This window comes from Arachis ipaensis, chromosome B3 (genome assembly GCF_059453495.1).
Source record: "Arachis ipaensis isolate K30076 ecotype BB chromosome B3, ASM5945349v1, whole genome shotgun sequence".
Taxonomy (NCBI): domain Eukaryota; kingdom Viridiplantae; phylum Streptophyta; class Magnoliopsida; order Fabales; family Fabaceae; genus Arachis; species Arachis ipaensis.
In genome coordinates this window covers 4325733-4395865 of record NC_142438.1, presented here as the reverse complement: position 1 = coordinate 4395865, position 70133 = coordinate 4325733, and the positions used below count along the sequence as shown (strand labels likewise).

The following is a 70133-nucleotide window of genomic DNA, read 5'->3' as shown; positions in this document are numbered from 1 at the left end:
TTTCTAATTCTAAAAGAGTATCTGTATTTATTATTTTAACCCAAACTTTATCATTAAAAAAAAAGTTATTTGTAACTAAGGTTATATACTAAATAATATTACAAGAGTATCCATACCTATTATAGCTAAGGTTATATACTAAATAGGATTATAAGAGTTAGAATATATAATTATTTAAATTTAATATATATTTTACCTTGTTAATTACCATAAAAAGGATTATAAGAGTTAGAATATATAATTATTTAAATTTAATATATATTTTATCTTGTTAATTAGGTACTCTTTAAGTACTCCTTAAGTACTTTGTGTATATAGATTGTTAAAGTATCTTTATTAGGATAAGAGTGTATAATACTCTTGTGTATATATGAATGATAATAATAATAAAGATAACGAATTTTTTTATTGTTCAACTGTCTCTTTTCATAGTCTCCTTCTCATATAGTGCTTGTTCCACTGTTTTACTACTTAACTCTACAGGTTTGAACAGAATTTTGTCAATATTATTAGAGTTAGTAGTTGGGAGTTAAGTTAGTATCGACTAATAGTTAGTAGATGAATATTTATGATGTTAGTTGGTAGGAAAAGTATATGGTACCAATATATTATCTGCCAACTTATTACCAATAATAATTAATTGGTGAATTCTACCAAACTCCCTCTAAAATAACATGTAAGTTACCCTTCATGATGTGTCACATTTTAATTGGTCATTACTTAACTGTAGTTGGGTTATTTTGTAATTTATTATTTGAGATGGGTAATTGTATAATTTTTTAAAATATTAAAATTCTACCTCATTAATTGAAGCACGTTCTCACACAATCTCTTTCTACAGTGCATCATTTATTAATGGGTCATTGAATTTCCATGGCTCGTAACTTCCTTGTTCTTCCCAGTATAGCCAACGCGGACTTCATTGCTATCTCTTGTCCTCTCACTCAATCCCCCCCCCCCTTTTTTTTTTTTTTTTTGCCATGAATCACTCTTTACCAACATCAACATCATTAATGGTTAGTTCGGTTATTAAATTTTTTCATTAAAAAAATATATATTTATTTAATTACAAGATGGAATATATATTCATATTTAAAATATAATATAATAAAATAAATCTATTTAAAATACTTAAAAGTATAATTAAAATCATGAATATATAAATATAATAATAAAATTTATACTATAAACAAGTAAACATATTTTTTATCATACATAAATTATTTAAAAAATAAATATATTATTAAAATTAATAATACAAATTTAAAATAATAAAATCCAATTTTTTACTGTATTTGTTATAATATTTTTATTCTTTTAATTTACAATTTATTAGTACTTTATTATTTAATTAATGATTAAACAAATTATTTTTATAAAAAATTATGTTTTGTATTATCTTATAGAAGAGACCAATATATTAGTTTAAAAAATAAAGTAAAAATAAAATTTTAAATAAAAAAAATTTAATATTAAAATTTTTAAATATAAAAATAATTTGTATAAATATTTAAAAGATAAATATAAAATATATGCATAAAATAAATAAAACAGATAAAATAGAAGTACTCATGAGAAATAAATAATTATTTTTGTCTCCTTTATTTATTTTAAACATGTATTTTATATTTATATCCTGAATATCTATATAATTTGCTTTTGTATTTAAAAATTTTAATATTAACTATTTTTTATTTAAAATATCATTTTTACATTAATTTTTAAATTGGTATATTGGTCTCTTCTTTAAGATTATACAAAAAATATTTCTCATAAAAATAATTTGTTTAATCATTAATTAAATAATAAAATATTAATAAATTAAAAATTAGAAGAATAAAAATACTATAAAAATTACTTGTAAGAAAGTTGAATTTTATCATTTTAAATTTGTGTTATTAATTTTAACAATTTATATTTTTTTTAAATAATTTATGTATGATAAAAGATATATTTACTTGTTTAGAGTACAAATTTTATTATTATATTTGTATATTCCTGATTTTAATTATACTTTTAAGTACTCTTAATAGATTTATTTTATTATATTATATTATATTTTACATATGAATATATATTCCATATATTATTTTTAATGAAAAAAATTTAATAACCAAACTAACCATTAATTATATTGGTAAGGAATGATCCATGGTAAAAAAAAAAAAGAGATTGAGTGAGAGGACATGAGATAGCAATGAAGTCGGTGCTGACTATGGTGCTGACTATACTGGGAAGAACGAAGAAGTTATAAGCCATGGAAATTCAACGACTCGTTAAGGAATGATGCACTGTAAAAAGAGATTGCGTGAGAACGTGCTTCAATTAATGGGGTAGAATTTTAATATTTTAAGAAATTATACAATTACCCATCTCAAATAATAAATTACAAAATAATCCAACTATAGTTAAGTAATGACCAATTAAAATGTGACACATCATGAAGGGTAACTTACATGTTATTTTAGAGGGGGTTGGGTAGAATTCACCTAATTAATTACTATATTTTAAATATATGTATAAGGAGACACATCCAGAAAATTATATATATATAAAGACACTTCCATTAGACATAGCCTTAAAAAAGACATTTTTGTTAGACACATTCACAAAGACATTTCTGTTAAACACAATCATAAATAAGAGTTGGCAGAAGTTGACAAAAATACTGTTGGTAACGTAGCAAGATTGTAGTTGGTAATATCCTAGAGTGACTCTTGTATCATGTAACAACAATTTTAATACAACAACTTCAACACAACAACTTCATACATAATATTATCCAAAAATTAACATAGTATCGAAGCCGGAACCATGGTATCCTTTTTGAAGAGGATAAACTATTTGTCTTTCTAAAAAATCACCGTACTTCTTCGTCAAACCCAAATAATCAACATCTAGTGTCTTCTTTCTCTTTAATGGCAGAATTATCTTTGTATCAGAAAATTCCATTAGCCCTTTCTATATTAATCCTAGTAAAAATCCAACCTCTATCCTTGTCACTCCTGTCCTCAATGACAGTAATGATCACTCATGGTGTCGATCCTTTTCTATGGCCATCATCTCCAAAAACAAATATGGCTTTCTCACTAGTTCTATTCCTTCTCCTCTAAACTGATGATCCTCTATTTTTAATATGGGAGCATTGTAGTCTTGGCTATTTCATTCACTCTCTCCCTCTATTCCTTCTTCCTCTATCAAGAACCACCTCATGTCCACACTTTTTCTCCCCCTCTTTACCTATCTGTTCACTCTGCTAGCGGCCACCATGCACCGTTGCAGCGTCTCCGATATCCACTTTCTTCTCCCCTTTTTTTCTTCCTACTCTTTCATGGTAATCTCACTCTTGTCTCACTCTCACAGAACCAGAGCATAAGTCGTGTTCCTTCTTTTTGTCATGATCAGAATTGCAGCTCACGCCGCACCTCTCTCTTCCTTTATCTTTGTCTGCGTCTTGCACCACATGCCTCTTCCTCTGCGTTACCACGTTGCATGCCTCTTCCTCAACCATCTCATCGAAACTGGTCGAAGTTGGAGATTATTGACATCTTCCATCTATCATCTTACGGCACATATATTAAAATATTTGTTGTTAGTAGTTGAGAGTTAAGTTAGTAATAGCTAATAATTTGTAGATAGATATTTATGAAATTAGTTGATAATATCTCTATAAATAGAGTGACTCTTGTATTATGGTAACAACAATTTTAATATAATAACTTCATATATAATATTATCTTTTTATTCTAATATTCTCCTATTACATTCAAATGATAAACTATGAAGTCGAATACTATGTTCTCAAGGAAATTTCTTTTAAAACTAAACTCAATATAGCACACAAGAAGGTTAGAAGTAATAATTAACTGTGGTAATTTTTTTTACTGAGATTTATTATTGCTTAATAGCAGAATTATAAGTGTGATATAACTTTTTAAACTTCCAAATCAAAGTTATTTGAACTAAGATATACCTTACTTCAAGTTTCAAGGCTATAATGGTAGAGGAGCGTAAAAATTTAATCACTTATTGTAAATAATCTTAAAATTAAGTCGAAAATCTGCATTTATTATCACTTATTTGGTTTAGAATTTTCTTATAGTTTATTTGAAACTAGTTTATTTTAATGGTTATAATCTTCAATTTTCTATGTGTTTGATTAACATACATTTGAACTTTGATTTAGGTCTTGCTATTGATTATGGTTGAATTTTAAATTATTATTTGGAGTAAGTTTGATTATAATTTGGAACAAATTATTTTTATTTTTATTATATAAAAGTTGATACAAATATATTATATATAGAATAAGTTTTTTTATAGGAAGATACATTTGCATAATATAATCAAATTCAAAGTTTCTACATTGAGAAAACTATAAGACACAAGCTTGTACATTTTGGTAGCTATAAATATAAGTATATAACATTATCTTTAAGTTGGTCTGATCAGCATTAAATGATACAATAGTCATGATTTTTTTTTTCAGCATAAAAATGAAGAAAAAAAATTATTGCTAACTTGTTGGTTCTTCAAATCACTTTTGTCCAGCCAAATAGTCAAGTTCAGCATAGCAGATTAGAAAATAACCTTAACGATTTATTCACTAGTTAAACAAAATATTATATTCCAATTTCTCAAAGCAACTTGAGCATTGGAACCAAAGCAAGTTGAATTTAGTATGGTTTCTATTATTAATATCATTAGATTAAGACCCACGCATGGTGGGAAAAACTAAATTACTTATATAATATAAATTTAAAAGTGTTGTATTATTTAAAAATTAATTAGATAATATATAAATCAATATTAAATATAAATTCGTTTGTAAAAAATATTTGTAACTTATATATAATTAAAAATATAATTATTCAAAAAGAAAAAACAAAGGAACTATACAACAATAATAAAATCTTGTGAAGTTACTCTCTTTTATAAAAATTGATTTGTGTCTTCTAGTATCTTTATATAATAAAAAACTTTTTTATATACTTTATCATATAATATAATTAATTTTAAGATGATAGATTCCTCTTCATTTATTGATGTGAATGTTTTTCCAAAATAAATCATATAGACTTTGAAAAACAAATTATATTTGTTTGCTGGTATTTTTCCATAGATAGTTATTTATAGTGTAATTTTGAGAATTTTATTTAGTATTTTTGGAGATAATTAAAAAAAGGGTTAGAAAACTAATTGAAAATAAAACTACAATAAATATAGTATAAAATTATAAATAAACTTTATTAATCATGATATATTAAAATGTATATCGAGTAAGAAGATGTTGTTTGTCAAAATTAAATGTGTTTAAAAATATTTTTGACAATTTATTTGAGAGATTAAAAAATAGAGTAATAGTAGCAAGAGATCGGAAGGATATTAAAATGTTTATTGTAGACCAAATAATATACACTTTAAATACTTGTAATTGAAAATTGTCAGTATTATAGTTTTAATGTAAATATTAATTACATTCGACCGCTACTTTTTAATTCAATTGAATAATAATACATATTAAATTTAACTTATTATTAAGAGGATTAAAGTTTTATATCGTAAAAGTTTATTATCTTTTATATTGCAAAATTGTAAAATTATCATCTATACAAAAATTGCTAGCGTGGCACGATTATAGGAACTAATATGACACAAATTTATTTTATATATAATAAATAAATTTGTATCAACTTGTATATAAAAAGTTTGATTATGTGTATTTGGATTAGCATTTGATAAGTGGCAGAATAAAAAAAAGCAACTATTACAGAATTCTCAACACAATTTTTTTAACACCATATTCCTCTTGATGTCGAATTTTTGCTAAATTTACTTTTAATAACAAATTATAAATATTTAAAATTTATAATTTTTATATTCTAAATTAAATATTAACTATTTAATTATTTTTTACAATTAGAAGGTACAACAATGGAAAAATCCTCTAAGTTAGTACATATAGTAAGAAAGCAAAGTTAGTTCTTCTTGTATATTCAAAGAGATGGAGCTAAAAAGCCCCACAAAGTCCCATCAATATTTGTTTCTTTCACAAAGTGCAGGCAACTATCAATTATCATTTGCTCAAATTATTTCAGCTACCCTACAATTTTAAGCAACAATCTCAGACCCTCAGTGAAAAAGAAGAAACAAAAATATTGTTAAACATATATTGAAAGGACAAATTTGATATTCAAGATATCTTTGAATCATTCAAATCCTTTTTCCAGGAAATAGAAATTATGATATTGAAAATGAAACTAAGAATACAAAGTTAATGCAAGATCCTACCCCTTTTTTTAGTGCAATGACTGCCAAATTATCTCCTCCATTTCAAAGCTTCAATGCAAATTTGTGAATAGTCATAAGCTATGCTTTCATTGAAAAAGGGAGAAATATTAAACAGTAAATTATTCAGCACTTAGTAGCCTTTTAGCTACTATTGTGCTTTCAACAAAATGAATTTGCTAAGGTCAACAATCACAGCTCACAACTAAACCAAATTCTCTTAAAAAGCATAAATTCCTTTTCTTTTGGGAAGGATTTTAAATGCACATTTCTTAAGCAAGAGAAAACATAATAATTGAGCATCAGAAACCAGAACCAGTCATAAAACCATGTATATGGCTAATCAAAAACAGTCAGTCACATGAAATAAAATCAACTGATTGACTGTTTGTAATAATCATTAAAAAGCAATTGTTATGATTATCATCATAACAGTAATGATGACTAACTAAAAAAGAAAATTGGTATCACAGTAAAAAAAAATAAAACAATCTATTTCAAAACACAATGTGCATTTAGATAAGATCAGTCATGAAGAAGTAACTATTAGATATTGAAATATACCGGTGTGAATATACTTCAATGCTTGGAGTAACTGGTAAAGGAAAAATTGACGGTGCTCCTTTTCAAATCATCATTGGCTTTAATGACTTGATGCAGATCCGACTACATGAGCTCGAAAACAACATAAATGTCCTTGAACTCCCTCCTAGAAGGAGGCATCATGACATGTTTGATTTCAACAATATCAGGATGTCGAAGAAGTCTAAGCAGCTTTATCTCCCATAGAATGTGTGCAACATCAGATATGTGCTCAAATATATCATAATCTTTGGTGGCTTGAACATACAACACCATAGCTTCCTTTCCCAATGACTTCTTGAATTTTGTACCCATCTGGCATTGCCATAATAGGAGAAAAACTCCATTTCAGTTTAACTCAAAGATAATCAGGCTCTTCCACAAATCAAAATCAGGATAATCCAAAATTAATTCCAATCAAGCTGAGGCTATAATAGGATTGCAAATTTCATAAGGGATTAATAGAAATTACAACCAAAATGGTAAGTATTATTGGCTGTCTAGAAAAATTAAATTGGAGATATCTCAGAGCTCACCAATAAAGTTAATAGAAATAATACAAATTTGTACGTTTGTTAAAATTTACATACATGTTTGGGCGCCATTATTTTGTTAAAAAAAGATTTTTTTCAATGAAAAATGATTTTTTTTTTTTTAACGTGTTTGGCAAATTTCTAGTAGTAAAAGTAAAAGCACTAGTAAAATAAAAAAAAAGATCTTTTTCGAGAAACTGTGATTTACATCTATTTTTTAAAAGATCTTTTTTTTCTTAAAAAAATGTTTTTCATATAATAAATAAACAAAAAAGTACTTTTATATTGTTATACCCAAACATAATTGATAGATAAAAAGACTTTTTTACATGAGATTTCCAAACATAAAATTACTTTTACTTAGATCTTTAAAAAAAAATAACTCGAAAGAGAAAAATTGTCTCAATACAACTCCTCACTCCAATGTACTATATTAACATCCCCTAAAAGCAGCAGAAAATTTAGCATATAGAATAACAGAACCATTAAATATATATATATCAAAAGCCACATCTGATGCTAAATCGATACAGAAATCAATAAAGGGAAGAAATGTACATAAAGAGAAAAATAAAAAACTATAAAGGGAAGAAATGTACATCAAAGTTATACCAGAATACATGAGAGCATGTGAGGTGAATGAGTTGTAAATTTTATTAGATAGCATAGATAGATGGATATATTAACAATAGGATTCAAAAGTAGAGTAAGCAACTAAGCATGAGTAACAAAAAGTGCAGACATTTAACATAATAACACACTTTAGGAGGCTTCTCCTTTGGAGTCTTGTTGGAATGGCCTTGACGACGGGGCGGTAAACTGGTCCCTCGTAGTTCTTCTTCGGGATTCCTCGTCAAATAGCCCGAGGACAATCAGTTCTGATCGTAGTTTCGTCACATTTACTGCAAGCTCTATTTCTCGACGAGGAGGGTAGAGAATTTCGGGCCCCCGCACCTCATCTTTCCCTTTCCCAGAAATCTCAGACTCCACCGATGCCATCTTCGTCACAGTAAGTAAAGTAAGATTAGGTTATATGTTAGGGCTATTCAATTAACAGCACCGTAATCAAATTGAAAGAAAAATTATTCATCGTATAAGCTTACCTTATTTGGAGTGTTGTTGGAATGGCCTTCAAAGACTCCTCGTTTTTCGTGCGCACGTTCTGGTCTTCGACGACGGAAAGGCCCACCCCTTCTTCTTAGGACTTCCTCATAAAGTTGCCGCAGCTCATCTTTCTCTTTCTCAGAAATCTCAGACTCCACCGATGCCATCTTCGTCAGGGAAGATTAGGTTATATGTTAGGGCTATTCAATTAGCAGCACCGTAATCAAATTGAAAAAAATTATTCATCGTATAAGCTTACCTTATTGTCGTCGTCAGTATTCACGAGAGGCAGTGACTTCTCTTCCTCCTTCCTACCATTCTCATTCTCACAAGCCATTTTGATAAGTCAGGTTAACAAATGACACCGCCAATTCTATATAAACAACGCAATTTTGGGGTTTTGGGCTCTTATCTTAGCGCATGTCTTTCTAGTTTCTACTCAATTTCTCTCTTATACTCACTCCTTTAACTATAACAAATTAATTACAATAATTATTTAATTTGGCTAAAATAAATAAATTAATTTATTGTTTTATGTATTTTGATCAATAATTTTTAAAAATATTATATTTAATTATTTATTTGACTCCAGTAACTATAACTAATTAATTACAATAATTATTTTACTTGACTGAAATAAATAAATAAATAAATAAATAAACAAATTATCTCTCTTGCTATATCAAGCTTTGTACACAGGGTTATTATATCCAGGGTTATTATAAAGAGTCCTAGATCAATTACATCCAAACTATTTTCTCTAGCTAGTTTATTATTTTTAGTTCTGGATTATCATCATATAACAATACAGGGTTATTATATTGCTGCTGTGTGGATTCAAATATAGTCACAATATTGTATACCTTGAATAAGTTTTCCATTTGCAAACAATTAAATGAGTAATATTTCTAGTGGAATTTATGAAAACATACAAAATAATTGCTCAACCATTGGTAGAATTTGAGCAATGAACGAATGTAAAATGAATGAAGGGTTCTGTTGTTTATATGGAGAAGCCATTTAGGAGGTTTACTAGGTCTCTACTACTGAAGAGAAAGTTTGGAAGATGATGTTAGTGGCGCAAAGGATGGGATTGATAAGGTAAATAACAATGCCGAAGCTGTTGCAGTTGGTGGTAATAATAAGGAGCGTGCTAATGATAGTAGCAAGGATGTTGAAGTTGGTGATGATGTCAAGGAGGGATTTGAAGATGGTGCATTGGTTGCTGTTTCCAAGGCTAGTACTAAGAGATGCCCAACAAGTCTGAAGGAGCTTCTAGCCATGAGGATTCTTGAGGGTTTGGCAGTGAATTATGCTCGGAGAGTGTAAAGGTGTTGGTTGATTTTCCTTCTTATTGTGTAGGCTCTCTTCTTGAGATATGAGTATTGCTGTTGAAAATGCGAGTGTCTAAATTTGAGAAATTTGCAGGCTGGAGAAGCATATGTTCGCGGAGTGATGAATGGCGATGGGATTGTGTGCCATTGTGAAGATTGCCATGGTGTTGAGGTAAGTAAAATGAAGATGCACTTAGACGAGTTAATTCCCACTTAAAAACCACCAAGCCTCAACTCTAAATCACTTTAACCTATTTAATAAAGGCGAATTCTGCCGTGCCTTTATTTTTTTTTATTGAAATAAATTAAACAAAGAAAAACAAAACAAACAAAATAAGGAATTGTCTAAATAGAGGGACAGTCCCGTTTAAGACTACTCTTAAACTCCTCCCAAGGTGAAAGAAGCTCCACATGCGAAAGTTGTAACTTCATCGTCATCTTTGCCATAGTATCTGCCACCGTGTTTGCATCTCTCATAATCAAACGAAAGTCAACCCGCCAATTCCAATGCATGATATCTCTTATTTTGAGCACCAGTGGATCAATAAACCCAAAACCATCTTGAGTAACAAGATTAAATGCTTCCACACAATCCGTCTCACAAATAACATCTCGTTGACCCACATCCCAAGCTAACAGATATCCTCTCCAAATAGCAAACAATTCCCCTTGAAGAATACTATTACTCTCAATCATTCCCAAACACCCCTTTGCCAGCTTCCATTACAATCTCTAATAACACAAGCAAAACCAACACTATCACCCGAACCAAAATAATTAGCATCACAATTAATCTTAAAAGTACCAATAGATGGGGGATTCCAAAAACCATTTAGAGTAGAGGGAGGAGACATATGTTGTAATTCAAAAATATTCCTAAACTCCTTTTCTGAAGTTAATGCCAGACAAATCACTTTTTTCGGAGGCCAAGTTTCATGGGGATTAAAGATGTCATTATTTCTTGCTCGCCATATCCACCAAAGTCCCGAAAAGAACTTGAACGGATGCTCTATGCTATGATATAAGAACCAGTTCTTCAAATCCAAAGGATGACAAGAAATATCCAACCTATGCCAGACAAGCTAAGCTTTTGGACAATCCCGAATACAATGTAAAACCGATTCCTGGCTAGAAAGACATCTTGGACACCTATCCGATGACGACATCCCTCTTCTAAAGCGAAAACTTGCAGTAGGAAGAGCCTCCTTAAGACACAACCAAGCCAAAAACTTATGCTTTTCCGGAACAAGCTGACGCCAAAGCCAAAGCCAATTCTCTTGCTCCTCCCAACCAAACAGCTGCTTACACAACCACAAGTAACAATTGCGTGAGTCATAGACTTTGGCAGCAGACCCACTCCAATACCAACCCACTTCCGGACCTGCTTGTTCATCTGGATTGTAAGAGAGAATATTATCTTTCAATTTTTGAGATAAAGGAGAATAAAGAGTATCCAAATGCCACCTACTAACCGACCAAATATCCTGTATCCGGAGATTCGAATCAGAAATGTGAACATAATCCATCTCATTAGATAACTGTCCTTCTCTCCTCCAGCTAGAAAACCAAAAATTCTGGTTCAAATCTCCAATACACCAAGCAAACCCATCCTTCAACACTTCCCAAGCCTTGCAAAGACACCTCTAAATGGGAGAGTCCTTGTTCTTAGGATAACTAAAACAGTCATATAGAGATGATCGGTATTTGGCATCTAACAATTGGACCCATAGCTTGTTTGGCTGTTGGAAAAAAAGTCCAAACTAGCTTCCCAAAAAAAGCAATATTTACACAATAAGGATGTCTAATCCCCAAACCTCCATATTTTTTTGGAGTAACCAATACCTTCCAACTAACAAGATTCAATCCTCTTCCATCAACTTGTCCTTTCCAAAGAAAATTCCTCATCATAGACTCCAATTTACTAATGATTCCTTTGGGAAAAATAGAGACCTGCATCTGGTACGTGGGAATAGCAGCAGCAACAGAATTAACCAAGCAGAGTCTACCAGCCCGATTGAGTAAACTTCCTTTCCAGCTTGCTAGCCTACTCCGAATCTTATCCAGGACACCATTGAAAGCTGAACGAGTCACCCTATAACGGCTAAGGGTAACTCCAAGATACTTGCCCAAGTCCTGGACAAATCTGATAGAGGATACCCTAGTAAAAACCTCTTTCCTTGTTGCAGAGACATTCTTGGAGCAAAGTGCTTTAGACTTCTCGACATTAATCTTCATCCCAGATGCTTTGCAAAAAGTCTCTAAAACTAACATCACATTTTGCACTTGTCTCTTTGTAACTTTACAGAACAGAAGCAAGTCATCTGCAAACAATAAGTGGGATATTCTTGGTCCCCCTCTAGAAATAGCAACCGGCTCCCACAAGCCCAAATCAACCTGATGACTAATAAAGCATGCCAATCGCTCCATACACAACACAAAAAGATAGGGTGACATAGGGTCTCCTTGTCTAAGACCTCGGCTAGGAGTAAAGCCATTTAGACGACTCCCATTCCAAAGAATAGATAAGGAAGAAGCAGTGACACAATTCATAATCAAATTAAGTGTAGGAATAGGAAAACCAAAGCTTTTAAGGGTATGAGCTAAAAATCTCCAGTCAACTCTGTCATAAGCTTTCTTCAGATCAATCTTAAAGGCCAGTGTGCCTTTCTTTGATTTAGTCTTCTTCATAAAGTTGAGGACTTCTTGAGCAATAATGATGTTGTCAGGAGTTCCTCGTCCCGGAATAAATCCTCCTTTAAGAGGGCCAACAATCTCCGCAAGATGAGGACGAAGCCTATTAACAAGGACCTTCGTGATGATCTTGTAAACTACATTGCAGAGACTAATCGGCCTGAAATCTTTCATAGATACCGGTGATTCAACCTTTGGAATGAGAACAAGTAAAGTCTCCAACATTCTCGGATCAAGAGGAACACCAGAGAATGCCTGCTTAACCATCTTCCAAACATCAAGACCAATGATCTCCCAATATTCTTTGAAGAAGAAAGCTTGAAACCAATCAAGACCCGGAGCTTTAAAAGAGTTCATGTGAAAAACAGCTGCTTTGACTTCCTCCATAGTAACTGGTGCCGTAAGGTTATTGCAAGCTTCCTCATTCAGAGAAGGAAGATGCACATCACCAAGGCAACCCAAATCAACATTATCTAAATGACAGAATAATCTTTTATAGAAAGACTCTGCTTCTTGACTCAGAACTTTTGGATCAGTTTCCCACACTCCATCATTGAGAAAAAGGCCATGAATCTTATTATGCTTCCTTCGTGCAAGAGTTTGAATATGAAAGAATATTGTATTCCTATCCACGAACCTTACCCACTGCTCTCTGGACTTTTGGAACCATATGAGCTCTTCTTGCACTAGAGTATTATTATAATTCCCGTGCCTTTAATTTGTTGCCGAAATTGCCAAAAAGTAACAAATAGGTCCCAGTAATTAATTCAGTGGGTTAACGGAGTGGCATCGTTAATAGTGTAGCAGGTTATTATTATTTTTGAATTTAAAAGTGGTAACTCCACTAAGGACTAGGATAGATGATATATAGTATATATAATAATTTTTCATGGTTCGTGGATTATGAAAGTTAAAAAAAAAATCTAATTAACAAAATCAATAAATTGAGTTTTTAATAATAATTAAAATAAATAATAATAACATCAACGATAATGTTAATAATAAAATATAGAAAAAATTATATTTTTTTTTATGAAAAAAGTTAAAATAATAATATTTTTTATTTGTAAAATATACACTTTCTTCTTTTATAATTTTTAAAAAAATTTCTCTTGAATTCAGCATAAATTTTTTGTGTTTAAATTATTTCTTACAAGAATAGACTTTAACAAAAACTTTATTTTTTTTATTAAATTTTGTTTACCAAAATATCGTTTAATAAATTATTTTTTTGTAAGATTTCAATAATTTTTAATTATTAAATTGTAATTTTGTTAAAATTTTCGTTAATAATTATTTTTGTATTTTACTATTAATTTTTGATATCAATGTATATTATTTTAACATTAAATTAAAAAAAATCTTACCACTGTTAATATGTATAACAATTAATATTAATAAATAATTTATTTTATAGAACTATTAAAAATTATTAACAACTTTATCAATACTTAAAAATAAGTCGAGATGGTTAAATTTAAAATTGTAAAAAATTAACATCTCATTCCTTCACATCTTTACAAAATAAGTTCCTTAATAATTAAAAAATTATTGAAGGGTATCTTAGAAAAAAAATAATTCAATCATTAATTTTTTTTTAAAAATATGTTAATAAAATACAATTTAATCAATAGAAAGACAATTTGTTAAAGAGTATTTTGGTAGACAAAATTGTATTACAACAAAAAAATTTTGTTAAAGAATATTTTTGTAAAAAAAATTATTTTTTCTCGAAAAATGGATAAAGTTAATGGTAGTTAACATAAAAAATTTTAAATGGATTAACGAGGAGGTTTTTTAAAAATTATAAGGAAAGAAAATGCATATTTTATAAATAAAGGGGAGGAGAGTGTCATTTGAATATCTCTTAGAGAAGGAGAATGAAATTTTCGCTAAAATGTATTATTAACAAGAACGACAATAATAATAAAATTTATTATAGTGGTTTTTTTATTATTTTATAATAAAACTTATTGAAAGTTTGTTAAGGATGAAAATTAATTTTAAATATTATTTTTAGTAAATAAAAATTTATTGAAAATTAAAGTGTTGAATTTAAATATTTTTAAACATGTATTTGACAATTAAAAATTAATTAGTATTGTGAAGAAGGTGTTGTAAAAATGTGAGACTTTAAAATAGCATTTGAAAAAGAGATTGAAACTTAGAGACAGAAATTTAATTAAGTGTATGTGTTGTGTTTGGTGTAGGATGTACATGACTGAATTATATCTCAATATTTTATTTGGTTCAAAATAAAAATAGAGATTGAAAATACATAAAATGACTAAGTTACCATAACTGTTTTAAATGAAAAAAATAAAAAACAAAGAACCCTAACTTAGGGGTGAGAAACAAGCAAAAATTCGTCGGGTCGGCTTGCAGGTAGGCTGAGTTAAAAATTTGAGACCGCTATACTAAAAAAATCCACCTAACCTACACCGCTTAATCCATGCGTTTTGGCGGGTTTTGGCCGGATGGAGTATGTTGACCCGGCGGACTTTTAGCTTTAAGGTGATACTTGAATTTAGGGTGTTATTTTTGTGCTTGTATTTGGAATGTTTGTTCATTTTACTTTAAGTTATAATTTGGACTATATTTGATTGGTTAGAGATTTGGATAATGCGGCATGGACCTGAGCGAGTTGCTGACTGCTTCTGTTTAACAGAGCTAGTAAGAACCAAGCGACAAAAACACTAACACACGAATTACGAGGTTATGGTGGTCCTGCAGACAGCGATAAGACCGGGGCTTTTATTAGGTTCTTTAATGGGTGTACAAATTCTTGTGTCTCTGTTTTTTAAAAGTATTAACAAAAATAAAATTTTGTGCCTTAAAATTTAAAATTTAATTCTAATTTTTGGCTACTAAACACGATACTAAATTTCAATTTTCTAAAGTCAAGTAACCACTTATAAATAATTTATTAGTGTTTCAAACTCTAATTCCATGTCTCAATTATTCTTATACTTTCAGTTAGCATGAAATTCTCATTTTTTGTATGTGTTTGTCCAAATTTTTATCTTTGAAATTTATTTAATGACTATGAATAAGAATTTAATATGATTGACAATAAAAAAATATATTTAAAAAAAAATGACGAACAATTTTTTGGAATAATTTTAATGTGGTCTTTTTGAATAATCTTTTGATGTTAATCATAATAAAAATTGCGTAATAATTATATAAATTATGTTAAGTAATTTATTTTATTTTGAAAATAACGTTTTTTATTTATAAAACAAAAAAAAACATTCTTTAAAATCAATTGATTATACAGCAATGTTAATGATAATAATGAAAAGTTTTGTCACTAATAATCAGTCTCCTGAAAATCAAATCGGACCGGTCAGTTCAACTGAGTTAAATGAAAAATGGTTACTTATCGGTCTAAGTAAGTCTATAAACTGTCTGACAAAAAACCGGTCGAACTAGCGATTAACCGACAAATCGGTAGAATCGTCCAGTTATTTAGAGGATTTTTGGTTCGAAAATACACCCTTTGAAACGTCGTCGTTTTGTCCATAAAAATTAAAAATAGAAAAGAAGAAAGGCTAAAGTGCTGAAGTCTGATCTGAACCCTATATCACCAATTCACACTTATATCTTCTCTCTTTTCTGAGAACCATTGCAGCCACCACCACCAATTCACACTTTGATTTTGATTTTGATTGATATGATCGTCATGTTGTTGTGTAAATGGAAGCAATTTGGGTCATGCTTTGGGAATATGGTTGTTTTTTCGTTATGAACTTTGATGATTAAAGTTATTTGTGAATTTTTAATATTAAATTATGGATAATGTATGATGAGAAATTGTAAAATTTTGAATTTTGTTAAGTTAGAAATGATTGAATTTATATATTCAAAATTATATATAGGTTTTTTAATAATTTTATTTAATATTTAACTAAACCGGTTGAACTCCGATCGAACCAGTAAATCATTGAATCAAGTGCTTATTAACCGGTCCAGTTCTCGTAACTTTGTTAATAACCAATATTTTAAAAATCGGACCAAACCGACCGGGCGAACCGGTTCAACGGGTAACGGACAAAGGGAACAGTCCGATCCAATATGTAAAACCGCTCAATTTAAAACCGCTCGAGAACCGCTAAACCGGCCGGTAACCGGTCGGTCAGACCGGACTGGAAGCCGGCCGGTTTACAAAAGACGTCGTTTCCTTTGTTGAATGAGAAAAGATTGCACGCGTTATCCACTTATCCCCCACTTCTCCAACTCCTGCTTGCAGCAAATGCCCTAGCCTCCACCAAAGAAAGCAAACCCTAGCAGCCTCCACCAATCGTCGTCGCCGTCTGTCGGAATGGGAGATTGTTGCCGCCGTCCGTCGCACTCAAGAACTACCGTCTTCGTGTTCTCGGGCCTCTCGCTGGATCCTCCGCGTCGTGTGCTTGCATCTCGCCTCTCTCCTCTGTGCTCGGCTGCTTGCGCCTCCCTCCGCCAGTGAGTGCTCGAGCTGTGCGCGTTGGTTGCTGCTCGTCGTCCGTGGTTGTCTCTGCTCGATTCTGCCTCCAAGTGTCACTGGAGTCTCGTCTCAGTCACTGGCATCTCGTGGTTCGCCTGTCTCGTCGCCGGCGGCAGAAGCAACTCGTGGGGTTGTCTCTTGCTTCGTCGCCTTCCGTGGGGTGGTCGCTCACTCGCCGTCGGACGTTGGTGAGTCCCTGCACCATCGCTTCGCTGTTCTCTCTTCTCCAGATTTCCCTTCTCCCTGTATTTTTGCATGTTGCTGAAAAAATTGCTAATCAATAAATTTGCTTGTTGCTGATCTAAATGTTGCTGTAAATCGGGATTTTACTAAGATTTGTTAAATTTGTTGCTGAATTTGTTGCTTCCTAGTCACAGAATCATAACAGAATGCTCAGTCAGTGCTTGGTTGATTGGCTTTGCTCACTGATTGTATTTGATGATAGATTTTAAATTGATAACTTTTAAATTTTAAATTTGCACTGCCCATGTTACTGATTCACTGTTCCTTCAGTGTTTTTTGTTGTTGTTAATCATTGTGATGAGCTTTGTTAAAATTGGGTTGAAAAATGTTAATCTTTCTTCATTTTTCATAGTTCTTAACTTCTGTTCTTATTAAAAAAATTGCAACTGGTGATCTTTTGATTTATTATATGCTTCATGTTTTTAATTTCACTCTGCTTCTAGGCTTTGAAATCAGTTTATGATAACTGTGATCCAGTTATTTAGTTGGATAACTGATGTAATTATTGAGTTTAAGGGATTGAGTTTTTCTGTTCTCGTTATTAGTAAGACATGGATAGTTTAGAATTTTCTATTTCTTTCCCTTACTCCTGAAGTTCGTTATTTCAAAAGATTCAGTGTTGGCTTCAAATTTCAAATGGGAATTAGGAGCTGGTGAAGATAACAACATCTTTCTGGAACTGATACAGACAAAAGTTGTCTCCGCTGCTTCTTGCACCTCCAGCACGCTATTCTCTGCCTTGCGCTACTTGAAGAAGAGGAAGGTTTTTCCCCACTGTTTAATTTAATAAATTAGTTTCAACAAATGTTTTGAGGATACAGTAGTTAGTTGACTAAAATAGAAAGAGAAATAACGTTGGTGATTTTGGGAATTTGCTTATTTATTTGTGGGTTTGAGAATACTAGTAATCTGGTATGAATGGCTTTTCATGTTTACATTGATAATATAAAGAAGAAATCAAAATGATTTAGCCTGATTCATTTAGTTCTTAAGCATAGTGTACTCCATAACTCCGGAACGAACAAATTTTTGTAGAACTTGCTAGGACCATGGAAGGATTTGCTGCAGACTTTGGACTTTATGGCAATTCAACATCTGGTTTTGCTTCATCGCGATGGGATTGGTCGTTTCTCTCCAACGCACACGTCAACAACAGTGCTCCTTTCACTCGATTGGATCCAAAGTAAGTAAGTCCATCTTTATGTGATTGGTGCGAACATGTGTATCCTTTGAACTATGATCCGTGGTTTACAATCTTCGTCATGCAAAACACAGAGATAAAAGTAAGACCATGGGATTGGAAGCTGAGTCAAAAGCAGTATCTCAAGATTGTGGGAAAGGTTGCAACAATTGCATGCCCATGCAAATCGAGATACAAGGACTAAAGGAAGAAATAAGCGACAAAGTCAAAAGATGGATGAGATGGCTGTACTACTAAGACAACTTGTGTTGAAGGCTGATGCAGACCCATCTGTTGATGTCAAGACTGTTGCATCAACAACCAAGTCAAGAAGACGATCCACTTCAAAACAAAAAGGCATGCGTAAGGATACACCTATTGATGTACCAGATTACAGCTCGGACCATTTGGCTTTTCGTCACTCAAGGCGTAAAAGGAAGACCTCATCAACTGGGACACCTAAACAAATTATCTCTGGGAAAAATGATAAGTTGACGGTAGTTTACTTATATCCCTTATGAAGTTAGAGACTTGCTTTCATTTTGTCAATGTACATCCTTTTGGAACCGTAATTTCTTCTTAAAATGTTTGTGTCCCAACAGAGGACTTTGTTCTCGGACAAAGATGAGGCCAAAGACCAAAAAGAAAGGACACCACAAACTAACAAAATTGGTCCATCAAGACCTGCAACACATATTGGTGAAAGACCTTATGTCGATCTAACTGTGCAGGGATTTGACCCAAACCAAGCAGAAGTAGGTGACAAAATTCCAAAGGTACGTATGTTCATGGAACGATGGTACAACTATAACTTGGAGGAATTTTTGTTGTCTCAGTAGAAATCTCAAGTAATGTCAAATTGAGCATTATTTTAAATGAAGTTGTGATTTATGCCACAGAGCATTATTTCAAATTTAGTGGCGCAAAGGATGGGAATGATAAGGTAAATAACAATGCCGAAGTTGTTGAAGTTGGTGGTAATAATAAGAAGCGTGCTAATGATAGTGGCAAGGATGTTGAAGTTGGTGATGATGTCAAGGAGGCATTTGAAGATGGTGCATTGGTTGCTGTTTCTAATGCTAGTACTAAGAGGTGCCCAACAAGTCTGAAGGAGCTTCTAGCCATGAGGATTCTTGAGGGTTTGGCAGTGAATTATGCTCAGAGTGTGAAGGCATTGACTGATTTTCCTTCTTATTGTGTAAGCTCTCTTCTTGAGATAAGAGTATCGCTGTTGAAAATGCGAGTGTCTAAATTTGAGAAATTTGCAGGCTGGAGAAGCAGAGCTTTGGGAAGTGATTAATGGCTATGGGATTGTGTGCCATTGTGAAGATTGCCATGGTGTTGAGGTAAGTAAAATGAAGATGCATTTAGACGAGTTAATTTCCACTTAAAAACCACCAGCCTCAACTCCAAATCACTTCCCTGATTTAACATGTTAGTTGGAAGGTAGTTATACCTGAGCTACTATATAAGGCTTTAGTTGAAATAGATTGTTTTATTTTTTTACTGTGATGCCAATTTTCTTTTTCAGGTAGTCATCATTGTTGTTGTGATGATAATCATAACAATTCTTTTTAATGGTTATTACAAATAGTCAATCAGTTGATTTTATTTCATGTGACGGACTGTTTATGATTAGCCATATACATGGTTTTATGATTGGTTCTGGTTTCTGATGCTCAATTATTAAGGTGGGGAGAAAGAAAATTACCTTTGGCATTCTAAGTACGTCTTTGATTCCCCACTTTGGCTGAAAGCCAATCCCCAAAACTCTGATGCTCACTTCCTCAGCAACAATGAACTAATACAGAGCAGATTTAAATGCACAGCAGAGGGAGAAGGAGAAGAGAGTAGACGCACTGCCTAGTGCTTACCTGCAACTGATGCCGCCACAACAGCAACGTACAGGAGAGAAGACAGCCACAGTGTCACCAAGCCACCCACACAGGTTACTTTGGTGATAGCGAGAGGGGAAGGATAGTCTAGAGACGGAGAGAGTGAGAGATAGCACCTAGGTTCTCCCTTCCCTGTATAACTCCAAAAAAAAAATATATGGCTTAGTACCCAACACACAAATGTACAATACTAAAGTATAATAATAAATTGTTTGACAATAAAGAAATACAAATTTTGACCGACCCCACCTGAATGTGGAAGAATCATTCAATGCAATTCATACTTCATCACCACATCTTTCTTCTAGTTTCAACATTCATCACCACTTCCTTCTTCTAATCACTTCTTTCACCTCCTTTTGTTTCATTAATGGAGTTGTCTTCATCTCCTAATCCTTCCCCTTCTAAGAATGCTTTTTCTAGGAAATTCAGTAAGGTTACATTTCTTACCTCTTCTATTTTATCCGTTCACACTTCAATTCACGTTACCACCACTACCACCAAAAATAGTTTTTCAATGCCAATAATTTGTGATTCTGATGCATGCAAGACTTTTAAGAATAATTCTTTATCGTAACTGGAGAGCTATGCAAGCAGCATCACAAAAACTAATAAAACCAAATCCACTGGCAGCAAATGCCTTCACTAAACTGGTAAACGAAGGACATGTTCTTGCAAGGTTCAGGGTGGGACATGATTTTGAATTTGATATTGCAAATTGCAGGTTCCAACAAGAATATTAAAGAGGCATATTTACGTAAGGCTTTCTTGTGAGTGACAAAGTTTGGATTAAAACAATTAAAACAATAAGAGAAATCATCTTTGGCCGTAACTTGGATTGTACATCCTTACGCAAGGTGAAAGTTAGAGGAATAATTGCAGGTCCCTTCTCCTTCGTCAAACAGCTTGGCATAGAAAGATTTTCGCATTGCATTCCTTCCTTAGGGAAAATAGTTATTAAGATTTGGTTTGGTTTGAAATTTCCTGGCACGTTTCACCTTGGTATCACGGCATCATCTATTTTATTACATTAATGTTAAGCCTATTACCGTGGGGAATACTATACTAGATATGCCAAAGAGAACTTTTGAATTGAAACCTAACGATAAAAAGGATTTTATTGTAAACACTGGAACTAAGTTCACATGGTTCGTATCCCGGGTTATGACCTCCTGGTAAAAGAGAGTTATGTGAACATATGATGGAATTTACCTTAAAGCTTTTCTGAATTATTGTGCTATGCGAAGTCCAAAGATGCAATAAGGAAAACTCCTACGATGAAATTTCAATTTCACTTTTCTCCAAATGTTATTGTGCATTTAGAATCTGATCAAGATTTTCATATGGCAGGATTTTGATGTGTTTACCTTTCACTTTCACCAAGACAACTGAGGAAGACGGTACTTCAATGTTTGGTGATATCCAAATGACAAATTATGAGGTGGGATATAGCGTTCTCAAGGAAATTTTTTTCAAGGCTAAAGAATGCCCAGTGTAAGCATACAAGATTGATTAGAAATAGCAATTAGCTGTGGTAATTTAATCAGCTGACTACCACACATCTGATTGCTATTTCTAACCGTCTTGTATGCTACACTGAGCATTCTTTAGCTTTAAAGTAAATTTATTTGAGAACGTGGTATGCCACTTCATAGTTTGTTATTTGGATATTACCAAAGATTGAAGTACTATCTTTAGTTATCTTCATGAAAGCTAAACACATCCAAATTTTTCTGTATGAAAATTCTATCCGAGTCTAAATGCACGACATTTGGAGAAAAGTGAAATTTCAAAGTAGGAATCTTCCTTATTGTATCTTTGGACAAAAGTGAAATTTCAAAGTAGGAATCTTCATTATTGTATCTTTGGACATTGCTTAGCACAATAATTCAGAATCAAGTTTTAAGGCAAATTCCATCATATGTTCACGCACTTCTTTGAATGGAGGTCATAGGCAGGCCATATCAACCATGTGAATTTAGTGACAGTGTTTACAATAAAATTCTTTTTACGTTTAGGTTTTAATTCAAAAGTTCTCTTAAGCATATGTAGTATAGTATTCTCCACGGTAATACGCTTAACATTAATGTAATAAAATGGATGATGCCGTGAAACGTGTTAGGGAACTCTGTTCTATGCAAACCAAATCTTAAGATACTTGTTTTTCCTATGGAATTCCAAAATCTTTCTATACCAAGCTGTTTGACGAAAGAGAAGGGACCTGGTTCAGTCCAATTGTACAATCCAATAGTTATAGCCAAAGATAATTTTGCCTAGTTCCAGGAGAGTATCCGTGCCTATTGTTTTAATCCAAATTTTGTTACTAAAAAAGATTTCTGTAAATGTACCCGCAAATATATTCTTGTTGGAACCTGCAATGGACACTTTCAAGTATGCATAATTTGCAATCAATACCTAGGCGGTTACATTGTGGATCATTACAATAAGGAACTTCTATTTTTGCAAGTTAGAAGCTTTTGTGGGGATTTATTGAGTCCCCACACTATATCACTTCCAGTGTCCACTAAAGCTTCTATCTCAGCAAATTCAAAATCATGCCCTACGGTAAATCTTGTAAGAACGTCTCCTTCGTTTATCAGTTTAGTTATGGCACGGGTGGATTTAGATTTATTGCTCCTGTGCTGTTGATTGCATAGCTCTCCTGTTGTGACAGCGATAAAAGAATGATTCTTAGAAGTCTTGCATGCATCGCAATTAGAAATTATTGGCATTGAAAAGCCATTTTTGGTGGTGGTGGTGGTGGTGGTGGTGGTGGTGGTGATGGTAACAAAAGAGGTGAGAAATATAACCTTGTTAAATTTCAAAGAAAAAATATTATTGGGAGGAGAAGGATTAGGAGATGAAAGAAGTGATTAGGAGGAGGAAGTGGCGATTACGGTTGAAACTAGAAGAAAGAGGTGGTGATGAAGTGTGAATTGCATTGAGTGATTCTTTCACTTTAAGGTGAGATAAGTCGAAATGTGTATTTCTTTATTGTCAAGTAATTTATTATTATACTTTAGTGGGAGAACCTAGGTGCTATCTCTCATCTCGACTATCCTTCTCTCGCTCTCACCGAAGTAACCTGCGTGGTGGCTTGGTGACGCTGCGGCTGTCTTCTCCTCTCCTGTACGTTACTTTCTGCATTTTCAGGCCTCCCATTTAGCTACTATGATTTCCTTAAGGTATGTTTTTCATTTGTCTAGATATGTCAAGAATTATCTACTCTTGTAACTAGTTAAGTTATGGCTATTATCCCTTCAAAAGAAAGAAGAGAAGAAGAAAAAAAATACAAAGGTAACTGATATGATGTTTCCTATAAATGGAACTGGTACTTTAATTTGCATTAAATAGAAATTAGAAAGAGTGGTTATATGATAAATGGCCTGACTTATTCCTTGCTAAATATATTTTGTTCGTAATTATCTTTGTGAAGTGTTAATTTATGATCCATTTCTTTGAATCAGGTTGTACTTATCATTTATCCATTCCTTTGGCTCAAACTTTATCTGCATTTGTTCAAGCAGCGACGTTCAAAACTCTTTAAGTGCCAAGATAAGAAAAGAGCGTGAGGAGCCATTGATCTTGGTTGTTATTGACATCTTGTTGAACTTCTGAATTTGTATTATTACTTCCATATACTGATATACACACATAGTTTAGTTTCAATCAAGCTGAGATAATAACTTTCTTTAATGGGGCCGCTGCAGACACTGATTTGTATTTGCATATACGAATCTTTTCTGACTTACTGACATTGTAATTATGCTAGCTAATGCAGTTCTTGCATGCTAGAGGATGTGTAGTTCTGTAAACTCTGCTGATTTCTACCTTTTGTGGATTCATATTGAGTTATTGACCTATTCAATAAAATAGCTTAGAAAGTTAGCTTGTTCAAACTAGTTCACTCCTTTGGAAGAATGTGTATGTTGTTGCTTGTTAAACTACAGATTTTAGTGTCAAGATTAATGGTTTTTATCCAATGATTTTAGTATCAAGATTAATGGTTTTTCTCTTTAAGTTGATCATATGTAAATAGTGTAGAGTTTAACTAAAATGATATTTTCTTACAGAACATTGCAAAGTAGTAAACAGGAATCAACATGTTGAGAAAAAGGAAATATTACAAGGTACAAACAAAAACAACAGAGATCAAACATCCATATATGGGAAGCCAAACAAGCCATCCACCACACTTTTTAAAAAATAAACTCAAGTGTGTGGTTTTACTGTTTTACCCTTCATCAGGAGTTCAGGTCTTTCAATAATCTGTGGTTGGAAGCTGCTCATGAGTGTTTTGGTTGATGAAGAAAAGCTCATAGACAAGTGCAGCAATTCCTGCACCAATAAATGGGCCAACCCAATAGACCCAATGGTTGGCCCAGGTCCAGCTAACAACAGCAGGCCCAAATGACACTGCTGGGTTCATGGATGCACCATCAAAGGCACCACCAGCCAAGATGTTTGCACCAACAATGAAGCCAATTGCAATTGGTGCAATTATTCCAATGTTACCCTTCTTTGGGTCCACTGCAGTTGCATAAACTGTGTACACCAACCCAAAAGTCATCACTATCTCTAAGACTAATGCATTTGCTGCTCCAACCCCAGATGAAAGTGCAAATGCAGATGTTTCCTGCAATAGCATGAATAAAATGTTTCCTTAAATTTAGTACAAAAAGAGAAACATTAATGATCACTAGTCAGAAGGGGAAAAAAAATGGTTAGATAAGGCTGAAAAATTTGTATATCATTTTCAAAAAATGTTAATTTCCTTAAAATGGTCTTAGTTTTAAAAATATAGGTCTAATTTTTTTTTTTACAGGTTACAAAAAAATAATATTTTTTTTTTCTGATTTTATATATAGATATTTTTGCAACATGTGAATGCTCTGTGTAGATCACTTCAGCCACCCATTTTAGTGAATTACAACTCAAAAAACATTTAAAAATTAATTTCTAAAGAATTATACTACTTCCCTTCAAAGTTAATGGTCACGTTAATAAAATTATGTCAAAACTTTATTTTTTTTTTTATATGATAGTTAAATGATTGACGGAAACAGTTTATTTTATCATAACTATTTTCAAGTAACGAAGCATAATCATTGAGTTTAGTTATCCAATAACCAATGCACTTTTTATGAAATAATTTAGTTATCTTCATACCAATCCACCAGTGGCGAATTTAAGGAGCAAGCAAGCAACAATGGAGCCAAGCAACTGAGCAATCCAGTACAAAATGCTTCTAAGGAGGGTAATGTGGCCACCGACAAAGGCGCCAAATGTGACGGCAGGGTTGACATGGCCACCGGAGATGTTAGCACCGACGGAAACCGCCACGAAAAGTGCAAAGGCATGGGACAGAGAAGCCGCCACTACACCAGCTGGTGTTGCTGCGCCATTGTTCGTTAGCTTGTCTGTCAAAACCAAACATCCACCCATTAAATTAGTATCAGAATTGTTAAAAACTCAGGTGCCGTCAACTTCAGTTGAAAACTGTTAAATAATTTGATTGATTTAACTAAATTTTTATCTAATAGTTCTTAATTATTAGTTTTATGTGAAGTTGATAGTACTTGAGTTTTCACCATCAAAATTATTATAATTAAACATTTAGAATTTGATATTTTTCTAATAATTAAAAAAATTAAATTAAAATTATAAAAACACTTGTAATATTATGTATGTGAAAGATTGTTAGAGCTTACTATAAGCCATGCCAGAGCCTTCCCCAGCAAAGACAAAGATAAGCATGGAGATGAACTCTGCAAGTGCAGCCTTAAGTGCATCAGCTTGGCTGAACTCTGAAGCATTTCCAATGGCGATTCTAGAAATCGGCATTTTTTTTTATTTAATTAACGAATGTTACCTTAGGTTGCTAATAAGCTTCTTGATGTGTGATATTGCTCCTATACTAGTTGTATATATAGCACTTAGAATTTGAATATTTGGTGTATGTAACGTTGTTGCAGTTGTAGAGCAAAAAGGCACGGGGAAAAAATGGTTGAAAAGAAAAATGTCGGGGCCTCCGGTTTGTTCTGGTGATGCAACGTGGACGGTGTGATGTGATGCTATGGAGGCTGGATCACCGACCGATGACTGACTCGTGATTAGTGGGGCCTTTCATTACCATTTGGACCCAAATTTATGGATTTGGATCCTCTAAAGTTTGAATTTCACTTTAGAGAGTAAAGTGTGATCTCTCACCATTGATTTCATAGGTGGGACCAATAATAAATATGAAAGAGAAACTATTCAAGGGGAGAAGATCACACTTTACTCTCTAAAGTGAAATTCAAACTTTAGAGGATCCAAATCCCAAATTTATATATTCACTAATAAGGTGACAAATAAATTCAGAGTATTTATATGTTGCATAAATTAGTCTCTAAAAAAAATTAATAAAGTTTTTTAAGATAATAAATATGAATATAAATTAGTTTAAATAAAGACATTTTACTCTAATTATAGATATTAATTTAAAAGTAATGTGTTTATAACTTTATATATACTATTTTATAAAATTTTATTAATATTTTTTTTTAAAGATGAATCTGTTCAAAGTATAAATTTTTATAAGTTTATTTGTCACTTTATTCTATATTGATTTACTTTGTTTTGCAATATAATTTTGTAAAGATTTTGCAAAAATCAATTCTTAAAATATTACTTTCTACGTACAAAATTTATTTTATTAACTACGATTTTGGTCCTAAGGTATAGGTCGAAAAAATTTTTTATCCCTAACCTTTTTTTGTATATAAAATTATCCCTAAGGTTTAAAACTAAGTTTTAAAATCATTCTTTTTACTTAAATATTAAAATTTTAGACCAAATTATCCATACAAAAAAATTATAAAATAAAAAAAAAAGAAAGAGAGTGTTTCTACTCATGTGAACAGAAAAAGGAAGAAGAAGGAGGAAAAAGTGAAAAAGAAGAAAAAGAAGTTGTCCACGATCCCCTCTTTCTCCGCTTTCGCCGCCACCTTTGTACGATTTTGGTCCATAAGATAAGGATAATTTTAAAACCAGGTTAAACTTTAAGGATGATTTTGTATGTAAAAAAAATTAAAGACAAAAAAAAAATTTCGATATATATTTTAGGGATTAAAATCGTACTTAACCCTTATTTTTTCTATTATATATGATGTATAATAATTGTCATTTTCATTGTGTTTGGAAGGGACAAACAAATTCACGATGATAACTATGTTACATTAGTTACATGTAATTTTTGTTATAAATTTTGTTACCTCGTTCTTGTACTAAATAGCAACAACTTTTTTTTTTTTCTGTCTAAGATTAGACTTAGCCTAATTAAGCATTATGTCACTACTCACTATAGTATTAGCTAAAGTGAGTTGTTAGATAAAATTGAAAAATAAGTAGGTAGCTTTGGGAGAAGGTGGAACATAGTGGGTTGGATTTATTTGAATGTATAAGCATATAAATATAAAATCATGCATAAAGCTAGTTACGACTGCTAATTTTACATTAAAATAATAATACCTAAGTTTATGGATTGAATCTGAACCACTAATATAGCTACCAAGTACTATTTAAATGTGTGTCCTCAAATATGATGGATCCACAAGTATTTTTCAAATTTTTAAAAATAATTGTCCTATTATATACCCCCTGGTTCCTAGCCCTACAAAAATGTCTTAATATTTAAACTTATCGGCTTCATTAATTTAATTATGGACGGCTTAAAGGGGGGAATAATCTAAACCAAGTTGACATCTCTTTTGGTGTGATAACTGATAACAGAGAAACAATGCAAAATAGCGAATTTAGAAATAACGGGATTTTGGAATTTGATAGTGATGTTGTATGTGCTGTGACTTGTGAATTGTGATGATAGGAGTGTATTGGTAGTATTTGATTATTTGCATGGATTTGAAAGTGATGAATCTAGAGAACTTTATAACAAGAATTCATCACCTTTTTTTTTTGGGTGTTATAAAATTTATTAGTGCAAAGTGAACTTATGACTATACTATTTTTCTCGAAGGAGGTTCTGAGAAGAAAAATAAAAGAATAGAGTTCAATACATTTTCTTTTTTTTTTGGACATAATTTTCTTTTTTCTTTAAGGGTCGAAATTTCAGTACTTCAGAAGCAAAAACTTCAGCAGGTCCCATCATTGCAATGTTGATCCAGTCCATGTTTAAATGGGCCTAAAATTGGAGGCTTTAGTTGTTATAGGGGAGTCTGAAATATGGGCCTACTCAATCAAATCTCCGTTTTATGGGCCAAATATAAGCCCTAAAATTTCAACCCAACTTAGTGTTAACCAGAAATAAATTCAAATTCGCGACAAATTAGTTTTTAATTTATCGAATTAGGAGGTATAAAAATAAAAAATTCCGGCGGTGAGCTAATAGCCTAACATGCATTATTTTTCAGTCCCAAAAAAATAAATTAATTTAAAGAGAACATATTTATTTTTGGCATAGTGATTTAATGTTAATTTCAATATTTACCTGAGGAACAAGTATTAGAAATCCAGAATCCTTGGCATATATATACATGATGAAGTCATGAACAAACTTGAAAGTAAAGCATAATTATTAGTAAGCATATATGTGTTGGCAAAAAGTGTATATTCAAACGCTGAGCGACATGATTTACACTTTGTACTTGCATTCTAACTCTCTCCATCATTTTTGTACCTTCGGATTTCTTCTTCTTTGTGAAATAATTTCATTTTCACCTATTCACAACCTTGCCAAATTTTCATTGTAATTAAAAAAAAAAAAAAGTCATGCATCTTGGAAGTAATTATAATTATTATTGGAGCGTTACACTTTTAGACTACGATCCCTTTACATTAGTTGTTGATTCTTGAGATTCCAATCAACAAGAAACAAAAACACAAGAATAAGGCAATTGCATGTGATGTTATAGTTTGGCTACAATACTCTTTTATATTCTCAAGGAAGCATCTAACTAAAATCATTGCAAATTGAAATTACTTTGAACATTATTTGACCTAAGTTACTATTTATCTAAAAAGGAAGGATTAAAAGTTTTGAGTAGATTCGTTTTGTTTTCATGTGGGGCATCACACATTCACACATACCTAATAAACACCAACTCATTCACCAGCTTGTCTCCCTTTCTGCAATAGACAGGAGCCTTTGTGCCTTTAATTTCCTTCAACAATATGTGTATATAATCATTATACTTTTGTTCTAAAGCTGAAAAAAAAAAAAAAAGAGCTTCATTTTTGCATTGTTTTTTGGCCACTTATTTACATTGTCTGGTTATTAGCCCGTTATCATATAATATCTTATTCTAGGATCCTAGAAAAAACAAAAAAAAAAAAACACTGTTGTTGTTGAACTTTTAAATAAATATCAACACCAGGAACTAATTAATTAGATAAGCCTATAATAATTGATGTATGGAAAATAAACCTGGCTAAGTCTCATCTGATTATATATAACCAACTGAGTTGGTTGAGTGGTTAACTCATCCAATGGCTTAGATAAGTACTAGAATTTCGAATACTGCTTTATAAATACAATAACTTATTGATTAATGACAAATCTTTAAATAGAATTTTAATTCGCATTAATTTTTTTGTCCTACTGAATTGAGGGATATCGTGAATATATAATATATAAGGCTGCCTTTGTTTACAGAGACAGGAACACTGATACACAAAATCGTGTTTGGCAGAAGAGACATGGACAGAGACAATGTGTCCAGAGACACTGAATTAGTGTATTTTGTGTCCACCCTGACAGGAAGGACACAGAGACACTAATAAGGGATACAATTTATTTTTTATTTTTTCTTTCATTATTCTTGTTAATTTTTCGTAATTATATTTTTTATTGTTATATTTTTCATCTCAAATTTTTTAAATGGAAAAAATGAGAATAAATTGAATTTTCATAATTTGTTCTAGTTTATCACCAAATAGAATACAAAAATACAACATTTCGTGTCTCTGTTTATCATGTTTATCAATGTCTTATCCTATCCAGTTATCAGTGTCTTGTCATGTCCTGTTCTTAGAAACAAACGCAGCCTAAAGGATGCGTAGAATGAGATCCCTAATTCTCCATGCATTTACTTGTAACAAACCACAAGCTAAGTTGCATTATATTGCAATTCATTGCATTTGTTACAATAATGAAGATTGAACTTGAAAGTTGAAAGTGAGATGTGAGTGTGAACATACATAGATTAGTGATTAGTAGGAATTGAAGAAGTAGAGAAGTGAAGTTGGTGATGGACGTGTCTCAACCTTGGATGCTGCACATGAATCAATCTGCTGTCTCCATGTGCATTTCATTCCACAAACATGCGAACTCAACTCCATAATAATAATATCGTAATCTTAGCTTTTAGGAATGGATATAAATATATAATTGCTTTTAATTTGAATCAGATATGTACGTATAGTAATCTCAATTCTCAAGTGAAATGGTGTCAAAAATAACGCGGCATGCACGCCGATTTCATAGATTTAATTTGTCAAAAAAATTAAATTAAGCTACATAGTACATATATAACTACAAATTTCTCATCAATAGACAGTAATTGAAACCTGCTTTGTTAAACAAGAAAAATATTCTGTTACAGCTCAATTAATTAAATTATTTGATCTAATTACATTGCTTGAATTAACCACAGTCATCTCATCCGTATATATCAAACATGCATAATAAATTAATAAAAAAATATAGGTAGACAATGAAAATATTAAATAATGTGAATAATAGATATATTAAATGTTCATTTCACTAGGTGTACATATTGTTATTTTAATATTAAAATTTAGATGGTTAATTTAAAGATGTTGTGTGTTTTTATTTGATTAGTGGTTGTTCATATTGTTTAAGATGGTCATTGTTTATCCAGCACTCTCCTAAATTAATAATGTAATCAATCTGATAGCAGTATATAGAGGCTTTCTATAATTAATTATACCTACACTAATGTAAATCTAATTTTTATTTTTTTTTTCACAATATCCCTCAATTTGACAAGTCAAAAATTAATCAATCACAAATTTAAATTTTATTTACAAGTCTATCTCAAATTAATAAGTTGATGCATATATAAAATAAGGTTTATATCTCCTTACACAAATAATTAATTATTTATTATTATATTAATAAAAATAACTAATTTTTAAATATATAACTTAAAAATTTATCTAAAAATGTAAATTTAATTAAACGAGAGCGTTGCTCTTTGCCTCTTCATACTGCATACATTAAAATTAAATTCATTTGCTTAGTCAACTTTTTGGAGGTGCATATAAATGACGACAAAGCAAAACAATAAAGATTATTATTATTATGTGAACAAACATTACACAAACACGAACACAAATGCATGTGCATGTGTTGTTGATGCAGCTACATATAGTGCTAGATACATCGTATTAAGGTGTTAATCACTTTTTCAACGATAATTAATTTCAGCAACTTTTGTCGTATTCAAAGCTTTGTTGTTATGTTGCATCCATTTGCTTGTGCGGCTTTGTACGTTTCCTCCTTCAAAACAAACAAAAACTCAATTAAAATACTAATAATATATTTATTATGAGAGGAGCACTAACAAAGTTTTTAATTATTAAAGGATGGCACAATCTAAGCTAATTACATAATAATTAATTATTGTAGTAAGTGATCAGGGAAGTGAAGTTTTGCTTTCTCTTGTTTTAATAACAAAGACTTATTATTTGTCTATTGTGTGAACTGTTTTTAGAGTTACTTTCTTTTCTCTTCAAAGATTTAAAAAAAAAAAAAATCCTTTTTTCTTTAATACATTCTTTGATTCTTAACATCAATAAGCTAAACAAAAGAGTTTGTTTTACTAAATTTAGTTCGTGTTAATTCATTTGTTTGTTTAAATAAATGTTAAATTTAAATTTCATCTTATTTATATGCATAAAAACATATTAGTTGAAGTTAAACTCTAGAATAAGGCTTCATATTAACCGTGTGTATTAAAATAATTTATGAGATTTAAATTATATTAATTATGTCTCTGAAATTAACAAAAATTATCATATTAATTTTTAACTAAGTTTTTATCTCAAAAAGAGAGAGGGGCATAAATGGATAATGTTAGGTAGACAAAAAAAAAATAGCCAAAACTTACTTTATTTGGTATTAATTAATTATTGCAACAATTAATGAACGCTAAATAAGGCAAATTATAACTGTTTTTGGCTGATTTTCTTTGGTTACCAAACATTTTCGGACATAAATATGGGGACATAAAGAGGTGGTATCCTGCTTCCTCCAGCCATGTTCCTAAACTTGTATAAAAACGTGAAAAGGGCCAAATGATTGAAATGCAAAATAATGGTAGCTATAGAGAAATTAATTAGATTAATTTTATGGTGCTTTTTATTTGGTGTCTAATTTTTGTCTAATTTTTTTTTATAATAATTTTAAAATATTTAAAAAAATTCTACTTTTATACTTTTTAAATTTAAATTAATTATTTAACCTATTTTAATAATTAAACAACATTTTTAGCCATCATAGCAAACACCAATTAATTAAGGGCATGGATGGCAAGTCAACTATTATATAGCCTTCAGTTTTATCGGATAGTACAAGCTTCAAACTGCAATCACATCTCAATCTAGTATACTATAATATAGTATAGTATAGTATAGGGTATGGTAGTGTGGCAGTTGCAAGATAATGTTAAAAATTGTGTCCAACATCTATGTTTTATAACTCATAAATGTGGTGACAAAAAGTTTTTTTTTTTTTATCTGCCATAATTTATGTCTTCAAACAATTTAAATGAATGTAGGTAAAAGCTATACCAAGTTATTCAATTTTCAATTGTTTTCAGTATTTTTTGAATAAAATCATTTATGGTAGAAATTTAAATTGATAAAAAAAGATATAATTTATTATCACACAAGAGAATTTTTTAAGTTTGAAACACAAATGATTATATATAACACTATTTTTGGTTTGAAATGTAAATTTTTTAGAATATTAAAAATCGAATTTTAGATCTTTTAAAAAAATTTTAATATTATATTATAAAATCACATACTTTAAAATTTAAGTAAATAATTTATATCACTAATAATTCATATATAGAATTTTAATATTGGTCTTCTAATTGAATATGAAAAAGTTTTTTTTTTTAATGATATTGTAAAGTAAAAGAGAAAAAAGAAAAGAGAAGAAAGGCAAGAGCTAACAATATAATGATGACTAATAACCTCCAAGCGTGTGTATTAATCGAAATTAGTTGTAATTGAAAATTAAAAAAGGAATCAACAGCTGTAAGAAAATAAAAATTAAATGATGACCCGTTGGCGAGACTAAAAAATTTGGATATAAAATTGTTATGTGTTATTCTCAAAAATAGGAATGAGTAGTGTTGATCAAATATGGGGTGGTGAAGTCAGCATTTTCGGACAGTGAGCGATAAAAACTCATTTAAAAAATAATATTAAAAAATTTAGCCAATTCTATGGAGTCTATGATTTGGTGTCTAAATTTTACCTAATTTTCTTTTTGTAGTAAGTTTTGAATTTTTAAAAATTATTTATTTTTATATCTTTTAAATTAAATATTAATTTTTAACTCTTTTTAGTAAATAGACACCACCTTTTAGGCACTATAACATTCACAAAAAATTTTTACTTTTAAAAACTCATCTGAGCGAGAATTCATTTTTTTCTATTTTCATAAATGTAATCCTGCCGCCTCTTCCATCTAGCAGAAGTTTTTTTTTTAGCTCAAGAACAATAAAATCCTTAAAAATCTCATAAAAAATCTCCCTTCCTTTTTATTGAGTTCGAAATCTTATTGTAACAACTATAAAAATAATTTTTTTTTCTTTACCACAAAAACTAAAACCTTTTATCAAAGGGTGTTTAGGAAAAGAACAAAATGTGAAGCAGAAACACCAAGATTTATAGAAAGAGTGTTTCAGGTGTTGTTGATTTATAAACAGAGCAAAAATGGTTGAAAATAAAAGTTTAAGTGTTTGAAGTTTGAACTCAACAAAAAATAACTTTTATATTTCTCTTAAGATAATGTTATTTTTTGAAGAGAATTTTTACAAGACAATAATTTTTTTCTTTCTAGAGTCAGAAACTCAAACTGGCTCGAGACACTTAGCCACTCAACTGCGCATGACCAAAACTGAACTAATATAAAAAATAATTTCTGATTAGACGATTGCGCTTAAATATAAGCTTAAAAACATTGACTTGTATAACAAGTAATCTAAAATTTATATTAATACATATTAATTAATTACTGCAAAAAAAAATTAGACTCATTTAACAAAATTACATCCCTCCCTAATTAATTTACATGATACCAATAATAACAAATTTGGATTTAATTGAAAAAAGAGAGTATCGCATTAATTAAAACATTAATTCATATAGCTCCATTGTCCATTCCTTTTCCCCTGAATAATAATAATAAATAAATAATAACATACTTATTAGTGTTTTTGGTGCAATCATCATCATCATTCTCCATCTCTTCCTTCTATATATAAAAGAGAGAATACACTATATTTTAAGCGTTCTCCCTCTCCTTCTCCTTCCTGCTACATCAGTTTCTAGCTTCTACTATCTTAGAAGCTTTAATTTCAAAGTAACAACAATGGAAGACGTGTATTATTCGGCATTGATTTGCCAACAGGTGCGGTGTTTCACATTGTTTCTTTGTCTTTCTCTCTCTCTCTCTCTCTCTCTCTCACTTTTTTCCATCTTAATTTTATGTCTTGGTTTTCATGCATTCTCTTATACCCAATTATCTTTTATGTTTTATTTATGCTTCTTGTACATTCTTGTTTAATTCTTGTTCAATACTTAAATTCAAAATATTGAGAGTTATATATTTTCTGTTTAATACATATAGTAATATAGTGTATGTTGCATTTAATTTATCTCCTTCAATCTATCGATCATATGTTAAAATTTTCTGGAAAAAAAAAGAAGGATTAATTAGTCCTTGAATATTGCTTTTCCCTTCTTTTCATTGTTTGTTTGTTGTGTTGAACGTTCTGTCTCTCAGTGAAGATATTTTTATTTTTCTGTGCATTATTATTACATTTTCACAGGGCCCATTTTCAAACATGATAGGCTCCATAATTTCATAGTTGACCATATTTTTATTTTATTTTCTACCCCTTTTCTTTAGTTCTGGAAAATTTGTCCTTTATTAATGTCCATATTTGTTTCCTTATTTACCAAGGAAGGTTTTTCATCTTTTTTCCGTAGAACATTGTATTCAATTAATTATAGGTTATATATATATATATATACTACATGGTTATATGTGTTGTTTAATTTGTTCTTTCCTAATAAGAATCTTTGACAAAACCAAAAAATAAAAAGCTAGTGTGTCAAATCTCACTTTAATGTCTGAGAAAAAAGCATCAAAATCATGACATTGATCTTGGAATCTTCCCTAAAACAAAATCACTTTCTCTATCTTTTGTTTGTTATAGTTTACTCTATCTCCATTCCCTTAATATTCGCCTTAAATTCCAACCCGTAATTTACGTTTCATTCTCAGCCAAAATATCAGCATTGTGTTTATATCAAAGTTCTTATTTTTCAAGAGTCAATGAGTATTTTACATAAGTAAGAATTGACCCAGTTTCTGATTTTTGGTTTTTTTTCTTTTTTCAGAGAGATGAAGAATTGAGGCAGAAGCTTGAGGATGCAAAACATGAAATTGAAATCATGAAGAATGTGAAGTTGGAACTCTTGAATATGTTGAACATGGCATACCAAGAGAGGGATGAAGCAAAGTTTCAACTACAGAAACTAATTAACAATTTCATGCCATTTGATGCCAATAATAACAATTATTCTTATTCAAGCATCACAGAATCCAAGAGTGTGTCACATGATTCACTAGATTCTCCTTTCTTTGACACTGTTTCTTCTCCTGAATTCTCAAACATCAACAATGTAGTTGTTGATTCTTCCAACAACAACAACATGGGGCATTATCTATATCAGAACATGGTTCAAGTTCAAGACATGAATTTCTCAAAACATGATCCTGCTGCTGAGATTATTGATTTTCTTGCCAAAGGTAGAGTCTTGCCTCAAAAGGGTAAGCTCCTTGAAGCTGTGCAAGAATCTGGTCCATTGCTTCATACCCTTCTCCTTGCAGGGCCACTTCCTAATTGGAGAAACCCTCCACCATTGCACCAAATCAATGTTCCACACTTAACCATCAATGAGGATTATTCTGTCAATTCTAATTCCTTTGTAGAACATGGGAATTCTTCATTGCTGCAGCCAAAGCTCCTTCCATCATCACAATCCTTATTGTGTTCTTCGAATCCTCCATCGGCATGTTCGGCTTTTATGCTCAACTTTGATGGCACTGCTGGATCATCATCATCATCATGGAACAATGCACGGCAATTGAGTTCATCAAGTCCTAGTGTTAGGTTCCAAATTCCTTCAAGGAAAAGGCAAAGGCATCAATGAGCTTAATTAATTTCTATTTTTGAGAGTTTCATTCCCTGAGTCCTAATTTTTCCACTATGTAAATGAAGTTAACAGCAATCAATGTAAATGTCATATCTTGCATTTGATTATTGGCAATAGATTTTGGTTTTAGTTTAAAAAAGGTTCCTTTTTTTGTGTTCTGTTACCAAAAATAATTTGTCTTTGGATGCTAAATTTTGTTTATTGTTAACAACAGAAACACCCTTGTGCCTGTCACAAACACAATACTAATTAGTATTTAATTATGATATAATCAAAGACCATGCTTCTTAATCAGCAATATGAATCTACACTCCTTGGTTTTAACCGTCCTTAGATGCTCATATTTACGCTTTGGTTTTCACGCATATTTTGAAACTCTGTAGCTTCACTTTCATTAATCTGATTAACACAGATGTCTTCTGAATCTGCAGAACCTGAAGACACTTTTTTCCTAATTTTCTCAATTTTGGTTTTTTTATCTCCACTGGTTTACTTCTGGATACGGAATCTTCTCCTACATGTATTAAAATGCGTGATGAGATCTAGGAACCATGCTCATAGGGGACATGGAGATGGATTAGATATTGAAGATCCTTCTTCTCCACAGTTTCGAAACAGTGGTTTGGAATCTTCTGCTGTTCGCTCTCTTCCAATGCACCAGTTCAAGGTAAATGAAGGAGGAGAACACAAGCAGATTAACACAGACTGTGCCATTTGTCTTGGAGAGTTCGAAGAAGGGGAGTGGTTGAAACATCTTCCAAATTGCTCCCATGGCTTCCATGTTCCGTGCGTGGACGAGTGGTTTCGGTCTCATTCAAGTTGTCCTCTCTGTAGAACCTCTCTCTCTGTTTTGTCCTAAGGCATACTTTGATTGGGGATGCACATTTTCTACCCAACTAGCAATGGAAAGCCAACGTCATACGTAGGAGTTGGTTCTGTTTAAAGCATAGGTTAATGTGGTAACATGTATACATAGGATCTAGGAAGAACATCAAATGTTTGTTGTACTTTTGTGTTTCAAGCAGAGTGTAAAGTACAGTATAAGATTATGAATTGCAGTAGCAGCCAATTTTGCACGTCTCAAAAGTGTCGAGAGTAAATTGTGTGTCACTTATTCATCACCTTATTATGTCCATATCCTATTTAATAACAATAAATTATTATTCATTTGAAGAAAATGGTATACTGGTAAATCAACAAATGATGTTAACGTGTCATTTTGTCAAAATTAACAGCGACTTTCAATAAAGACGAACATATGACCAAAACAAGTGCAATTTGAACTACCCATCTGGCAGTATTTTCGGTGCCAGAAGTATATTCATAATAATGGCTGCTTTACAAATAAGTTGAACTTTCGGCTGTTTATAAGCTGCTGAGCCAAACGATGTTAGTGTGAATATAAATCTTGATATACAAGGAATTGTGGAATCACCAAAAATAGAGGATGACGAGATGCTCATTTTAATCAATTTAAATAATTCCTCAGTCAAAATTGAAACACTAGGTTTGCTCAGTGTCAATTACAGCAAAAGACACCAAATAACAAAGAAGAAAATACAGAACTTACCCTTCTTTCAAATGTTCCCGTCAACAATAACCACAAACTACCTAAAATATAAAAATAGCAAATTGACAATGGTGAAGTCAAGCACCAATTTAAATGATCCCAATCTTGTTAGCTACGTCCAATGCATCATAATCTGGCGTCAACCTAACATACGCTTTCTTGGTGCCATCAGGCCTGCAACACAACATTTCAGAGTCAGAAATTGCACCATACATGGCCATATTGGAATCCGAATGCAGTAAATCACACTCTAAATGGGCTTTCTCAAACTATTTAAACTTCAAAGAATACCTATATTCTGGCCAGACAAGCTGAAATAACAGACAATGTCAAGTGCGATATTTTCAAACAGTGCTTTGTGAACAGACCCTCAAATCAGTAGAACCAAAAATCAAAAGGATGATAAAAGAAACAGGTGCTTGATCTTGGAATGAATCCCAAAAAAAAAACTTGATATTAGGAAATTATAGATTAAGGTCCATAACATAAGACAAATTTAATATCCATAATCCATAATGTATTTAAACGAAAATGTATTGTCATTATAAAATATGACCCTAGAACTAACTAGCCACTTTAATTTCGAGGCAATATTGGTGCAAAAAATGACAGGTGATATGTAATAGAAATAGTTATTCCCAATATAGTAGATGCAGAAGTTATCTTCTTTTGTCTCTGAGGCAGTATAAGATGTACAAATATGCTATTTGTACACCAAAATCAACCACTAAAATCAGCCACAAATGTATTTATGTATAAATACTTGTGTGATTTAATTTATTTTCAATGTGTATTAGTAACATGTATTTTATAATGGTTGCCGACTTTGGTGGATGATTTTGGTGTACACGTGGTATAATAGAAAGATGTAATAGACTATGCATGTAAATTAAACTCTTAGCAAAACATAATACATATGTGGATAAATGATTGGTTGAGAGTGCAACATCATATTCTAGTATGTCAAGATAGTCCTTATCATATAAATTATAACATGCATCATTTTCTAAGACTAAAGAGTCCAACATGTACCTCACTTAATCTTACAATTTCAGTGATTAAAAGTGACACTAAAATCATTTTTGCTTCTAATTACTAACAAATTCGTAGCAGTATCAAACAAGCATAAACGAGTAATATCAAACAAAAAAATAATAATAATAAGCACTGAACAAAATATTCAAAAATCTGACCTGATCAGGGTGTTGACCTTCTTGGCCTGAATATCATACATCTTCTTCACGGCATCCTTGATCTTCTTCTTATCAGCGCGCAGGTCAACGATGAAGACAAGAGTGTTGTTGTCCTCGATTTTCTTCATGGCTGATTCGGTAGTGAGAGGGTACTTGAGGATCTGGTAATGATCGAGCTTGTTCCGCGGCGGCGCACTGATGCGAGGGTACTTAGGGTTCCTATCCTTCTTCAGTGTCTTCGGTCGGTGGAACGTAACCTTTGTTCTGATCTTCTTCGCCTTCTTCTTGAACGTAGAACCTGATTTCACCGCCTTCGCGGTTTTCAATGCCTGCGCCTTCGGATCATTCTTCTTCGAATTATCAACTGCAGCAAAAAAAAAAACGAAGGAAAAGAAAAGATATGAGAATTGAAATGAGAAATGGAAATTGAGAATTGAAGAGAAGAGAAGAAAGGTTGAAAACGAAGGAGATGAATGAATGTACCTTTAGCTGGAGCCATTAGGGTTTTTGGTGGAGAGATTCACAAACCTGCGCGCTACAGAGGCTGAGGAAGAAGCTTACACTAGGGTTTGGGGAGTCTTATATATGACTCCAATAGATATAAGCGAAATTACCACAATGTCCCCCTCCCGGTTCTTTCAGTGAGAATGAGAGCGGGTCGAGCCCATTTATATTATGGGCCAACAGAGAGGACCCAGGCCTAGGATAACGGTTTCATTGTGTTAAAAAATAATGAATTAATATAGATCTCTATGAACAAAAAAAAAAAAATGTAGATCTCCAAAGTCTAATCGCATCAGCAGAAATTCAGCCTAATGATAATATTGTTATATAGATGCTTATTTGATTTCCAAAGGAATATATACTTGTGGGAAAGGGTTTTGTTTGGTACGCAATGATTTTTGTAAGGATCTCGCTAGGGAGATAATGGACTATTTGTACAATGTATACAATAGGCTATTAAGTTACAAAATGAACATCTCTCATACTATCTAGAATAACCATCCGAGTACTAGCGATAATAAACATCTTCCTAAAAGATTAATCTAATTTTGGGGTTCTCCAAGGCTCGAACTCTTGACCTTTTGGATCTGGCGCTTTAATACCATGCGTGATACCACTCATCCCAAAAGCTTCAGCTGATGAGAAAAGGTAACACTAATGATTATATCTCTAATACTCTCTAAACTTCCATTGTACACATTGTATAAATATTTCATTGGCTCCGCATACTTTCCCTTTTTGTAAATAATGTGAATGATGGTATTTAGAATTGATCCAATAAAGTAAAAAAAATACTCCATCCCTAAATTATCTTATAAACCTTAATATTAGAATAACCATCTGCACACCTAGTGAATTGAACATCCAGTCATTATTAACTGTGCATGAATAAATTGAATCAAAAGAAATAACCATCCAATTAAAAATAATAAACATAATCATCTGCATACCTATTGAATTGAACATCCGACATATCTATTGTTCACATTGTTTAGTATTCTCATTGTCTACCTATACTTTTCCATATTTTAAAGTATAGGGAGACAATGAGAATTCTAAATAATGTGAACAATGGATATATTAAATGTTCAATTCAATAGGTATGCAGATGATTATGTTGATTCTTAGTTGTTTGGTGGTTATTCCTTTTATTCGGTTTACTCATGCACAGTTAACAATAGCTGAATGTTCAATTCACTAAGTATGCGGATGATTATCTTAATGTAAGGATTTAGGAAGTAATATGAGGTGGAATATTTTGTTACTTTATTGAGTCAATTCTAGAGCCCATTATTCACAAAAATCATTGTCTACCTAACAAAACCGTATCATTATTAATATTTGTGTTTACTTCAATTGGCGGCACAAAATGTGCAGCATCAATTTGCTCAGAAATAATGACATCATTGATATGCTGATTATATTTCTGTGACATTAAATTCAGATTAAAAAAAAATGAAAACATACTAATAAGCTATAACTCAAATGGCATAGTCTTCCCATACTCATTTAGAGGTCGCAAGTTTGAATCTTCCTATCTTTGGTAAAAAAAACTCAACGAGCTATAACTCAAATGGCATAGTCTATACATACTCACTTAAAGGTTGCGGGTTCGAATCTCCCTATCTTTGGTTAAAAAAAATGGTAACATACTAATTCCTAATTTGGAAAGTAATAAATTCAAATATCAAAATCCTACTGTTATTCTGCACATTGTCAATTGCAACGAAGCTTTTGATAAACTTGTACAAGACTGATGATCATTCTCATCTTGACATTAGTAAACTACCCTTCCTTGCTAACAATTTTACCATTTAAACCCTACCCTCTTACATTAGCAAATTCATACAAGGTCATGTGCACAAACTTAAAGCTAGAAGCAAAAGATCAGTCACTGAATTGAACTCATTCTCATTCAGTGCGCTCTGGAAAAATTCTGCGTGAATTCCATAACACTTTCATGGCGCCTAACTTTGTTTCAGCATCTGCAAATGTGGTGCCTGTTGCTTCTGATGGATATGGAAGCCGCAACCCTTTTTCAGCTTTAAGCTCACTAATATCCACAACATAAGTTTGTAATTCATCCAAACTCTTTCCATTCCATTTACCACGCACCTGAACTACCTTTCCTTTGCCAATCTCATCTCCTCGCGCATCTACAAGCACAACATACTGACCCACATTGCAGCGGACAGATTCTGGATGACCACTTTCGGCAGCTTCGGCTAGTGAAGGCTCAGAATTATCACCGGAAGCTATTCTTGCAAGAGTTAGAAGATCTCTTCCGGCATTGGATGCATCCCCATGATTGTCGGGCAAATCATGGGTCCCCAGCATCGACCCTCTTTGCTTGTCCACGACTTGATTGTCTCCATCTGCTGCTTTGACATCCTTAGCTGTGCGGGCTAGCCTAGCTTTTCGATTGTTCAACCTGATATTATAACCATGAAATTCCATGATAAATCAATACGTAAAAATAATTTTATCAATATCCCAGAAAATGCAAATAAATTCTAATCTCTAAAACAAATATATTGAGCTATGCCTCACCAATTTTTAAGCTGAGAAGATGAAACCTCAGAACCCTGGAAAACATAATGCAGGAAATGTTAGAGAAGAAAAATGTGTTAAAAAAATACTAATAATTAATTTTGCTGCATCTCACATACATGAAGACTTAATTTATCAGCCCATGATTGAAGTGAAGCAGCATTTCGCTGCATATCAGGCTCATCCAAGAGTGCCCTCTCAATCAACATCACCTGTTTATCATTCATTATAGTTCGCTTTCGTTTTCTCCTCTGTACAGTTTCAACCTTTTCATCCTCTGCGCTTTCTCCAACCCCAACTTTTTTATGAGGCTCAATTGATTTTGAGTGTTCGCTATCCATATGAACAACAGTATTCTTTCTTTTGGCAGAACTAGAATCTGAACCACTCGTTTCAGCATTCTGAGCATCCTTATCCACATCTCTTGCACCTGATACACTTTTCCCAGATGTAGCTTTATCTTCTTGATTTTGCCTAGTCAAGTTATCACTTTGATTTGTGTTTTCATCTCTGTTATTCTGCTGGTCTATGCCTGGGAATGCAGAATTCTCTGACACTCCCTCCTTCAGGTTACCACTCTTGTTAAGTTTAGCACGTTCTTTTAGTAAAGGTGATGAGCCTCCCCCAGTACTCAGAGCATCCTACAGGAAATCAAACTTCACTGTTAAATTCATTGTGTTGATGACAAGCTAAATGGTGCAAGTACATAATCCAAGTTGAGAATTTAGAATTGACTACATTTAAAGGAATTGCCTATTTCTAAATTACGATTAATTTTATCTGCATTTTCTTCAGCACAATAAATCATGAATATTCTAAAAACAAGTAGCTATAAGAGTCATCACAAAGTGCAGTTGGGTGTTTAAGGGAAAAAAAAAACCTTGCCCATACCTGATAACGATCGTTGTTGTGTTTAGGAAACTTATTCCAAGATAATGACTCCTCAGTTTTGCTATCCTGAACAAACTTATCCCAAGATAGTGAACCCTCAATTTTGCTATCCTGAATTTCTCCAGCATAATAGAAGAAAAGGTATTAATATATCAGAAACAAACAATATTAATAGCACATATTAGTAGATAGAGACTTACCTGACCCTGATTTCCTCCAAGAGGAGTAGTAGTTAGGGATTGTAGTTCGCCAATGAACACCCTGTGAACAATTTAAAATATATAATCTTTGAGCGTGCGCGTGCACACACAAACCACAAAAACAAAGCTGTAACCCTTCTTATGCAATTATTTAAAATTTTACAACCATTTTTTATTTAGTTAAGGAGAAAAAAATGAACTGAATATATATTGTTGAAAGAAAATAAGAATTGGATTTTGCTATTTTGTCCCCGGATATCTACTTCCCTGACAATCTGACATGCATGAGTCATCCTATACAAAGCTAATATATCAACATAAAAATAGAATTAAGCAAGGGAGAAAGTGACCTTAGAAGATGAAGATCCTCCTCATTTAAAAAGTTTGGAACCAAAGATTCTGCATGACTTAATAATGAGCCTATGAAAAAGAAAAGTTACTAGTGAGAAAGCAGCACAGTATTGCTCATAATAATAATAATTCCAAGAAAAGTATTTCAGAATAATCATTACGGAGATTCCTGTTAACAGCTGCAGCTTTACGAGAACCAGAAGTTAAAGAAAACCCAGGAAGAAGGCCAGATAGATCCATTTGCAAGCATTCTTGGACCTTGAGAACAAAAAGGTTCCTCTCCTGTTCTGTTTAGAGTTAAAAAAAGAAAAAGAAAAAGATGAATGATGTAAGTAGCTGTGCATAGATAAGACAAAATTATACTAAAATATGCAGAACATTGGCAAAGAACCGACCTTCACATATGTTGGGTACAAAACAATGAAGGTTTGCAATGACTTTGACAAATAATGATGTCCTATGATGTGCATAAGAAGCACAAGGCATGCTGTTATGGATTAGGTTCAATCCCAAAATTGTTTGATGCTGATTACTCAGATCCAGAATCCATCCAACTGAGGCATATATATCATATTCAAGAGTTGCATCCTCTTCTGTCCCAGGGAGATTAGAAGAACACCAACAAGATAAAAAATCTCCATGGGAGAGTGAAATTATTGCTGTAAGAACTTTAGTCTGGAACGAAATCACACAAAAAGAACATAATCAAACTCCATAAGCAGAAGCAAATTTGACAAAAATCAAAGAAAATGCAAAAAATATAAATTATACATGTTAACTACAACAAAGTGGCAAATTTCCCTTAAGAGTTGGTCACTTTCTCATGAATATTTGTGAGCAACTTTACAATAAAACAGAAGTCACCACCCTAATAGATTATCTCAGATTATCTCAGCCTTGTAATGGAAGTGAATTCTACATTAAAGAAAGTGCTATTAGATGGTGGGGAAAAACTGATAATGGTAACTTACGAAACAAGCTGTCATGTAAGACCGGAAGTTTGAATCATCAGATAAAATGTCAGCCAGACGCATTGCATTGAGTTGTAAAAACCCCATTGGGTAACTTCTGTCGGTATTAGTGGGATGCCTAGGATCTCTTCCAAAAGCATTCTTCAACAAATCAAAAACCTACATTATGAGAGCAATATTAACAGCAAGATCCTGAAAGGAAATACATGCACATGGTTAATGCATAAGAAAGGCAATGTTCAAGACAGGTAGGTCTAACATACAAAAGTTTGAATTGTTAAAGGCAAAAATTCTGAAGACTGTCATAGCACGAATATCAATTTAAAGATTTTCTGAAGAAATCATACTTCTACTTAATAATCCTAGGTATTTTATTTGTACAACACTCAGATCCAACCTTGGACTATGAGCAACACACCCTCATATTATATTATATTTGATGGGAGAGGTAGAATTCCAAAAACGTTGATATAATCCAAATTCATTAGTTTCAGGCAATAAGTTGAATTTGATCCAACAGTAATCAGCAATTGCACAAACAATTTGGATCCATATATCTTCAACAGGTTTGCATTATAAGAAATCAATTGGAAAACAACCTCGGATGCAATTGATTTAGCCAAATCTAAACAATGTGACGAGCTGGCAACTTCATCAAGAAAAGAAAGGTTTTCTGCTTCACACAAGCTCAACAGCTGCATAAAGAAAATTGTGACATTATTATTAATAAAAAGTATGCAAAAATTGAAGAAGCAGCAGAAGAAGGAGGAGGAGGTTGCCATTGCACAAGGCCTACAACAGGTGTGGTCAACTTTAAACAGCCTTATCCACATGACAACAGGCTGTTTACATGACTCTAACCAAGCATGAAGGTTCTTTTGTGCCAATGCTCACCCTCTAGTATGCAGAAATTATGTAGATTATATTCAAAAGCAGGGATCTATGACAGATTTTGCCACTGGACTCACAATAGATAGTACTTTAGCTTTTAGCCTCGAAATGGCAGCCACAATCCGAGATGTAAAGGATGGTTGAACGTTTAACTTCAAGATGGATCGAGCCAGAAAAAGAATGCTGCCCCTTCTACATAGTTCCTGAAATGGAAAACACATGCATTTCATATATGTACGTATAAAACAATGTGTAATTCATTCCATTAATCAGCATAATGACATCAAGCATCTTTCGTGTAGCTACGTCTCAAGTAGCAAGTTTGTAAAATGAAGTCTTTTGCGCCGTAAACTCCAACATCTCCCCATTTAACTTTAGTTTGTAGATTGCTTAGCATTAAACAAAGTAACAGACAGTATTAGGAAGAGCGGTACGTCATTCCAAATTTCATTACATAAATTTAAGGACAAATCACCAGCTCTTTAAGTGTTAATCTAAATTAGTAAATTTAAGTCTAGTTTGTAAAAACCTTATTTTTAAGCAGGCGCTCCTTAAACAATTTCTGTTGGCACAAGGACTGGAGAAATTGCAGAGAAGCCTCACACTGCTGACAGAGATGATAAACTGCTTGTTCAGCTGTTAGATTTGACTCCTCGGAAAAGTGTTTATAGATAGCTATCAGTGTAACCTCAAGATATCTAACAATCATGCGAACTGATCCAAAAGCCGCATCCATAAATATGTCAACCTGTCACAAAAGGGTTCCTAATTAACCATAACCTAAATGTATTGACCAAAAAATTAATTTGAATTTTATAAGATATCATGAGAAATAGAGATTTTAATATTTTATACAAAATAGAATATAACTGACTGGCAAATGGTTCTAGATGCATGAAAAAGTGGATTGAAATAAATGCTACTTAAATTGCCATTAAGTATTGTGAGTTTAGGAAGAAATTGTTGAGTTTTGATACCAAAATCATTTTTTAAATTGTTCTGAACAGAAGTTCTGTTTGGATATATCTGAGACTTAGTAAAAAAACCATTTTTCAGTATTTGCAGGGAAAAAAAAGGTTCTAAAAATCGGTTACAAATTATATTAATCCCCGTTTAAACATGTGTCCAATGGACACTAACGGAATAGCAATTTTAATCCGAACAACTAAAACATATGATGGAAGTGATATTGTACCTTTGGGTGTGCAAGCAATACATGAACAATGTCTTGTGATTGTGGCGATATAAACCCTGTTAGTAGATGTAAGTTGCATGCTACAAGAGTTGAATGCAAAAGGAACATATGACTAAAAGCATGGCCTTCCTGTAGTACAAACACAAATCTCAATAAAGATTGACAATAGATGAATAGAAAAGATTAGACAGCAGAAATAAGAACTGAAGAAAACCTGTCTGTAGCCACTAAGAACAATAAGTGTGTAGAAAACTAAATCAATTAGTTGTTCCAACACTCTGATATCATCAAGGAAAATCTGCAATGATATTCCAAAAACAGAAATCAAATTCAACAATCAAAGGATTAGTACTTAGTACTTAGGGTGATATTACTTGCAATATAAATTGGGTACCACAATCATCTTTCAGTGAAGAAGCATTATGAATAGAAGAGTAGATATTAACTCTGCTAAAGCTATATTTATATGTCTCATGTGGTCAACATATAGAACATATTGTTTAGACTCGTAAGGAGAAAATGAAAAGATATTATGACTCCATTTAGATTAGGACCAGTTCCACATTAGCTAGCTCACAACTCAATTCTAGAACCTAGAATTGAATTTACACTCACACTTTATGTCATAGATAGGGTATCCTAACACAAAGCCAATTGCTAGGTACACAGTATATGTACTTAAAATCCTTTATGAATTACAAGAGTATATAAGGGTGTAACCTGATCAAGTTTAGGAAGTCGGGGGGCTAAATCACACAAGGAATGCAACAGACGAATACCACATAACACGTATCTAAACATGGCTTTATCTCTGCTAGATGAGATTAGCACTGCAGTTAGGTGCAATGGAAGAGAACTTGCAAGCTTGTCCATATCAATCTGTAGAGAAACACAGTTAGACAAAAATAAACCTTATATTTAATAAAAAATAATATAAATCAAATGTTGAGCAAGAGACAACCTTAAGCAGCAATCCTTTTTTGGTAGGGTAATGAATAGTAAAGCTCTCTGCATCCCTTAAAAATTTATATAGATCCTGAGAGTGAAGCTCATGCAATTCTTTCACTGCCGATATCAAGTTTATTGCCTGTTCGAGCAAATAAATAGAACAATTCATTTTCCAGCCACTGAAAAGGTTGATTGGAAGCTAAAGAGAGTATAATGGTCCAAGTAATATTTAAATAGTTGACACTTGCCTGTGCATTACTCCGAGATGGTTCTTCCTTATCAATCCTCATTCTTGAAAATCATTATAAGGGTATGTTAGCAAAATGAATTTAAATAATGTACACACAGGTTTATAGCACAAGCATAAGAGAATTACAAACATTAACTTCGTAACAAGAGGTAACTCGTTTATCTCAAAGCCATTATTTCAAATGGAAAACATGAGTTCAAACCACAAGCATTTGAGCACCTTTTAATTGCATTATCTTGTACAGCCATTGGCACAAAAATATCTTCCCTTCTAGAAGACTGCAGATACACACTTCTTGTTGTCCTGAAATTGAAGATTAAGCTTCAAACTTATAGCATTTTGGAGCATGAAACATGACTTGCCTAAATATTGCTTAAGAAAACAACGCCTTAAAACTACTACGCACTTTACAAAGTTTCAACTAATTCTCTAAAAGAAAAGATTTACTGATCCACTACTACATGGCTTTTAATCACAGAATTCAGCTCTTCACTTCATGACCCTCTCTCTATAAAGTCCCACAAAAAGTTTTTTTTTAGGGCAAAAGAGAGGGGGGGGGGGGGCAGAGGGGTTGTGTCAAGGTTTAACATCTGTACCCACTTCAATAGATACTAATATCACTAAACACATGTACTTGTACCAAATTCCGATCTCGTTACATACAGTGATATGTGTATTTAAGAAGACTACAGATATATTATGGACATTTTGTGTCAAATCATTACCACTCCTTCAAGAAGGAGCCAGCAAAATATACCTTCCCATGACACTTTCCTGGTTAATGTAAGGTTACTATAAATTTTTTTTACTCCACTCATTTTTAACTTTTCTGAATTTATGTAAGGTTATTGTAAATTTGAGCAAGTCACCATAGTGGTATCATCTAGTGGGAGGAGAAATTAGAAAAATATTTTATAATAACAAAATTTTTTGCCAATAATAAGATTCAGCAGGGCGCTGCTGCCATCTTTCTCCCTCTGAGATACTAGTTATATATGGTGCCCATGAATTTAATCATCATCCATGTAGAATACAGTTTCTGCAGAGTAAGCAGTCATATATTTATTTTATATTTTTATTTCTAGTGAAACAGACCCGAGGGCCATGCATCTGATTGGTGTCCTCTCTAGATTTCCTAACCAAGCAAATAATGAGAATACTTATTCTTCTTTTCCTTTCAAATAAAAAGATTGTACAAAATGAAATAACTCTTACTTATATTTATTAATTCGCCACCCATATAATAACCATGGTTTGGCTTCCGCAAACCTAATGATGGAAAATAACCAAGCAAATAATACAAGCTCTTCTTTCCCTTAAAAAAAAGGAAAATAATCCTAAAACAATTAAAGAACCATCTATAGTTGACAAAACATGGGCTTCACTCTATTCTTTGGTATCTGCAACAAGTAAACATGTCCTTGCTTGCCAATTTTCCTATACTCCTTTCCGTGTGCCAGAACACTAATTTCCATTAAGCCATACCTAAGAATTTTTAGTATATGACTTACATTTACTTTAATGTCTTTTTAAATAATCTATCGTGTCAAAAGCTTTACTTGCAACTCAATTCCTTATTATAGTAAGTATTAATAGCAAATAATTTTCTCCTTCTTCTTTAATAAAAGAAGAAATTTAATTGAAACAAAAAAATAGATAAGATGCCCCTCTTTAACTAAGCAGTTAAAATCAACAGAAAAAGTACAGGGAAGAAAATGACATAAATGAGTTCACCTTAATCCCTGTCCACTCCATATCTATCAAAGACACTAATTGAAATAATCCATGTACGCAGCAGTCATCACGAAAGAGAAGTCGCAAAGTTTCATCTCATAGCAAGTCCAAGGATAAAAATCTCCATGTACAATGTTTTATAAATGCATAACTCCTATTCCTCCATTAAATGCTCCCAAGCAAAACTCAAACTCAAATTCCATTTCAACTAAGTGCAACCTCATCATGTTGCAATACCATACAAATTGTCATAGTCATATCTCTACTCATGAAATAAGTAATAATATAAGGTTGGAAACGAAGGAGCTGATGCAAGGAAGGTTCAGCTAAGCGAGAAACCAAGCTCATATAATTTTTCTTGCCTTGAACTCAATCCACATCAAGTTCCTTTAGTTCAATAAGTTATTATCAGTTATTATCATGGTTTGCTTTACTTTAAAGCGATCTATTATGCTCAACGAATTTATTAAGCTCAAATTTTAAACTATGAATTCACTCATCTCTTCAACAACACTAAAATCCATTACTCTTATGCATGTGCCACGCCTGGCTAAAATAATAATTTGGTCCGAATCTTAAAAAGAAAAATTTATAAATAAAGACATAAGCTGCTATTAATTAACTAAATTACCAGCATCATCATGAGGTTGGAAATTACGCAGAACCAATTCCAGTTGAAGTTCAACTGAATTCGATGAATTCACAGTTGACCATAAAAAAATCGAGCACTTCCGAAGTGCGAAGGGGAAGATGATTCCTAACTAAACAAATAACGTTTACAATGATTTTTTTTATCTTAAGAAAACAAAAACGCAAGATAGAAGATAGAGTACAAGCATAGGGAATTACGAACCTGAACCTGGAGGGTGAATAATGAACTGAGAAGAAAAGGCCAGTAAGGGAAAAAAAAAAAGGAGTCTGAAAATTTAAAATTGGAGAAGGAAGCAGGGAAACCACTGTCGTGTTCTTCTCTGCTCGCTCGCACCTCTCGCTCAGATTCACCCTCACTCTTTATTTTTATTTTATTTTATTTTCCCCTTTGTTTTAATTCCTTGGGTCGTCGCGCTAAGACTCGGTTCGAACCTGTGGCCGTGGGTGGGTGTGGGTATTTGGGCAGTTTTTTAAAAACTTTAATTTTGATGCATTGAAAAATGTCATGTCGATTTTGTTAAATAATTATCCGCGTGGTTAATATAAAAAAAATATATCTTACTAATTTAATATTATATAATTTAATACAATACAAATTATTTACATTAATAATATATTAAAATTAAATATTTTTTAAACAAAATATAATATTTTTTATTTTTTATTAGCAATGCGACAAAAATCTAAAAAAATAGATTAGAGAAAAAATATTTGAGGAAATACATCTTCTTAATATCAACAATAAAATTAAAGTAAAATAATATTATAAAATAAAAATAAATAATTAAATAATAAATTTAGTGATATTTAAATTTAGCTATGGTATTTATACTATACTACTATTATTGTCTTTTCTAAATAAATTACGAGTAAATTTTAAATTTCAATCAATAAGTTGAGTATAAAGTATAAACATAAGATATAAATAAGAGATATAAAATTATAGACAAAGATATTATATTTTAAGATATTAAATTAATATATTTTATATTGTTTAAAGACGTAATTATTAATAAAAATATAATTTATTTTTTATTTTTATTATTTTTATTAATTTTTTATTATTATTTTTTTTTCCAAAATTTGTTGTGTAAAAAACCTAATAGATTAGTCTTTCACAATTTTTTTAGATTTGGATCCTCTAAAGTTTAAATTTTATTTTAGAGATTAAAATGTGATCTTTTATTCTTAAATAGTTTTTTTTTATATTTATTCTTTGTTCTATCTATGAAATAAATGATAAGAGATCATATTTTATTTTTTAAAGTAAAATTAAAATTTTAGAAGATTAAAATTCAATTTTTTTATATTTAATTGATCAACTACCTAAATTACACGATGAAATTAACCCCTCCTATGATTGAAGGTGTTGGCGATCGAGAAAATTATGGCGCCATTGAAGAGTATGGAGAAAGAGTATCCTCTCATTGATTCTCACTTTCAAAGCTTTTGTGCTTCTCACGCCATTTTCTCCCGTACTCTTCACTTCCTTCCCCCAAATTTCACTTTTTTATTTCTCAAATGCACTCACTTGCTTGCTTGCTTACTCAATCTTCCACTTTGATTTTCAGTTGAAGATTTCCTCCTCTACGATCTCCATTCATTAATCGCTTCCGCAGATAATCACTCCTCATCAATCACCTTCAAGCAGGTTTATCTTCTTTTTAACAAATAAAAATGAAAATAAAATCTGTTATTGAATTGATAAAATTAATTTTTTTTTAATTATTTTGTAATGTGTAGGGAATTGATCAGCTCCTGTCAGTGATTGATACTCAGCTGCCACCATTGATGAACGGGTTGCAGCTCTTGGAAGATGCTGAATGCAATAAGCGTCTTTTGCCCACTGGATTCAAAGGGTACTTACTTTCACTTCAGTCTCTAGGTTACTTTGATTTTATGTTATGCTTATGATTATGCCTGGTGTTAGCAATGCTGGAATTTTAGTGAGATGTAAGTGTATTTGGTTAAGGTATAAAAAATCTGATGAAAATTTTTCATGGATGAACTTCATGTCTATTTTGACACATAGAACTCATCTAGGAACATTTCCTTCTGATTTTCATTTCAACTAAATATGTTCTTATAGGATTGATATTATATTTGGTTTCTAGTTTGGTGCAACGGTTGGTTGAAATTAGCACCCCTCAGTATTTAAGTCTGTTAATTCAGGATAGATGCTTTGCTTGGAGGAGGCTTACGTGCAGGACAATTAACTGAACTTGTTGGTCCATCCTCTTCTGGTAAGACACAGGTAAAAGCTACATTGTTGTCCTAAAAATTATAGCTCGGGTATATTAAGAATGAAATTATAAATAAGGTGGTTTACCTTGTCTATGTACATGATCCTTCTACTAGCACTCATATTCTTATTGTTATTGGCATCCACATAATGATGCTGCATCATCTCTTATTTGGTTGATATAATAATATAAATTGCCATCTTCTATTTCATGATATATTTGTTCGGTTCTTCTTTTAGGCTTGCCTAACATCTGCTTCAACAGTTGCAAAGAATGGTGGTTCAGTTATATACTTTGATACAGGCAACTCCTTTTCACCTCAGCATATTGCACATTTGGTTGGTCAGACCTCTGGTTATGTCATTGGCAATCAGGTCTCCATAGTTCCAGACTTTTTGTTATATTGTTTACCACTCTGTGTTTGTTGAGTGGCCGTAAAAAAGTGTTTTAAGTTGTTTGTTTGTCAGGCTGAACCAGGACCTCTGCAGAAAGTAATGGAGAGGATAATATGCTACTCAGTGTTTGACATCTATCAAATGTTTGATGTGTTGCAGCAACTGAAGATAAATTTGAAATCTAAGGTACTCATTGACAGGAAATTTCTTGCTTGAATTAGTTGGTTGGTCTAGTATTTTTCTATCAAATAAATGCCTACTGTATATCGGCACAGATTGTTGAACCAGATCGTCGCGTTCAATTGCTTATTGTTGATTCAATCTCTTCACTGATCACCCCCATCCTTGGGGGCAGTGGTCCTCAAGGTACTCACTACATATCAGCATGCAAATTATCTTCATATGCTTACTTTGAATGATGACAACATGTACCTATTTTCTTTCTTTATATTTACCCCTTTATTTTCTCCTGTCTATCATAGTTCAAGTTGAACTACTATTTTTCTTGTGTTGAAAATATGAAACAGCAAAAAATTAGGTAGCTTGCAAGACTACCCACATTTCTGATCATATGGATATGGTAACACATTCTGCAAAAATTTCTGATTTTCTTTTATATGACCGGCTCCCTAACGTGTTAATGCTTTTCATTTCTTTCTTCAATTCATAGAGTCCTACTTTTATGGTAATAAAATTCATAATCATAAAGCTTTTGTTGTCTTACTTATTATGGGCCATTTCAGGACATGCTTTGATGATATCTGCTGGGTATTTACTGAAGAAGTTAGCAGATGAGCATAATATTGCAGTACTGGTTAGCCTTTGCTTTCGTTCTGTTCCCTTTTTCCCTCGTGTAATTGGTATTCTTTCCAGCCTATATAAGTAAAACAACTAAACTATTATAATACTATTATACAAATGTTTTTTTTTTTTTCCGTTCTTATTATTCATTTTATAAATGGTACTTGTAGTTTTGGTATGAACTCATATAATTGTCTCAAAAGTGCTGGTGACATAGATATTATCTTATTTGCTAAACAAGTAAACTTGCCTACAAGATTTATTGGGGCAGGAAAATAAACAACTAGACAAGGGTTGATTCATGACTGGTCTCATTCTTATTTAAATATTGAAGGTAACAAATCATATGGTGGCTGGAGAAGGCGGTACGTCCAAACCAGCACTTGGAGAGAGTTGGAAGAGTGTTCCACATATACGGCTCTTGCTTTCTCGTGAATATGGTAGCAATGTTTGCAACGTATCAACACTGAAACATCCATCTGTGGTATGTTTGAGGCATGCATTATGGTTTGTATTTGGAAAAAAAAAAGGTTTAAAACTTTCCTTTTATTGCTAATGCTTCTTTAGGTTACTAGTTAAGAGAACCTTTTTATTAATAGTTACCCCATTCCATATTCATTGGGACTGCAATGGGTTTAATTCTTCTTTTCCTTCTCACTAATATTGTAGGAGTTTGTTTATTATTATTTTATGGAGTTATGTTTCAGGCTTCTGACAGGGCTGCTAAGTGTGTACTATGTATTTGTGACTGCTAATACATCTTATTCAAGATTAGAACTCCTTACTTCGCTGTATCTGTGAGTTCTTTCATACTTTATCAGAATTCAGAATCAGTTCTATTAAGGAAATAAGTGTCCATATCTTTAGACTTAAGTTGTCGTTTGCAGCACACTAAAATTCTAAAACAACGTTCTTGTTTAGTATTACAAACATACAGTATATATGCTCACATAAATGACATATCCACTTTCATTGCAGAAAATACAATAATCACATATCACTTCATTGCATGTAAGAGACCCTAATATGCAAGATAAGCTGTGAGCTGCACCAGAGTCTCAACTCCATCAGTATTATGTTGCTGACCATTGACAGGGAAAGTCTTAATAATAGCAAATCCCTGAGCGTTAACGTACTTTCCCGTGCCTCCAATGATTGCAAGTTGTGACTCTGAGACCTGTGTTTGGTGCACACCAAAGAAACTGATGCTATCTGCATATCCATTCTCCTCAAACTTTGCAGTGAAAGCCATTACCTGGCTGGTCCCATCAACTGAACTTGCCACATAGAATCCCTGTGCTTTCCCCACTAAACCTGACCCCAACTCTTCCCCCTCGGTTAGTTCATCATCGAACACGGTCATTGTCCCAAACATCAGCTTCTCCAGTGTCATTCCTTCAGGGAGCTGATTGACATTTCCCACCGAGAAACCAACCCCGTTATTGTTACCATTATTTCCATTGTTGTTGAAGACACTGGCTGTGGTTCCGCCGAGGCCTGTGAGGAAAGGGAGATTGTTGTTGTTAAGGAGTCCAGCGTTGTTGTTGTTCTGTGGGACACCAGCATTCAGGGGAAGGTTTGCACCGTTAGGCTTCGCAAAGGCAACCTGAGCATTGAGTGCAGGGTTGGTTACAACTCCGGTGACAGCTCTCGCAGAGGGGTTTGAGCCCCCAAGGATTTCATGCATGAAGAAGGAGATTGTGGGGTGATGATCATCAAGAGCAGTAGGGGTGGCCGCTGCTGCTGCCGCTGCTCCTGCAACAGGTGAAGGTGTCACCAATGGCGCAACAGGGGACACAGCAGAATCAGGCTCTTGTGGTGCAGTGGATGGTGTTCCTACCCCATCATCAGCAATAAGGATTCTGGTTGATGTAGTTGAAGTGGTGAATGCAATGACTATGCTTGCCAGCAACAGGATTGTGGCATTCATAGAAAGAGATTCAAGCTTTGCCATTACTGGAACGAATATTTGCTCTGATAGTTATATTTTGTTGTTATGCTTTGATGAGATGAGATAAAGGGTCATGAACACGAAGGGTATAAATACTCAAAAGACTTGTATTCTCACACAGTTGCACGTAACAAAAATGGTGGAGTTGATGAGAGGAGTGGTTGATGATTGCACTGAGCTCATTCTCAATTTTTGTTGTAGCAGTTAGAACTAAACTGCACGTATATTCCATTACTATAATACAATACAATTAGCAAACTTAGAGATATATAAACAATGTGTCATAGGAAATTCGTTATTGAACATAACGCTAAGGCAAAATGTATTGGAAATCATTTAATATGACTACTTTGAAAACAACCTTTAACTTCCTATTTGATTTATATAGTAACATTATTTACATATGTTCTTCAAACTTCATGATACAAATTTGGATATCAACATACACATATATCATCAACCTCTTTGAACTTCAAAGGGGTTGTTTCTATACATTATATTTCATATTGCAGCTGAAATTAATATAATTAATCTCGTAAATTAGATATGCCCCATGATTACTGAATGAGCTTTCTTTAAGCCTTTTGTTGATAATCGGGAATGAAAATACTCTAAGCAGGTTCTTAGCGTTAAAATACACATGAAAAGTGAGAAGTGATGCTTTAAACTAGCAAAGAGTACTAGTAGTTAGGATGTTCAAATTCAAACCGATCCAAATTAAACCGCTCATTCGATTCAATTTAAACCGAAAATCAATTAAAACCGTACTAATTTGGATTTGATTGGATTCTATTTTTTGCAAACCGGTGGATCGGATTTCGGATCTACTTTTCATAACCGATCCAATCTAATCCAAACCGCACAATGTGCTATAATATTATTATTTTACTATTTTATTTACAATTATATTTATAACATGTTCAATTTGTTATATATTTTTATATTATTCATGTATTATTATTATTTAATAAATATTTTATATTCAAAATGTTATTTATTTATTTATTTTAACTAACCTATAATTTTTTTTATTGTTATGTTATCATTAACTTTTTAAGATATTATTGAGACTTGTTATGTCATTGTTGATTATTTGAAATTTGATGTTGAGACTTGTTATATGTATTTAATTTTTTTAATTTACAAAACTGCAAATCCAATCCAATCCAAACCGCTTAAAATTAGATTGGATCAGATCGAATTTTTTTTTTAAATCATCCAATCCAAACTGCACCGCAAGTAACATTAGTGTTCGGATCGGATGAATTTCTAACTCAAAAGTCAAAATCGATCCAAACCGTACCGCGAACACCCCTACTAGTAGTAACATAATGTGAATGTAAATCTAAGTAATATGACTTGTCCTTTGATAGATCATAGATGACGCACACTTATAGCGAACGACTCCACCTTAGAGCAAAAGTGTAAACCTAAGTAATATTTAATCATAATAACATAAAATGAATCATAATAATAATAATATAAAATGAATATTATCGATATCAAATTTAACCGAAATCAGATATTAATAAACATATAACTAAATAACCTTTATTTGTGTATATTTGAATAAATATATTATATTAGTTTTAAGTATATAAAAGATAATGCAAATGATTTTGAATTGACGTGTCAAAAATAAATTTTTAGTATTTTAAAATGATGAATTATAAGAATATTTTAGTCATTTAAAAAATTAATACTAAAAGGAAATTTTTAGTATCTTAAATTTTTATTCCTAACATAATTAAATAACTTTAAACCAAGAAGATATTTTAGTTTTTTAAAATTAATCTTAAAACATTATTTTTGAGAAAATATTAAAAAGTCATATAGTATACTTTATCTTTTTCAAAATTACTCAAAAAGATATTTTATTTACTTCAAAATTAATTTAAAATTAATTTATAAGATAATTTATACTTTCTCTTTATAATATATTTTCAAAATAGAAACCTAGCGGATTTTCAACTTCCAGTCATTGATGAGAAACCTGCCAAACATTAACCTACACGGAAAATATTCTTTGTTTACTACCATCTAGATCTGCTATTTCATTAATATTTTAAGAGTTCTGATCTTTGGATTACCAAAATTTATTTATTTCAATTTGATGATAAAAAAAATGAAGAGTTAAATAAAGTATTAGTGTTTGATCACATCAAAATCTAGTTATAAAATTCGTTTGTTTTGAGGTATTGAGACAGAAATTAGGAGATTGAGCGAGACTCAGTATTATGTTTGTTGACTCAGAGATGGGTACTAAAATTTCTATCTCTATCTCAAAAATTTTAGTATTTTAATACCTCCAAAAAGTAGAGACATATGAGACTGAAATTTTTAAAGACAAAAGCTAAAACTTTAATAACATTTTATACTTAAAATACTCTATTTCAATTAATTAATTATAATTTTATCTTTTGTACAAATTAAATTAGAACTTCATTCTTATTTCAATTTCTGTCTCTCACTTTGTACCAAATACAATATTGAGATTTATTTCGGTCTCTGTCTCTTAGTCTCAGTCTTTCAGTCTCTATCTCTCTACCAAATGCTACCTAAAGGTTGGCACATGATATATGGTTAATTAGAATTATTCGTTAAATTACTATTTCTCATATTTTAACCACTCTTGCTTATTCATTATTTGTGTGTGCGTGATTACATTACCTAAATTTTTGCCAATCAAAGAAACAAAAAAATTCAACGTATTAATAATGGTATATAACTATATATAATTATATACGTCCCATCTATATATCAAGTCAAGTAAGTGGACTATTAAAGCCCCATGTTAATTAATTAGATGACCATGCATTCTATATACAGGCTTATTAACCTATGATATACGTTAACCATGCATTCTATAAATAGGCTTAACGTATGATATACCAACAAGGGTAGGTACAAAGGCAAAAGGTTAGGTAAGATTTTGCTTTTTAAGGTATGGATTGAAAATTTTTTTGTTTTTAAAATAATTTTTTTATTTAAATATTAAAATTTTAAATTAAATTATCCATAATAAAATAATTATAAAATATAAAAAAAATGTTTTTACTCCTGTGAAAAAAGAAAGGAAGAAGAAGAATGAAAAAAAGAAAAGAAGAAAAAAAATTGTTTACGATCTACTTCTATCTTTATTTTCGCCGCTATTTTCGTACAATTTTAGTTTCTAAGATAGGACGATTTTAAAACCAAGTTAAATTTTAGAGACAATTTTTTATACAAAAAAAGATTAAAAACAAAAATAATTTTCTAATTAATATTTAAAGACCAAAATCATAATTAACCAATGGGGAGTGGTAGGTAAACAATGACTATTTTAAACAATATGAACAACCACAAATCAAATGAAAATACACTACATCCTAATTTAATATTACTAATTAAATTTACTCTTTTAACTCTGTTAATTCACATTGTTTACACATTATTCAAAAATCTTATTGGTTACCTATACTTCTCCTTAACCAAAAAGCAAATTTCACCTCCCTACTCTTTCTCCATTATATATTATGGTTTCTATTATTCAACAAATTCATCAATCAAAACACAATCTAATAACCTAAGATGATTTCTCTTCCCATGATAATGGTAGCTCTTCTCTTCTCTCTTCTCTTTCTCAAAATGTTCTCTTCTTCCAAGAGAAACAAATCATGTTTGAGTTACCCTCCAAGCCCACCATCACTTCCCATAATTGGTCACCTCCACCTTCTCAAACCCTTAATCCACCAAGCCTTCAAAGACCTCTCACACAAATATGGACCCATTATACTCCTTAAAACCGGTTCGGTTCGGTTCGTAGTTGCAAGCAACCCATCTCTTGCCAAAGAGTTTCTCAAAGAAAACGAGCTCACATACTCTTCTCGGAAAATGAATATGGCTATAAACATAGTTACCTACCATGATTCCACCTTTGCTTTTTCCCCATATAACACCTATTGGAAGTTTATGAAAAAACTCAGCACCAGTGAGCTTTTGGGGAGCCGAACTTTGTCGCAGTTTCTCCCCATTCGAACGAGGGAACTCCACGGGTTCATTCGATCTCTGGCTGAAAAATCAATGGCTAATGAGAGTGTAAACCTAACCGAAATGCTTATGAAGCTCTCCAACAACATCATATCTCAGATGATGCTCAGCATCAAGAGTTCTGGGACAGATAGCCAAGCCGAAGAGGCTAGGGTTTTGGTCCGAGAAGTGACTAAGATCTTCGGAGAGTTCAATGTTTCGGACTTTTTAGGGTTCCTTAAGGTGTTGGACTTGCAGGGTTTCAAGAAGAGAGCCATGCAGATTCATAAGAGGTATGATGCACTGTTGGAGAAGATTATCTCTGACCGCGAGAATCTTAGAAGGAAGAAGAAGGTTGTGAATAAGGGTTGTGATGATAATGATAATAAAGTGAAGGATTTTCTTGACATTTTACTTGATGTTTCGGAGGATAAAGATTCTGAGGTTGAGTTGACCAGAAATCATATCAAATCATTCATCCTCGTAAGTCCTCAAACTAATTATAATTATCTACTATTTCATATATTAAAATATATAAAACTATGGACGATACGGATATGCCGACACGCGAATTTTAAAATCTTACATAATATGGGATACGTATACATATAAAATATAAAGTATTTTTTAAATAAATTGTAATGATATTTTAATATTTTATTAATATTAAAATATAAATTAAATTTTTTAATTATTTTTAATGTCTTATTTTAATTATATCAAGTATTTAAAATATTTTTTGTTTTAATAAATAATAATATATACTATATCTAAATTTATTTTAAGAATATATGTTAAAAATAAGACTAGACACTCTGACACGTGATGGCATTTTAGGTGTGTCCGGAGAAGAATTTTTTGTTTTTTATTAAGACATGGTTGGACAGGCGTATCGGACGAGTGTCGTGTCCGAAATGTGTCCGACACGCGGATACGGCAACTCAGCGAAGTGTCCGTACCTCATAGATATAAAACAATATATGTATTAATACAAAAATAAATATAATAATTGATTTATAATATTTTTATATATTTATATTGTTTATTCATATTATTTTATATATTTTTAATAAAATAATTGAATCAGTTATAATAAAATTATCAAACTTTTTACAAGGTGTTGCATGTAAATTTTTTTTAATAATAACAATAATATAAATATATTAAACATTATCTAAGTCAAAACTCAAAAGTACGAATGTAAGAATAATAATCACGTAATAAAAAAGGTGAATTTAATTTTAATGTATTAATATTATAAAACATTTTATCAACATATTATTTAATTATATCTATTTTTTTAATAACTATCCATGCGGTTAATATAAAAGATATTTTTTATTGACATGGCGTTAAATAATTAAATACGCGTATAAAATTATTTCATACCGATAATGTATTAAAATTAAATTCTAAAAAAATTTAAATGATTGGCATTATTATTATTTCAGGATTATTTCACAGCAGCCACGGATACAACTGCAATCTCAGTAGAATGGTCAATAGCTGAATTATTCAACAACCCAAGAGTATTGAAGAAGGCACAAGAAGAGGTAGATAGAGTCTCTGGGAACCAAAGATTGGTGTGTGAAAATGACAATTCAAACCTTCCATACATCCATGCCATCATAAAAGAAACACTAAGGCTTCATCCTCCAATACCTCTTCTTATGAGAAAGGGAATCAATGACTGTGTAATTAGCGGTTACAACATCCCAAAGGGCTCAATATTATGCATTAATATTTGGGCCATGGGCCGAGACCCAACAATCTGGGACAGCCCACTAGAATTTAGGCCCGAGAGATTCCTTGAAGGCCAAGGGAATGCCTTAGATACCAAAGGACATCACTTCGAGCTGTTGCCCTTTGGTACCGGAAGGCGAGGTTGCCCCGGCATGCCCTTGGCCATGAGGGAGCTGCCTGCCATTATTGGAGCTCTTGTTCAATGCTTTGATTGGAACATGTTTGATTCCAAAGAGAAGTTGTTGGATCATGGAATACCTATCGATATGGATGAACGGCCAGGATTAACTGCTCCTAGAGCCCATGATCTTATTTGCATCCCAGTTGCAAGACTCAATCCTATTCCATTTCTACAACTGTAGGACAATATTATTAATTTGTGATAAATAAATATTTTTAAGTTATAGTTTGTATTTCTTAATTATTGTTAAAATAAATAAATAATTTTATATATAATAATTATAGATATTATATATATATATAAAATTATAACTAGATCTTAGGTTAAATAAAATAATTTTATGATATGGTCGCCCTAGCATTACTCTAGATATTTTTGTGTATATGTTTTATGTTGTTTCTACTGTTTAGAAAATAAAATTTCCTTTTGTAAAAATAATATTTCTATTTAAATATTATGAGTTTTGGTTATTTTAATATTAAATTCAGCACAGTTCAGGAGACATATAACATCAATTTTGAGGTATTTTATTCTTCTCTGGAATTACACTTTTTTGGAGAAATCTTGTACTTGAATTATTCCTTCCTCGTGCATGTGACAAATTGTCCGCAGTTATAACCTAATTGATCCGAAGAAAGTCATACAACAATTAAAATGTAGATTTTGTTCTAACCAAACTGATGTGCATAATAATAATGAGATGATGACTGCACGCAACATTTAAAGATGATAACACCATCCAATATTTTGAATTTCCGGATATACAACTTAACCTTGACTAACCAAGTTCGGTTTTTGGTTAAATAAATGTCGAAAATTTGAATCATGATTTGTATACAGTAATTTATTAATGACTAACACAAGACACGCTCTTAAATAAAACTCAGATCCACAATAAATTAATCGTTTACTTGTCGAATTAAAAGATACTATAAAAAAAAAACTTAACCTTAATTAAAACAAGGTGGAAACTCATGTGCAGTCGACTTCACGTGAAGTTGATATCTGAGAGCGTTAGATGATTTGACTAATTTGACTAAATTTTAATCCAATGCTCTCACCTATCAATTTCAGGTGAAGTCGACTGCACCTGAGTTTCCACCTTAAAACAAACATGTTTATACAAATTAAATACTTAACTCAACTCTTGTTTATTTTCACAAAGAATAACGAATAACACAAGATCTTACCAAAAAAATGAAGCCTCTTTATCCCCTAATCTTATTATTTTGGGACAATAAGAACTTTTTTTTGTTAAAAAATTAAATAACATAAATTAATTTTGTAAGAGTAGTTTTGTTTGAAATTTGCATGAGATTTTCAATCTCCATAATGTTCTTTCCAATAACACTACGCTACTACTATCATCTTTATCCTCATCATTATAACATTTACTTCTATCATTTTACTGTGCAACTATACATTATTAAGTTATTATTAAATTATCTCTTCTACTATCAACGTCAATAATACTAATACCGTCAACATTGTCGTTAATTTTTTGTTAGATGCAATTCTTTTAGAAGGTTTTCGTAATGCAATTATGTTTTCTTCTTGCAACGTAACATTATTTTTTAAAATAATTTTTCTTGATTCAACCACCATCTGTGAATTATATATTTTTCAAAAATAAACATATTAATAATTTGTGAAATTTAAAATTTCATAAATTATAAATTAAATTTTACATAATCAATTATTATTATTATTATTTGACGAATTTAAAGAAACGTGTTATGTCCAAAATAATAAAATCAGAGGTCAAATTTTTTTTTTTTTTGGTGAAAAATCGAGTTCTCATATCTTTAATTTTGTATATATATATATATATATATATATATATATATATATATATATATATTTAATTTTTTTCTAAGATACCCACCCAAGTGTCATTTTAGTATCTCGCAGGGGAGGGGAGTGGAATTTTCTATATATATATATATATATTTTGTTAGGATTTGGTTGAATTAGTCCCACATTGCTTAGGATAGCAAATGGAGTGGGTGGCCTAGGCTATAAATATGAGGCTAAGTTCTCCATTTATTTTTGCACCAGTCAGAAACACTTTAAGCTTGTATCTGATTTTTTCTTTTCATCTGTACTCTTTGATTAGAGAGTGTTGTGAGGTGTAGTTAGATATTTGCTTTGAGAGAGTGTGAGTGTACTAGGGTGCCGGTGTTAGAGAGAAAGAAGTCTATGTGTTGTAACAATTTTCACATAGTGATATTCTCTGGTTGTCATTTGACAACGGCCGTGGTTTTTTCTCCGGTAATTAGAGTTTCCACGTTAAATTCTTGTGTTGTGATTGTGTCTATTTTATTTCTCTATCAAAGGTGTTTTCTCAAGGGGGAATGGTGTCTTATTCCCAACACACATATATATATATATATATATATATATATATATATATATATTGATTTTTACTCCTTAATTTGCCAAGCTTTTTTGTGTTAGTTGGTGTCATCCGTACGTTTGATATACGTTATCATAATATGGTCCATTGCATTTCTTATTCTTGATAATATATGCATATTATTTCTTTTTTTTTTTTACTTTTATATTGTAATAAACATTTATACACAGAAAATTTAAATAAAAATTTTTGAGCAAATCTTTTATTGTAATTTGATGCTATTTGAAGACTCTTAGTTTTTTTTGCCCCGGGCTCTTCTCAATTCAAATTTTTATGTTTGAAGTAAAAGTATAAATTAAAATTATATATAATTCCTCGCTCATGTCAATTTTATGAAATTAAAATATAACAAATATTTTTTTTTCTTTATTTCAAAATAATTTTGGTTCAAACCATAAATTACCAATGGTAATACACAATAGAGAAATATTATAATACTATGCAATTTTTTCTTTGTTAACATAAATATTTTAATATATTAACCATATGAAAAAGAATTAGGGGCGTGGCATTATTATATTCAATATACACATCCTCGTTTTCATTGTGACAACACATTTACATAAAGAAAAAGTATAAGAAAATAATAAGAAAGAAAAAAATATAAAAAAATAATAAAATATTAAACAATATGAATAATAGAATATAAAAAAAAATATCGCGAGACAATAAAAATATTACATATACATGCATATTGTCTATAAAGATATGTAGTTGAAGAATTGGAAATTTTGAATCCATGGAAAGAGCATAAATTTAAACCTTTAAGATATTATTATTATTATTATTATTATTATTATTATTATTATTATTATTATTATTATTATTATTATTAGTTTTTACACTCTATATACATGCATGATGATAATACAAATAAGCTAATATATATGCACTGTTTAATATAAGAAAAAATTCAAGTATTAGACGCTATATATCATATTTTAATTTTAATCAAAATTGATTTTATAAAACGAAATTTATAAAGTCAAACATTGTTAGCACATATGGTTCTTACATATAGTGACGGAAATCTAAAAGTTTAGGAAAACTTTGTTTTTCAATTTTTCTACCGCTATTTCGACTAGTTTCGTCACTAATAATTATATACTGACGAAAATAATGAGTTTTTTTATATTATAAATCTATGTGTGATATTCAATGATATTTTAGTAGTATTATGTTTTATCCTACTATGAGTTTATTTCAATTTTTTGATAGGAACAAAATGTCATCGATGTTTTGTGAGTGGGTGATAATTTTTTAATAAAAAAAATTGTCGATGGATTGTATTAAAATTATTTTTTTATTTTATTTTGTACAAAATATCAGTAACGTATTGTATATTTCACGCTAGAAAGAGAGATTCCATCAGTTACGTGTTAGTTATGCACAAAAAAAATATTATTGACGTTTTGTTCAAAATGTTGTCGACATTTTATTGCAGACTATAGTGATGTGGATGGAAAAATAGCGATGACGTCTTTGGTCTTTCTGTAACCATAAAAAATCTCTACAACGACATCAAATACAATTTTTTGCCATTTTAGTGGATTACACCAATTTCGGTCTAATGCTAAAAACAAAAATCCAAAAAATAACCTGTAACCAAAAACTACCAATAATACAAAAGATTCTAATGATGTTTTTATTATTGTATTTAGAGATGGCTAGGTAGCTTATCAAAACTTTTTTTTTTTAAAGATAACTTTCTAAAACCCAAAGCACTTATGATAAATCAAACTAAAAAATTGTTTTCAAACAATAATAATTGTATTTGGTAAATAATTTTTAAAATTTAAAATATGTATATAATAGATATAAATATTTAAAAATTAGATAATTGTAATATATAAAATTATATTAAATTTCTTAATTTTAACAAGTATTATCTAGCTAATTTTAAAAATATCCTCTCAAATATCTAAAAAACACTCGTAACTTTCAAAATTAAAATTACAAACACAAACAGTTAACCTATTTAATTTATTAACAAATAACTGTTTGATCACTAAAATTTATTATTTTTTATTATATTTTTAGTTATTAATTCAATTTTTAACAAAAAAAATGATTAGATATTCACTTGAATTTATTGTTTTTGGCTATTATTTTTAGTTATCAACTCAATTTTTTTTTTAATTTAGTAATCTAACAATATATGTTATTAGTTCACACTTTTAAATATTAATAAATAATTAATAATAAAAAATAATAAATTTTAATAATTTTTTATTTTTATTACCTAAGCATACGTCAGAAATACATCACCATCGCGTATTGATATTTTTGACAATACCAATTAAGACAGAATTGAGAGGTGAAAAGAGAGAATTGATATTATTTGTATGTGGTGTTGGTAGAAAAGATAGAATTTGAGGCTTCGAGAGTGCGTGTGGGAGAGAGAAGTAAATATTATCTTATTCTTATAACTATCTTATACCCTTTTCTAATAATAATAATAATAATAATAATAATAAAATTTATTAAGATGTTGTCAAGTATTTATTTTTTGTCTTATAGATACCTAACTAATATTCTAATGTCTTATCTTAAAAACAGAAAAATATTTCATGACATTTTAATATATAAAAAATAGGGATAAATATAATTTTGGTCCCTAACGTAGAGGGCAAAAATCGATTTTGTCCCTGACCTTTTTTTCGCTACAAAATGGTCCATAAGGTTTCAGTTTGTTTTAAAATCGTATTTTTTACCAATTTTATTTTTTTTATTACCAAATTACTCCTCATTAAAAAATTATAAAATAAAATAAATAAAAAATAAATAAAAATGAAAGGAAAGAAAGGGATATAGAGAGAATCGGGGGAGAGAAAGAAGGGGGCGCGAGAAAGGGGGTGGGGTGGGGAGGGAAGGGAAGCCGCACCGCCGCACTGCTATACCGCCGCACCGCCGCCTGTGATTCGCCAATGCTCCTCCTCCTTGCCCTCACCGCTTCTTCTTCTGTGAACTGGATTTTTTTGTAGAATTTCTGCATTTTTTATAAAATTTGTTGTGGAATATCTATAATTTAATTTTTTGTGATTTGGCTTAAATTTGGAATATTGTTGTTGCTGAATTTGTTGATTATTGTTCAAAGTGCATGTTGCTTGAATTTCTTTAAAAGAAGATGAAGAAGCAGAACAAGAATAAAAGAGGAAGAATTTTAGTTTTGAATTTTGTTGATGGTTCTGAGTTTTGATTATTCTGATTTTCTGAGGTGGGGGTGGTGGTGGGTTCTGTTTTGAGTTTTGTTGTTCTGATGATGATGATGATGATGATAACCATGATGATAATGGTGGTGGTGGTGGTGGGTTATTGTTTATCTTGGACTTCTGGTTGATTTTGGAAAAATTTCTGATGATGATGATGATGATGACCATGATGATACCGGTGGTGGTGGTGGTGGGTTCATGTTGGGCGTAGGCTTCTGTTTTGGTGGTGGTGGTGGTGGTTGATTTTTGGGTGAAGGGAGAAGGGTATTTTTGTCCAAAGATAATTTTAAAACAAACTGAAACCTTGGGGACTATTTTGAAGCGAAAAAAAGGCCGAGGACAAAATCAATTTTCGGCCTCTACGTTGGGACCAAAATCATACTTATCCCTAAAAAATATTTAGAAATAAATTTGGTAATAGCTGCTAGAAATAAGAGACCAAATTGAAGAAAGTGTTTTGTGTATTATTCTGTGTATTCAAGTTGTCTAGAATTATACAATATAAAAAGGTATTTATAGGTACTAAAAGAATTATAATAATAAAGACGTAATATTCTATAATAAATATTCAGATATACTAAATAATTCTAATTAATCCTAATTGATCCTAATTATATTCTAACATCTTCTCTCACTTGAGTTTGAAACTTATTTAAAATAATGAAATAAAGAGAAAAAAATGCAGAAACTGATAGAACAGGTTCAGACGGAACTGCCAGAAGGAAGCACAGATGGAACTGCCGCTTGTCTGAAGGAAGCGCAGACGGAACTGCCGCTTGTCTGAAGGAAGTGCAGATGAAACTGCCAGATGTATGAAGGAAGCGCAGATGGAACTGCTGCTGTCTGAAGGAAGCGCACACGGTGGAACTGTCACTGTCTGAGAGAAGCGCAGGCGAAACTGTCGAAAGAAAGCAGACGAAACTGACACAAGAAAACACAAAGATAAAACTGCCACAAGAAAACGCAGACGAAACTGCCACAAGAGAACGCAGACGGAACTGCCACGAGGAAAGTAGACGGAATTGCCGAAAGAGAGCAAAAACTATATGATTTCTTCATGAGAATAGGAAAATAGCAGATGATATTGGTGTTTGATCATTCGACTCGGAAAGACACAAAAAGGAGAGAATGAGCTAGTCGGTAAGGTGAAAAAGCATCAAAGAAGTGACAAAAAGAAAGGGAAAAAAAATGGCACGGAAGAAAAATATGAAAAATACGGTAATTTCAACCGAAGAAAAAATAACCTGTCCTCTTCAAGGAGGATACCATGACTCTGATACCATGTTAGAAATAAGAGACTAGACTGGAGAAGTGATTTGTGTATTATTGAGTATATTCAAGTTGTCTAGAATAATACAATATAAAAAGATATTTATAGGTACTAAGAGAATCATAATAATAAAGACGTAATATTCTATAATAAACATTCAAATATACTAAATAATTCTAATTAATCATAATTGATACTAATTATATTCTAACAATAGCAATTAGCAACCCTCTCCTATCCCTTTATATATAATAAACATAACCGTCATAAAATGCATTGCCAAAATAATTACTTGTATAATGGTAACATGTTCACTTAAAAATTTAATAGCAACCTTTCTATATTCTAACAATTGAGCATAGTATAACATATACCACATCAATAAATAATAATAGGAAGTTACGAATTTTGTAATATGAGGGCTGCTACACATACAAGTCTTTTTGGCTTACAAGTCTTACAAGTTGGCACAAGTCCAACAAAACACACGCATTACACTCCCACATTCAAGAGTAAATAAACGCATGTTATTCAACCACTTCCTGTTTCCAAAGCGTACTACTCACCATGCATTATGAACGACTCTTCTTCTTCTTCCTCTATGAAAACGAGTTTCTTGTCAAATTTGAAGATAATGGAACTACAGAAATACACCCAAACGATTACAGAAATACACCCAAATGATTACAGAAATACACCCAAACGGTTACAGAAATTCACCCAAACAATTATAGAAATACACCCAAAGGATTACAGAAATACACCCAAAGAATTACAAAACTACACCCAAATGATTTAAGAAATACACCCAAAATTCGTTGAAGTACACCTTATGCATAATTCAGAACTCTTTCTCTTTCTCCTCCTCATCATCTGCTGCTTCTTCTTCTTCAAAAACGATTTCAGAGCTTGATGCAAAAAAATAATGGAAATCGAGAATAACGAAGAAAGAAAACAGAGAGAAAAATACGTAAATGAAGAAGGAGAAAGAGAGGGCAAGAAACGAAAGAAAGGAAGAAGAAAAAGAAGAAGAGAAAGAGGAAGAATAACGTGCAGCAAGAAGAAGAAGAAGGTGCAGTGAAAAAAATAATAGAAATCGAGAATAATAAAGAAAGAATACAAAGAGAAAAGCACGTAAATGAAGAAGGAGAAAGAGAAGACAAGAAAGGAAAAAAAAAGAAAAAGAAAAGCACGTA

At 31.6% G+C, this 70133-nt stretch overlaps 9 protein-coding genes and 1 long non-coding RNA gene across 15 annotated transcripts; 5 read left to right on the top strand and 5 right to left on the bottom strand.

The window, feature by feature from the left end:
- Nucleotides 1-6755: 6755 nt before the first annotated feature.
- On the bottom strand, nucleotides 6756-8912 carry LOC107629137 (uncharacterized). 2 transcript variants are annotated; one of them, XM_021117824.2, is made up of 4 exons: nucleotides 8767-8912; nucleotides 8507-8674; nucleotides 8165-8402; nucleotides 6756-7185 (listed from the first exon to the last, which is right to left on the bottom strand). In XM_021117824.2, the coding sequence occupies exons 1-3, from the start codon at nucleotides 8842-8844 to the stop codon at nucleotides 8166-8168; spliced, it is 483 nt and encodes a 160-aa protein (XP_020973483.1). In that variant the 5' UTR covers nucleotides 8845-8912; the 3' UTR covers nucleotides 6756-7185; nucleotide 8165. The 2 variants fall into 2 exon arrangements, with proteins under 2 accessions (XP_020973483.1, XP_016187328.1); XM_016331842.3 differs by lacking the exon at nucleotides 6756-7185 and having other exon boundaries at nucleotides 7963-8402.
- Nucleotides 8913-15154: 6242 nt separating this feature from the next.
- On the top strand, nucleotides 15155-20584 carry LOC107629138 (uncharacterized). Its single transcript, XM_088506581.1, has 8 exons — nucleotides 15155-15205; nucleotides 16735-17206; nucleotides 17873-18024; nucleotides 18297-18448; nucleotides 18537-18938; nucleotides 19044-19217; nucleotides 19341-19639; nucleotides 19710-20584. Exons 1-5 carry the CDS (start codon nucleotides 15155-15157, stop codon nucleotides 18697-18699), a joined length of 990 nt encoding a protein of 329 aa, XP_088362707.1. The 3' UTR covers nucleotides 18700-18938; nucleotides 19044-19217; nucleotides 19341-19639; nucleotides 19710-20584.
- A 1861-nt stretch (nucleotides 20585-22445) lies between these two features.
- Nucleotides 22446-24235, top strand: LOC148569679 (uncharacterized). Its single transcript, XR_015907289.1, has 2 exons — nucleotides 22446-23521; nucleotides 23804-24235. It is a non-coding gene; the product is annotated as an uncharacterized LOC148569679 (long non-coding RNA).
- A 147-nt stretch (nucleotides 24236-24382) lies between these two features.
- On the bottom strand, nucleotides 24383-26255 carry LOC107629136 (aquaporin TIP1-2). Its single transcript, XM_088508528.1, has 3 exons — nucleotides 26048-26255; nucleotides 25506-25756; nucleotides 24383-24972 (listed from the first exon to the last, which is right to left on the bottom strand). Exons 1-3 carry the CDS (start codon nucleotides 26178-26180, stop codon nucleotides 24598-24600), a joined length of 759 nt encoding a protein of 252 aa, XP_088364654.1. The 5' UTR covers nucleotides 26181-26255; the 3' UTR covers nucleotides 24383-24597.
- An 8635-nt stretch (nucleotides 26256-34890) lies between these two features.
- On the top strand, nucleotides 34891-37010 carry LOC107634111 (uncharacterized). Its single transcript, XM_016337686.3, has 2 exons — nucleotides 34891-35004; nucleotides 36000-37010. Exons 1-2 carry the CDS (start codon nucleotides 34966-34968, stop codon nucleotides 36813-36815), a joined length of 855 nt encoding a protein of 284 aa, XP_016193172.1. The 5' UTR covers nucleotides 34891-34965; the 3' UTR covers nucleotides 36816-37010.
- A 1270-nt stretch (nucleotides 37011-38280) lies between these two features.
- Nucleotides 38281-40166, bottom strand: LOC107629140 (large ribosomal subunit protein uL23). Its single transcript, XM_016331844.3, has 3 exons — nucleotides 40065-40166; nucleotides 39582-39945; nucleotides 38281-38562 (listed from the first exon to the last, which is right to left on the bottom strand). The coding sequence occupies exons 1-3, from the start codon at nucleotides 40078-40080 to the stop codon at nucleotides 38478-38480; spliced, it is 465 nt and encodes a 154-aa protein (XP_016187330.1). The 5' UTR covers nucleotides 40081-40166; the 3' UTR covers nucleotides 38281-38477.
- A 1582-nt stretch (nucleotides 40167-41748) lies between these two features.
- Nucleotides 41749-51167, bottom strand: LOC107629141 (sequence-specific DNA binding transcription factor ATNDX). 3 transcript variants are annotated; one of them, XM_016331845.3, is made up of 20 exons: nucleotides 50920-51167; nucleotides 50698-50827; nucleotides 48552-48635; nucleotides 48331-48373; nucleotides 48096-48221; nucleotides 47855-48013; nucleotides 47349-47432; nucleotides 47135-47263; nucleotides 46469-46687; nucleotides 46017-46142; nucleotides 45648-45743; nucleotides 45049-45207; nucleotides 44473-44752; nucleotides 44239-44364; nucleotides 44077-44146; nucleotides 43727-43787; nucleotides 43527-43637; nucleotides 42755-43276; nucleotides 42636-42670; nucleotides 41749-42516 (listed from the first exon to the last, which is right to left on the bottom strand). In XM_016331845.3, exons 3-20 carry the CDS (start codon nucleotides 48578-48580, stop codon nucleotides 41997-41999), a joined length of 2895 nt encoding a protein of 964 aa, XP_016187331.1. In that variant the 5' UTR covers nucleotides 48581-48635; nucleotides 50698-50827; nucleotides 50920-51167; the 3' UTR covers nucleotides 41749-41996. The 3 variants fall into 3 exon arrangements, with proteins under 3 accessions (XP_016187331.1, XP_016187332.1, XP_016187333.1); XM_016331846.3 differs by having other exon boundaries at nucleotides 50698-50823; nucleotides 50920-51145; XM_016331847.3 differs by lacking the exon at nucleotides 50698-50827 and having other exon boundaries at nucleotides 50920-51073.
- An 862-nt stretch (nucleotides 51168-52029) lies between these two features.
- Nucleotides 52030-56384, top strand: RAD51D (DNA repair RAD51-like protein). Of its 3 annotated transcripts, XM_088506794.1 has the most exons (11): nucleotides 52030-52192; nucleotides 52289-52368; nucleotides 52461-52576; nucleotides 52890-52971; nucleotides 53200-53334; nucleotides 53428-53541; nucleotides 53631-53721; nucleotides 54099-54169; nucleotides 54491-54640; nucleotides 54864-54953; nucleotides 55135-56384. In XM_088506794.1, exons 1-10 carry the CDS (start codon nucleotides 52105-52107, stop codon nucleotides 54909-54911), a joined length of 975 nt encoding a protein of 324 aa, XP_088362920.1. In that variant the 5' UTR covers nucleotides 52030-52104; the 3' UTR covers nucleotides 54912-54953; nucleotides 55135-56384. The 3 variants fall into 3 exon arrangements, with proteins under 3 accessions (XP_088362920.1, XP_088362921.1, XP_088362919.1); XM_088506795.1 differs by lacking the exon at nucleotides 54864-54953; XM_088506793.1 differs by lacking the exon at nucleotides 55135-56384 and having other exon boundaries at nucleotides 54491-54953.
- Nucleotides 55054-56375, bottom strand: LOC107629143 (dirigent protein 25-like). Its single transcript, XM_016331848.3, has one exon. The coding sequence runs from the start codon at nucleotides 56108-56110 to the stop codon at nucleotides 55178-55180; it is 933 nt and encodes a 310-aa protein (XP_016187334.1). The 5' UTR covers nucleotides 56111-56375; the 3' UTR covers nucleotides 55054-55177.
- A 3283-nt stretch (nucleotides 56385-59667) lies between the features above and the next one.
- LOC107634112 (cytochrome P450 93B16-like) lies at nucleotides 59668-62224 on the top strand. The gene is made up of 2 exons (XM_016337688.3): nucleotides 59668-60598; nucleotides 61567-62224. The coding sequence occupies exons 1-2, from the start codon at nucleotides 59678-59680 to the stop codon at nucleotides 62218-62220; spliced, it is 1575 nt and encodes a 524-aa protein (XP_016193174.1). The 5' UTR covers nucleotides 59668-59677; the 3' UTR covers nucleotides 62221-62224.
- Nucleotides 62225-70133: the final 7909 nt, after the last annotated feature.

Excerpts from the sequence above, each read along its gene's own strand:
- RAD51D (XM_088506793.1), top strand. The coding sequence starts at position 52,105 with ATGGCGCCATTGAAGAGTATGGAGAAAGAGTATCCTCTCATTGATTCT. Across the intron at positions 52,369-52,460 it reads CATCAATCACCTTCAAGCAG|GGAATTGATCAGCTCCTGTC; the intron begins GTTTATCTTCTT and ends TGTAATGTGTAG. Across the intron at positions 53,542-53,630 it reads AGATAAATTTGAAATCTAAG|ATTGTTGAACCAGATCGTCG; the intron begins GTACTCATTGAC and ends ATATCGGCACAG.
- LOC107634112 (XM_016337688.3), top strand. The coding sequence starts at position 59,678 with ATGATTTCTCTTCCCATGATAATGGTAGCTCTTCTCTTCTCTCTTCTC. Across the intron at positions 60,599-61,566 it reads ATATCAAATCATTCATCCTC|GATTATTTCACAGCAGCCAC; the intron begins GTAAGTCCTCAA and ends TTATTATTTCAG.
- LOC107634111 (XM_016337686.3), top strand. The coding sequence starts at position 34,966 with ATGGAAGACGTGTATTATTCGGCATTGATTTGCCAACAG. Across the intron at positions 35,005-35,999 it reads CGGCATTGATTTGCCAACAG|AGAGATGAAGAATTGAGGCA; the intron begins GTGCGGTGTTTC and ends TTCTTTTTTCAG.
- LOC107629138 (XM_088506581.1), top strand. The coding sequence starts at position 15,155 with ATGCGGCATGGACCTGAGCGAGTTGCTGACTGCTTCTGTTTAACAGAG. Across the intron at positions 18,025-18,296 it reads GCTACTTGAAGAAGAGGAAG|AACTTGCTAGGACCATGGAA; the intron begins GTTTTTCCCCAC and ends AAATTTTTGTAG. Across the intron at positions 18,449-18,536 it reads CTCGATTGGATCCAAAGTAA|AGATAAAAGTAAGACCATGG; the intron begins GTAAGTCCATCT and ends TGCAAAACACAG.
- LOC107629136 (XM_088508528.1), bottom strand. The coding sequence starts at position 26,180 with ATGCCGATTTCTAGAATCGCCATTGGAAATGCTTCAGAGTTCAGCCAA. Across the intron at positions 25,757-26,047 it reads AGGCTCTGGCATGGCTTATA|ACAAGCTAACGAACAATGGC; the intron begins GTAAGCTCTAAC and ends TGGTTTTGACAG. Across the intron at positions 24,973-25,505 it reads AATTCGCCACTGGTGGATTG|GAAACATCTGCATTTGCACT; the intron begins GTATGAAGATAA and ends ATGCTATTGCAG.
- LOC107629143 (XM_016331848.3), bottom strand. The coding sequence starts at position 56,110 with ATGGCAAAGCTTGAATCTCTTTCTATGAATGCCACAATCCTGTTGCTG.
- LOC107629140 (XM_016331844.3), bottom strand. Across the intron at positions 38,563-39,581 it reads AAGGTCAACACCCTGATCAG|GCCTGATGGCACCAAGAAAG; the intron begins GTCAGATTTTTG and ends GTTGTGTTGCAG.
- LOC107629137 (XM_021117824.2), bottom strand. The coding sequence starts at position 8,844 with ATGGCTTGTGAGAATGAGAATGGTAGGAAGGAGGAAGAGAAGTCACTG. Across the intron at positions 8,675-8,766 it reads ATACTGACGACGACAATAAG|ATGGCATCGGTGGAGTCTGA; the intron begins GTAAGCTTATAC and ends TCCCTGACGAAG. Across the intron at positions 8,403-8,506 it reads CCAACAACACTCCAAATAAG|ATGGCATCGGTGGAGTCTGA; the intron begins GTAAGCTTATAC and ends ACTGTGACGAAG.
- LOC107629141 (XM_016331845.3), bottom strand. The coding sequence starts at position 48,580 with ATGGCTGTACAAGATAATGCAATTAAAAG. Across the intron at positions 45,208-45,647 it reads CTAAATCAATTGCATCCGAG|GTTTTTGATTTGTTGAAGAA; the intron begins GTTGTTTTCCAA and ends CTCATAATGTAG. Across the intron at positions 43,788-44,076 it reads GAGGATCTTCATCTTCTAAG|GGTGTTCATTGGCGAACTAC; the intron begins GTCACTTTCTCC and ends AATTGTTCACAG.